This window comes from Rattus norvegicus, chromosome 17 (genome assembly GCF_021556685.1).
Source record: "Rattus norvegicus strain SHRSP/BbbUtx chromosome 17, alternate assembly SHRSP_T2T, whole genome shotgun sequence".
In the NCBI taxonomy this organism is placed as follows: Eukaryota; Metazoa; Chordata; class Mammalia; order Rodentia; family Muridae; genus Rattus; species Rattus norvegicus.
In genome coordinates, this window is record NC_141550.1 from 13,219,490 (window position 1) to 13,291,578 (window position 72,089).

Here is a 72,089-nt window from a genome sequence, read left to right on the forward strand (position 1 = left end):
CCTACAGAATTCCTCAGTGGGCCTGGAGTCACAAAGGGGGCACAGTGCTGAGCCCACCATACGCTGGCAGCCACTTTTGTCCGCCCCTGCCGTCTCAGGTGCAGGTGGGCACAAGCTCCATCGGCGTGGGAATGGCCCCCTTTCTCTTAGAAGCCCAACCTTGAAGCCATTTTGGAAAGATATCAAGGTTTCTGGTATCTGCCCGTTAGCCCCCAGCTGGTTGGTTTGAAAGCAGCTTTGAGGATCAAAGGTATTCCAGGAGGTTACAAGACTGGAAGATCAAGGAGATCCACCTGTTCATCAAAGGCGAGGGGGCTTTTCCTGGGAGGTTCAGGCCAGTGCGACGTTAACCACAGGGAGCTAGCTCTGCCTTAGGATGAACACTCCATGTGGCCAGGGAGCTAGAGAGACTGGAGGGCCTGCCTCCGACCCACGCACACTCATTGTGTGACTTCGAAGCAGCCAAGAAGAGCCCCAAGAGGAGGACCAGGGACTGAGGTTGTTCGATGTTACCACAACCTTGTGTGGCTGTAGAGAAATCAGAAGAAAGAAAAAAGACACCAAGGCAGAAGGGAAGGAAGGCAAGACAGAGGCAGAAGAAAGACAGCCACATTCTTAGAAACAGACAGCAGCGTTCTACGGGTAGCGTGTGTGCATAAGTTGTGCTGGGTCCTGTGGAGGGAAGGTTCACCCAGTTCTGAAAAACTGCTGACACCATGTCACCAAATAACCAACCACAACTCTTTGCACTGTGTGTGCATTTTTTTTTAATAGTGGTGGAGAGGGACAGGGGACATGAGTCTTCTTTCTGTGGAACACCGGACTTGTGAGAGCAAACTGTTTTCAAATACTGCCCACCTAGTTCCGTGCTACCCAGCCTTCCTTGGGGCCAGAATTCCCTCCTATGGACAGCTTTGGTACCTGGGTGTGTGGGAATTCGATCCATACAATCCCTTGCCTCTAGAATCGGGCCAGGAGCATTGATCTCATAGTGATCCAGACGTGTCTGAATCATGGCATCGTGGGTGTGGTTTGGCCCCACAGGTCTCCCACTCCTCCACTGCTATGCTTGGCTTTCAGAATCTCAAAGGGGCCTTCCTCCCTCCCCTCAGAAGCGCAGGCAGTAGATGCTTGCCAATCAGGAGCCTCGCCTCCCACCCTCTGGTGCAGTTTGCTAAATGCTGGGTCTCCACTCTCACCTTGTGCTCCGAAGAGGCTGCTGTAGCACCAGGCTTCAGAAATATCATCCCATCTGGTAATGGGAAAGAAAAAGCAATATGCCTCCCCTAGAGCCGTCCTCCATATACACCCTGGGTAGCAGCAGGATTGGCTGGGAAATGCCCGCTCTAAAGGAGACACAGCTGACACGTTTGAAATAAGCTCGCTCCCCTTCCCCCATGCCTCATATAAAGGATTGAGGGAATTTCCCAGTCGACTATGGAGTTGGTGAATTGGAGGCCCTCATTCTGTATGGTCACAGGCAGGGGAGATGGCGCAGTTAGTAATGTGCTTGCCCTGAAATCATAAAACCTGATCCTCACATTAAAAAACAAACAAACCTGTGGTGGTGTCTGCTTGCAACCCCAGCTCTGGAGAGGCAGAGACAGGCAGATCTCTGGGGCTTTCTAGCCAGCCAAGCTAGCCTACTTGGAGAGCTCCAGTCCTGCGAGAGATTTCATTAGAAAGAAAGAAAGAGAGAGAGAGAGAGAGAGAGAGAGAGAGAAAGAAAGAAAAGAGGGAGGGGGCGGGGGAGGAAAGGAATAAATCAAAATGTAGACTGGCAACATGACTCAGCACATAAAGGTGTTTGCTGCCAAGCCTGATGACCAGAGTTCAATCCCTGGGACTGACCCACATAATACAAGGTAAGAACTGTCCCCTGACATCCACATGCAATTCAGTCTATGGCCACACACACACACTCACGCACCCAATGCACACAAATGCACACGCACTCAAGCACATGTACGCATACACGTACACAAATAAATTAATACAGGGACACTCACACCAATAAATACTCGAAATTTGAACGCACACCATCCTGCAAGTGTGTGCACACACGAAGAAAAATCCAAACAAGCCACTAAGCCACTGACATGAAAGAAATACTTTATCTTTCCTAAAGCATGTCAGATCTGGCTCCAAGCTCCCACCGGCTTGCCAGGGGTTGGGGTGGGGGGAGCTGGCTTCAGTTGTGTCTTGTGGTTCCTTCTTAACCTCTTTGCAGTGTTTGATGCTCACACTGTCCAAGAAAATGAGGTACCAAGCCACAGTCGGTTTCCCATCAAAGCAGCACAGCCCCTCCCGGTCCCCACCAGGGAGCCTGCAATCAGAGTTGGCAGACCTCCCTGGAACTCCCAAAAGCTCCCAGGTTCTTTCCTGGATCCTGACGACATCTTCCTTGCATTGAACACAGCAGTGTACTGAGATGCTATTGGCTCACCGAGGACGGATGAGCCCAGGGTGTGTTTACAGACCCTTTCACCGTCCTTCCTTCTCATTCCAGTCTTCAAAGCGGCAGGCTTGTCATGGCCACGCCCTCCTCTGTCCTCAGCACTTCTAAATATACATGCTGGCAATCTACGACTCATTCCTTTTAGGCACAATAAAATTGCCCTTAGATTCCCCCCCCCCAAAAAAACCTCATGCTATGTAAGTGATCTCTTCAAATAACCAGTTGCTCCCTGACTCACTATGAGAACGTGTCAAACTAACCAAGCTTGTTCCTTGAATTTATGAGTCACAGATGTGGACCAGAGGGATCCTGGGGGATTGGAAGGGCCGGCTCCTAAGATTCTTTGATGGTTAGGGAAAGTGGCTTCCATAGATGGTAGTTCAAACATTTGGAGATAAAAAAGCGCACGTGGACCTGCTCCAAGCCAAATGCCTTGCTCAGTTTCTGTGATTCCTTATAGCCAACTTGTAACAGGATGCCTGGAATAGTCTGGAAGAGCTCTGCACAGAGTTAAAGGAAAATAATAGACTGTAAGTGTTTTCTAGCTATGAAAAAAAAATATTCAAGAAATTCAACAGAGTGGGGAACGTTTGTTTTGACATCTGGTTTCAGAGGCTTCAGTCCATAGGCAGCTGGCCCTGCTATGCCAGGATCTGTGGCAGAGTGACACACCATGCCCTGTAACTCACAAAAGCTGTTCACCTTGTAGCATCCAATAATCAAAGGGACGGTCAAGAAGACATCGGAGTCACAGCCCTGGTGACCTAATGTCCTTCTACCAGGCCCCGCCTCCTGAACCTCCAACCTTCCAAAGGTAACATCCGCAGAGGAACAAGCCCTCTGTGTTTGGTCCTCTGTGGGACACTCACGATGTAGTCATGACTGCGTTTGTGCTGTGTCTCAGGGGTAAGACTAGAAGCTGAGCCCTCCCTTCATTAGAGTTACATCTGAAACATTTGTGTACCGAGGCTTTCCCGTGCATAGCATCATCTTCCTGCTTGAGTGAGGTTCCCCATAGGATCTCACAGAAACCAGGGGAGCCTGCATCTAACGGTGTGGTTATACGGAGTGCTCCTGGCCATCAATCCATTCCAGATAACTGAGACTGAAAGGTGTTTCCAGGGTCTATAAAGCATTTGTCCTGCAAACACAAGGACCTAAGTTAAATGCCCAGAACCCACCGTAAGAAAACCCAAATGTGATACTGTCCACATGTAACCCCAGTGCTGCAGGGGTGGGGAGTGGAGCCTCCCCAGAGTTCATGGGGCCACCCAGCCTAGACCAATCAGCAAGTTCCTGGCCTCTGAGAAACCCTGTCTGGAAAACCGAGGTGGACAGTGTCCTGAGGAATTATGCCTGAGGCTGACCTCTGACCTACACACACACACACACACACACACACACACACACACACACACACACTCGAGCCCATGCACAGCCGTGCACATGCTCATCCACACTGAGACTACACCTCTATACTTCCAGACTAAAAGAGTCAGAGTGTTTGCGCAAAGGCAGAGCCCCTGACATGTCTGCCATGGTCATGTCCCTTGGATACGTGTTTGTGTTCCACATTTTGACATTTCACAAGTCCCAGGAAGCAGCCACACTGAGTCACACACACAGCTTAATAGAGTCCCCAGTAGACACGGTACTCTTTAATTAGTGCCTTGAGGACATCCACGGGTTTGTCATTGATATGACAGACCTTTCCCCAGGAGAACAGTCAGCATTGTTGCTGGCTGGTTTGTGTTCCGACCCACAACGTAGAAGTGAACCCGGGAGCTGGGTTGGCCCACATGACGCTTTAAAACTGACATTGTTCACTTTAAAACACTTGGAGGTTCAAATGCAATTGAGTCCCTCACACCGTGTTATGTGCTTTTTCAAGCAGATGACTGAAGTCCAATACACTGCTTTTCATCCAGTGTTTCCTCCTACCAAGCAAAAGCATGCCTCATTTATCCCTCCTAAGTAGAGAACAAATTATATAAGTCTTGACCCTTGGGGAAGTAGGAGGAAGCCCACCAGTCCATCAATGTATGGGCCCTTCCTTCAGGTGGGTCACGTGTCCCACTATGAGGCCCCTGGTTCCCTCCCACCTTCTCCAGAAGTCCTTCAGCCCATTCTTCATTGACAGCCATGTAGAGGGAAAACCCTAGAAGGTCAGAGTGACCTTTTCTGCTATTCTTTGGGGGTTGTGCTGTACTGCTTGGCTCCAAAGAAGGGAAGCAGAAAGCTGACAGCCAGGGAGGGACTGTTTGGAACCAGTCCTGAATGTCCCTATGAATTTGCAAGGACCTTACCTGAGGCAGCAGCGTGCCCCTGGTATGTTCACGGTGGTGGAAATACATTTCATGCTCATTCACCATTCGTCCCCAAGCGAACGTGCCTATTATCTTCCTGGGTTTCACACAGAGCAAGCTTGTTCTGGTCAGAATTTCTTTATGGGGGTATTTCTGGCTGTGACTGGGGCCCAAGGTGCCAGAGAATGAAGTGTGGGTGTGTGCCGTATTCATGCAGTTATCCTACACACAAACACACATACACACACACACTTACCCACACACTCAAACATGCCTATGTATGCATGAAAATTGAAGAATAAAATTAACCCGATTCCCCTCCCTAGGACACCCAGGAACCCTAGTAAGCCCCAGATTTCCTAAGTGACTCTCGATTGTAGACCACGCCAGTATTCTCTTAGAAGCTCTTGCTGTAAACTTGTAAACTCAGTGATCCTGAGGTACTTGGTCAGGAAGGTCTGTGGACAACTCATGCTTTCATTCCAGGGGCTTGACAGCAACCTGACCTCACTCAAAGGTCTGGCAAGTTGCTAGACACAGAATGGGCCACAGATACATTCCAATCGCAAAGCCGACCGGACTAGGAGCCACTGAATTTTTACTCAGATGCTAATTGCCAGAGGCAGGGCACACTCAGGCAGGTTGTCCGAGCTTCCCTCTTGGTGTTTGAGGAGATCTCTATTCCCTTGGTCTCCCCAAGGCCCCTGGATCCCCTTGGTTGGCATTCCCAGAAACTCCCCCAGGAAAGAGACCCTTTCCTGAGACCACTAGTAGGTAAAGTGCATTCTCCTTGTTCTTGGAGAAATAGGAGCAGCCCTGGATATTTGGCAGCCCAGAGTGCAGACCTAGCATGCCCACTCCACCTGGCTCGGAATCACGGGAGCAAGACCCCTAAGGCTGTGCATAAGAAGACCGGGTGCCAATGTTCCACTTAGGCTTCCAAGCCTTCCTGGGTCAAGATATCTTCCCAGTAGGGTCTGTGCTAAGGCCACTGGATCAGGAGACTCTGGGAAATGGGGGAGAAGCAGGGGGAAAGTGCCAGCATGGGTGCCAAGTGGAGCCAGAGTACAAAGCAGGCAGACATCGGAGCCAGGAGATTGAGTCACACCACCAGAGCCACCTCTGACAAAGACACAAACAAGGTGATGCTGGCTCTGAAGAACCTGGATTAGTAGGTAACGGTCCACAAATGAAAGGCCCGTGTGACATCATGGATGAAAATTGAGACAGAGCTTGGGTAAGGAGGCCCTGAGAACAAAGTGGCAGGCGGAGGAGGGTAAAGGCGGCATGACAGGTGTTCCCAGCAGCTAGAGCCAGGGTGAGTGGCAGCAGACCAGCAGAAATGACTGGATGCAAAGCCACCATTACCCGTCGCTTGGCTACTACTGTCTTGGTGGGATTTATTCACTGAAGAGAGATTCTACCAATCACTCACTGGCTGACTGTAGCACATGCGCAATAGCAGTCTAGCTCCTCCTGGAGTCATCCCATCACCCCGCCCCTCCGGGTTATCCCATTGCCCCGCCCCTCCGGGTTATCCTATCGCCCCACCCCTCCGGGTCATTCCACCGTCCCTCCCTCTGGCTTCTGTCCATTTTGACCTGCCAAGCACTCAGTCTTCCTTTATATTTGTCCAAGTCTCCCTTCTCTACCTTGTCGATCAGGAGACTGGGATTCCATGAGTGGAGACTCGGCCGAGGGTCCTTATTCTCCCATTTCTATGTTTTTGCCGTTTCGTTCTTTTTAAAAGATAGATGCTGTGTCTAAATTTCCCTCTAAGGTCTTTTCTCCCACCAACCCTTTGCCCCAAATTCCATGAATCAAAGATGCGACTCCCCTTGCTCCCTGCCCTGCATGACTCCCACTTCTGTTGCTGAAGTCAGTAACAGTTCCTTCCTCCAGCCCCGCCCCAGTCTTCACCCTCAGCTTGGTCTCAATGTGGAAATCTGAAAAACCATCTAAAGGGTTCTGCAGGGAAGAAAGATACCAACTCCTGAACCTTCTAATGGGAGAGGGCAACAGGTACACACCCCACTCACTAGAGAAACACAAGGGTTTGCTGAGCAGGGGAGAAGCTTGCCCATAGAGCCCCATGTGTAATACCTTCCTCCAAGTCATGAACTTGCTAGGGTCACACCCTACACTGGACCACTGTCTGTTCTCCTGCAGCATCCATGTGTCCCCCTACTCATCTATGTGCTGTGTGTGTGTGTGTGTGTGTGTGTGTGTGTGTGTGTGTGTGTGTGTGTGTGTGTGTGTAGAGCAGAGATCAAACTCCAGTCGTTCCTCAATCACGGTACATCTTATCTTTCAAGACAGGGTGTCTCCCTGAACCTGGCGATCACCAACTGGGCTCGTCTGGAGCCCTAAGATCCTTCTGTCTCAGCCTCCTCAGCATTGGGGTTACAAGCCTGCCAACATGCCCTGCTTTTTGTACAGGTTCTTAGGAGCAAACCTGGGCCCTTCTGCTCAGAAAGCAAGGACTTTACCTGCTAAGCTAGCACATGCCCTGTGGCGTTTGCTCTTGGGCAGTCCAGCAAGTACGCAGAGCTTGAACAGGACTCTAGGCTTCACTTTAGCTCACTAGCGCCCATGCAAGCCACTTGGAAGGGAGAGGCCGGTGCCAGCTCAGATCTGGAGTGTCCGTCCATCGTTCCCTTGCTATCTCCAGAGCTACCTGAGGTGCTCCCTGTCAATCAGGACTCAGTGAGTGAAAGCCCACGTCATGCAGTCATAACCAACCACCTTCATCCTTCCTAGCGCTTCAGGATTCTCAGCAGGCTCATGGAAGCCCCCTGGGCTTGGTGTCACTCAGCTGGACCTGCCTGCTTCTGCCTCTGTACTGCGGGCTTCAGAGAATAATTGTTCACAGTGATTTCTTCCTTCTGTGTCTCTTCTGCTCATACCACACCACGCACACCCTCAGTGCTACACAAACACACACACTGCACACACCATACCATACCACATCTAGTGCATGTAACAGACCACAGCACACCATAACACACACACCGCACAAACCACACTGCATGCAATACCACATATCACACACTGCATACAGACAAACACACAGGAACCACACCCACCACACCATATACAACATCCACCCCCCCAGATACACACCACAACACAGCATACCACACACATACTTCACACACCACACCACAGTACACACACCCAAAAAGAGAGATCACACTACATACATACATACACACAGAGAGAGATATGCTATATGAGTCTATATGTCTATATGAGCCATGCTAAAACAAAATGTGGGATGGAAGAGTCCATGTTAGAGAGAAGCAGTAGCTCAAGGGGTTCAGAGCTTGGGTCTTAGAAGATGAAATGGTTTTGTAGCCCCACAGCGAGGGCTAGAGAGTCACAGACACTGAGCATGTCTGTGAAAGATTATCAGGTTAATTGAGATTGGGAAGACCTGTCCACAATGGGTGGCACCATTCCCTAGGCTGGATAAAAATTAAGGGAAAGTAAGCTGAGCACTACTATGAATTCATCACATGTCAGATTCCTGACTGCAGATGCAATGTGATTGGTCCCTCGAGGTCCTGTCACTGGGACTCTCTCCCACCATCATGGCCTGGAACCTTGAACCAAAAGAAATCCTTTCTCCCTTAAGTTGCTTTTGTTGGGGTATTTATCACAGCAACAGGAAAGGATATAAGACTTGGGGCATAAATTGGTGCCAGGACCTATGAGTAGCAAGGTCCACACTTATTTTCCTCATATAAAAAACTCTAGGATCTACCTAAAGCCTACACACACACACACTCAAACTCACACTCACACACACATACATACACTCACACATTCACACACTCACATTCACACATGCATTCACATACACACAAATTCACACACACAACACAACACACACACTCACACATTCACACACTCACATTCACACATGCATTCACATACACACAAATTCACACACACAACACAACACACACACTCACACATTCACACACTCACATTCACACATGCATTCACACACACATTCACACACACACTCACACACACTCACACACACATTCACACACACACTCACACACACACACACACACACTCACACACACCCCATAGACATTAAACAACCACTGCATCACATTTAATACCCACAACAGTGTGGCTGCCGCAGAGACAGCTGTCAGCTCTGTTGTTTAGGGCACAGGGACAGAAGCAATGGTTTCCTGATAGTTTTGACCCATGGCCGGTTGGTTCCAGGGAGGCAGATTTGCAGGGACATGATGAAAAATTCATGGGTAGAGGCAGACTCGATGTCATGTTCTCTCCGGGTTAGAACACGGCAGCTTTGCACCGGTCCCCTGTCCCCTCTGCTCCTACCTGCTTTCTGAGCAGCCAGCACTTCAGGCTCTGTCCCAAGAAGACAGAGCCTCAAATGCTGTGAGCCATGCCAAGCCAAAGGCCACCAGGGATTCCTGCTCCCTGAGAGAGGCAGGCTGGCAGGTTAACAGTTCGACCAGATGCACTGAGAAGCAGTACCATCCTTAGGAGACAGGACTTAGAAGCAGTGGGCTCCTTAGGGACCACTTTTAGAGATGAGAGTATGGGATCTTCCTGGTTTTGCTTCCTGGCCAGGAAATGAGTCATTCTGCCCAACCCCACTCTTCCACCATAATGTCATGTCTTGGCATTGGCCCAAAGCAACCGTGCCAGTTAATCGCAGACTGACCTTGAAGCCATGAGCCAAAACCAACCTTTTTTCTTTATAAGGTTATCGTCTTGGGTATTTATCATAGTGAAGGAAAGCTGGCTGGCAGAGCTATGTTCTCTAAACGGTGTCTTGAAGTTGGGCTTGGTTTGCAGAAACCAATGGCTGGGCCTCAATTACTGATGGCTACAAACCACTGCCAGGCATCGGTGCTGTAAACAGCGTAATGGGGTGAGGGTGAGAGGGGCTGATAGGAGGTGCCTCCTGGGAACCATCTGCCTCCACACACACCTCACACACCCTAAAAGGAAAAGCTCTTCTGTATGACAGAACTCATGAAGGGAATGGAAGTCACTGTGCTGGAAGGATCTTTTTAGAAAGCACAAAGGAAGCCCAGCATGACTGTGCTCACCTATAATCCCAGCACACAGGAGGCAAAGGCAGGAGAATCATAGACTCGAAGCAAGCGGGTACTACATAGTGAGACCCTGTCTCAAATGGAAGGAAGAAAACTCTTACCTTTTAGCCTGTCCACTGAGGTGCTGACCATAGTTAGAAAGAGAGACAGAGACAGAGACAGAGAGACAGACTGTGCATGTGTGCATATGTATATGTCTGTGTGTGTGTATCTGTGTGTGTTTCTGTGTATGTGTCTATGTGTGTGTGTCTGTGTGTTGTGTGTCTGTGTGTGTGTATCTGTGTGTGTATCTGTGTGTGTGTCTGTGTGAGTGTGTGTGTCTGTGTCTGTGTGTGTGTATCTGTGTGTGTGTGTGTGTGTGTGTGTGTGTGTGTGTGTGTGTGTATGTGTCCCAGGCTGGCCTCATTTGCCACACAGCCTGGTATTCCTGTCTTTACCCACACCCCTCAGGTTTGCCCCCTTCCCTATGCCCCTCCCCCTCCCCCATGTTTCTCCATTCCCCCTCATCACCCTTCTCTTCCACCCTCCCTCTTCTCCCCCACCCCTCCTTTGCTCCCTTTCCCTCTCCTGCATCACATGCAGTCCGAGTAGTCTCCCAGATTCCCTCAGAGTCCCTCCGTGCTGGATTTTAAATCAAGCTCCCTGGACTTCACTCCTTCCCACTGGTCTCTCTGCTGCTCAGTCTTCTCTGGGACCCCTCAGTGCTACCCGGGGCAGACCCCAAAGGCCCAGCTTCTGCCTGGTTTCTCCTGTGCTCAGCCCCAACCTGCCTGTCAACCTACAAAGGAGACCCTCAAAGAAGCTATATTGTAAGTGTCACAGCTTCATCGTCCCTTCATCTGCTCCTGTCCTCTCCACCCTTCCCTCTCCCCAGCATTGCTCCACCAAACCACGGATCAGAGGAAGGATAAATAAATGTTCTGTGCATTTGCATGTGCACGAGTGTGTGTGTATGTGTGTATGTGTGTGTGTGCATGAGTATGTGTGTACATACACACAAGTGTGTGTGTATGAGTGCATTGTGCGTGTCCACATTTTCATGTGTGTGCATGTATATGTGTACTGGTACAAAAGCAGATGTGTGCAGATGCATGTGTAGCCAAAGGTCACATCAAATGCCTTCCTTTATGGCTCTCTTTGTTTGTTTGGAGACAAGATCTCTCATTGAACCCTGAACTCACCAATCCAACAAATCATGGAGATCTCTCAGGATCCTCCCCTGCACCCCAATGCTGGGGTTATGGGTATGTGCCACCAAGTCCAGTTTTTTATGGGAGCCAAGGCTCTGACTCAGGTCTGTGTACTTATACACCAAGCACTTTACACTGAGTGTCTTTCCAGTCCCAGCTTCTTTGTCTTTTTTTTTTCTTTTCTTTTTTTTTTTTTTTTTTTCCGGAGCTGGGGACCGAACCCAGGGCCTTGCGCTTCCTAGGCAAGCGCTCTACCACTGAGCTAAATCCCCAATCCCCCGACTTCTTTGTCTTAAACACAACCCATGCTTCTTGTCATGGCTTGTGAATACCCATGTGTTAGACCGCTTCTCACCCCCACTGACCATCCTGGCACCCCATTCCTTGGCCTTACTGTGTGACTTTCCCTGGGGATAGATAAATGTCAACTTGATGCAGATAGGACACCAACAACAGCCCAAAGAACCAATTCCACCAGAGTCTGAACTGATGATTCAATGAGTTTTTCAGTGTTGCTTATAGGGGGTTTGAGTGACACAGAAGCAGCTAGATCACTGAGCAATTCACCCAGGAAAGACATCCTGCACACTTGCAGGCAGCTTGTTTGACTGGAGAATCTCTTCCCCCAGAAGTTGTTACTGCTTATGTGATTATGGCAGGGGCTTTGTGAATCTTATAACTTTCAGGAACTTCCTGTGCCTTCTAAGTTTCTTTTAGTTCCTGATTCTTTAGGAGCCTCCCTCTTCCTCCCAGGACAGAAATGAGGTACATAACAAATCCTCACAGACACCGTCTTAGAACACTCTTTGTGCTTAGAGTTTGTTCCATGGTGTGCCATCTCAGCAGCCTCTTCTCAGACAGGCCCTGCAGATCCACCACCCTCAGTTCGGCTCCACCCTTTTTGTCCTTGTGATGATCTGACCCTTATACACTTTCCGCCTCAATTCTTAAGTTACACTTCTTCTCTGGCCTTATAATTACTACACACGTTCTATCTAGAAACTCTCAGGCCCACACCATGCCCGCCTGTTTATAAAGTAACTGCCGTACTCTCATTGTTTATGCCTGAGCATTAAGTAGCTACTCAGAATTCACTGGGTAAATGAGGCCTGAGATCTTATGGATGGATGTTGATGATAATTTACAAACAGAAAAATAGGCCCTCTGACTACAAATGGAGTTTTCATACATGGGAGTAATAACAGTCTGGCCCCTGACCCTCACTGCTGAGGAGATTTGTCTAAGACTAAGAAACAGAAGCTTGTAACATCAGCTCCTAGAAGCAAGCTGAGGAGGTGAATGGCCCTCTAAGGTAAGTTCTTTAACAGCCTCAGTTCCACAGAGTTGTGGAATGTTGTCCTCTGGGCACAGCATAGCGGTCACTATCAGAACAGCTCTTGGTACCCTCAGGAGACCCTCATGGGATCAGACCCATTGGTAGTCCCTAACATCAGGGGAATGGAGAAGGTGATTAGATTGAGAGCTGATATTCCAGCCACTCACCCCTGCAGCCTCCTTCCAGCTGTGTGTAATTCTGCCCCGGCTGCACATGGTTTGGGAAGGTTCGAGAGCTTGTAGAGGGTGAAGGCTTAACTGAAGGAAGGTTCTAGTTAAGTAGCTATGAGGAAGCCATCACCCATGCCAGGGTAGAACTTTTGGATGAAGAAATGTTCAGAGGTCTCCGTATTCCTGTAAATAACCCCTCACCCGAGCTCCTAGAAGTAACCTAAATAAGTCCAGCAGTTCAACAACCTGGGTGTGGATGTCGTTCTTCCCCCCACACCCCCATCTGGGTTGAATAAACATTTGTTCAAGTGTCTGTAGAAATAGTTACCACAGTACACGTCTAGAATGTCAAGGCAAGGGGCTGGTGCAGGAAGCACAACACCTGCTTCCTGCACTGTCAAAGTCCACAGATCTCACGGGTCTTAGATGATGTATCAAAAGGCTGACCCCAAACCCAAGCACACACCTTAGTGTGTAAATGGCGAGTGTCCGCACATCAAAGCCATGGTCCAAAAAGAGCTAAAACATGCCCTTTCTAAGAAGCTGTCTTCCCCACAAAACAAATGTTTTTTCTTACGTAAGACTTCCATTCAAAGAGTCACTTGAGGACGTTGGCCAGCTGTTTGCCAAGACCAAGCCGTGTGGTCTGAGGCTGGGGTTCCTCTGCACCTCCATATTCCTAGACATGGGGTTTGGGGTGCTTAGAACAAACACAAAAACTCGCTTGCACAGTTCTGTGGTGATGAAACCAGTCAGATGTGTAAGGCATGTTGCAGAAACACCCGGGCATGCATTCATGACAGCATCCCCAAGCTAGGAGTTCGGCTCAGTCAGCAGAGGACCCAGAGACAAATGCACATCGTGTTTGGTTTGTTGCCTGTTGGCAGAGAGCTGGGGAGGAAGAGCATCGGATGAGCGTGGTGACTCGCCAGCTCCATAGAGACAGGTTAGGTGAGGACTGCAACGGGACCAGCTGTCTCTAAACATTTCCGTGAGCCCTGGAGCCGGTGTCACCAAGGAGACACGTTTGATCTTAAAAAGACATAAGAGAGTCATCGAGGGTCTAGGGAAGTGAACCATCTGCTGGGCAAGTGTGAAGACCGGAACTGATGTCCCTAGAACCTTCACACAAGTAGATGCGGCAACACAGATGTCTGGGACTCCAGTGCTGGGGGAATGGAGCCGGCGACCTCTGAAGCTCGGTGGCCAGCTGGTATTGCAGAATCTGTGGGTGTCGGGTGCACTGACAGAACCTGTCTCAGAACACGTGTGTGTAGAGACAGCAAGGTGGCTGACTCAGTAGGTTAAAGTCTAATGACCTGAGTTCAGTCTCCAGAACCCACGTGGTAAGAGAAAACTGAAATCCCCTGCATGTCCTGGTACACACACACACACACACACACACACACACACACACACGCACACATATCTGTGGCCATCATACCTGCACCAGCCGAGGGGACCCCAGCACCTAAATACATGTTTGCTGCTTGAGGCACTGGGCAGAAGCAGGGCCCAGGACCTATGGGGAGCCTCAGACAGATATTGATATTGATGAATATAGATATAGGGCCTGTGGAAGAAAATCCAGTCACAAGCCTGAACACAGACACCAAAGCCACTAGCAAAGGGCACTTCAGAGATCTTAATTGGAGAACAAAGTGGAGCACGGTGTGGCCCTTACGGTTCCGGAACTGGTGGCATTGTGTACTCTCCCATACTTGCCCCTGCAGACAATTACTTTTGTTTTGGGAGCCTTAAGAAAACTGGGCTAGAAAGAAACCAAACACTCATTAATCTTGGTCTAGCATGATGCAAAAATCAATACATACCACAAGATTACCCAACTCTGGATCAGCCATCAGCCTCAGGGCCTGGTAGTTACTGTCTTTCTGATAGCTGTGAGAAAGTGGCTGTCAACAGCCTGTCCCTGGCACCCACTCCTTCACACAGCGCTCCAGTCACTCAGCCATGTCCTCTTGCTTTTGAACCCATGAGCAACCTCCAGATAGCTCCCCATACCTCAGACACAGTGGCCCAAAAAACCATCTTAAACCGTCAGCCCATTTCTCCAGAAACCTAGCTAGCTCTTTAGATTCATTGCATGCGCTGCCCAGTTCTTTTATCAACTTGAGATAGCTGGAGTCGCTTAGAAGAGGGTACCTCCATTGAGAATATGTTCCCACCAGATTGATCTATGGGCTAGCCTGTGGTACATTTTCTTATGATTGATAGGAAAGGGCCCAGCTCAGTGTAGGTGCGCAATCCTGGGCTAGAGGTGCTAGGTGCTGTAAGAAAGCAGGCAGAGAAAGTCAAGGGGAAAGAAACCAGTGTCACTCCTCCATGATCTCTGCCTCCAAGTTCCTGCCCTGACATCCCTTAAGGATGCCCTAGGAGTATAAGCTAAATAAACCCTTTCTTCCCCAAGTTGCTTTCGGTCGCAATGTTTTATCAGAGCAATAGAAACCCTGAAGACAGAAATCACTCCCAGAGAGTGTGTCAAGCCTGCCCGTGTCTATTCAGAAGGATTGAGGCCATATAATACCTCCCACTCTGAGGAACTGATATGATCTCTCTCACTAAGGAGAGAGAGAGAGAGAGAGAGAGAGAGAGAGAGAGAGAGAGAGAGAGAGAGTATTTTACGGTAATTGTCTGGTCAAGAGACCGGCTCCTGCAGAAGTGGGGAAAGGGCAGACAGCTCTGGGTCTCTCTTTGAGTATCATGATAACCTTCACTGCAGAAAGGGTAAACAGTAATTGAGTTGCTGCTGTGTAAACAGGGTGCTGTGATTTGTCTTATTTGGAGATGATTTCCTCTCGGTATCGAGCCGTCTTTGGCTACTCAAGTGAAGAAAGAGAAGCAGGAAAAGCGGTGACTGTTAGCACAAACAAGGGATGCTGCTTCTGTAGGGAACATGTCACTCAGAGAGGCTGCAAACGGCAGGTATAGGGAGCCAAGAATTTAGAGGGGTGTGTGTGTGTGTGTGTGTGTGTGTGTGTATGTGTATGTGTATGTGTATGTGTGTGTATGGTGTGTATGTGTGTGTATATGTGTGTGTATGTATGTGTCTATGTGTGTGTGTGTGTAGGTGTGTGTGTAGGTGTATGTGTATGTATATCTATGTATGTATATATGTATGTGTGTATGGTGCGTGTGTGTATGTGTATGTGCCTATGTGTATGTATGTATATCTATGTATCTGTATATGTGTGTGTATGGTATGTGTGTATGTGTGTGTATACATGTGTATATATGTTTGTGTGTGTCTATGTATATACGTGTATATATATGTGTGTCTATGTGTGTGTGTGTATGTGTGTGTATGTATATCTATGTATGAGTATATGTGTGTGTATGGTGTGTGTGTGTATGTGTGTATGTGTATATGTATGTGTGTGTATGTGGGGGGTGTGTATGTGTGTGTATGTGTGTGTATACCTGTGTATATATGTGTGTGTGTGTCTATGTGTATGTGTGAGAGAGAGAGAGAGAGAGAGAGAGAGAGAGAGAGAGAGAGAGAGAGATCTGAGGCATAATTCCTCAGGACACTGTCTTCCTTGGTTTTTGAGACAGGGTTTCTCACAGGCCTGTAGCCTGTGGTTGGCCTGTCTCTCTCCCCGGGCAGGGATTACAAGTACAGCATACCACCATACCGAGGTTTCTTGTTTTTACATGGATCCTCAGGATCCAAGAGAGGTCCTTGTGCTTGCAAGGCAAGTCCTTTCTCCATCATCCTTGGCCCAAGAACTTGGATTCTGAGAACAGACATTAGCCCCAGATGGAAATTGTCCAGAATCTATCTATCAGGAGTACACCTGAGCCCAGGACATGCTGCAAAGCAACTAAGTTCCAGAAAGGACCTCAAGGCCCAAAGCACCCTAATGGGCCTCTTGACTCTCCTGTAGCTGCCAGTGGTGTCATGCAAATGAAGAGTGAGCCTTCAGATCAGAGCTGGGGGACAGGGCTGTGTCTGGGATCCTCCTGTGAGTCTCTTCCCACTGACACTTGAAGCTTGGCTTACAATTGCCAGCATTTAACTCTGAAAACTGTTGCCTTTGCCCCTGTCTTAGCTAGGGTTTCTATTGCTGTGATAAAACACCACAGTCAAAAGCCACGCAGGAAGGAAAGAGTTGTTCACCTTACGGCTTAGCACTGAGAGAAGACGAGGTAGGAACCTGGAGGCAGGAGCCGAAGCAGAGGCCGTAGGAAAATGCTGCTTGCTCCTCATGCCTTGTTCAGCCTGCTTTCTTATACACCCAGGACTGCTTGCCCACAATGGGTGTTGGCCCAGCCACATTATCACTAATCAATAAATCACTAATCAAAGCAAGCTGGCGGGGCATTTTTTCAACTGATGTTCTCATTTCTAAAAAGACTCTAGCCTGTGTCAAACTGACATAAAATCTAACCAGCAGAGTCTTCTTTCTGCTTCTTTTTATTTTTTATTTTTCCCTTATTTACCTTTTTTTGGGTAAATTACCAGGTTTCCATGAGCAGCAACCAACCTCGGCGCTTCAATCGGGGTCAAGTTGGCAAGATGGTTCAGTTGGTAAAGCGCCTGCCTTGTGAACATGGGGGTCTGAGTTCCACCCCAGAACCTATTAAAAAAAAATAGAAAGAAGGCTTTAATATAGGGGACTTGGGGTCATTGCATGAAGAGCATCTGGTGAGCCTGGGTGGGAGAGACACTCCTTGGGTGGGTTGAGTACATTGTCCTCAACTAAACCAGGTGCATCCTACTACAAACCTACTTGAATAAAATGCCTCCTGTGTGTGCTCCACACAATGACATCTGTCCTTCAAACCCTTAACGTACCGCAGAAGAATACTTTCCAGTGTCCTTAACCGTCAGATGGGGCCATGTGAATATTCAGAGAAGTGGAGTGTAGGCGTTTCGTGACCCTGGAGAACACAGCAGCCCCACTCCAACACAGCCAGCCTTCTACAGAGCAGGCTGCAGGGTTCCAGGGGTGCTGCAGGGTTCCAGGGACTCTGATTTACACCTTTGATGCTCCCCCAAACTCTGAGTTGGTCAGTCAAGGCACCAGGGAAAGAGGGGGGAAAAATGAAGATTTCCTGAGGGGGAGGGGACTGGAAATGGAATCGTTCTATGCTGCAGGTGTGGGCCCACCAGACAAAGGACATCACTGAAGACCTTCAAATCCCATGGCCAATTCTTACAGCTTATCCAGCGACTAAAGAACGAGGTATAGTGCAGTAATACACCTCATTCTCCAGTGACCTCAGGGACAAGAGAAAGAACAGTCTTAGCGGTGCTCAGAAATTTGAAGAGAATGGTCCCGTTCTGCACTCACTTCACCCCGAGAGACAAGATGCAGACCACAGACAGGTCCCAGGATCGCCTGTCTCTCTGTCTGAGCCTGTCCTGAGGCTCTGTCCCCATGGAACCCAGCTCAGGGAAGGTGTGGAACTAAACCTGTTGTCATTGGCAAACTTCCACCAACCAGCCACACTCACTGTCCTCTCCTCACCCCAGCCCAGCCCTCCTGACTTTTATATTATAGATTGGTCTGAAGTCACACACGTGCATGAACACACACACACACACACACACACAACACACACACAACACACACACATATACACCACACACACTTACCACACGCATGCACGCACTTGTTGATCCAGTAGAACAGGAGGGAGGCACAGCTGCTGCTCTGGTTACTGAATCTCTCTGGATAAGGAAATGCCGGAGAGCCATAAAACCAACAGGAACTGTCTTTACAAATGTCTTGGACAACTGTGGATAAGCCATTATAATTTCCGGGGCTGCTTCCACCGATACCTTTCTCACTCACTCTCTGTGAAGGAAGTCACACACAGGGGTCGGGGTAGGGGGAAAGGGTATTTTTACTGAGATTTTAAAATAGAACAAAATAATCACAGCTTTACATTCTACATGCAACATGAATTTTTTTTAATTGTTAGTCACAATTCAACCTAGGCCATAGCTAAAAAGCTGCTTAATCATTCTCTTCTGACTCCACAAGTACAGAGTTTCCCAGGGCCTGACAGGATCCCCTTGAACACAGGTCTCAGTAGGGGTAGCCAAGTCTGCAGCTACAGGAATCAGTTGACACCTGTCGTAATGCTTCCTCTGATTGGGCTTCTTCTCCTTGCTCTGATCTCCTTCCGAGGATCTTCCCCTCACATTGGGGCCCACTTCTTTTCAAGCCGTGTGTCTACATGTATGAACCTCCTGTCCACACACGGCCTTACAGCATAACAGACATTTAACTAAGAGACCATCTGTCCCCCAGCCTCGAATCTAGACAATGTCTGCAAGGACAGTATGGCAAAAGGGGTGGCTATGGGGTTGCCATGATGTAGTTTCTTCCAGTTGTCTGAGGAACCCCAGGAAACCCAGCTGCCAAGTTGTGAGGAAACCCAAGTAGCAGGTGTGGGAAGGGAGTCAAATCCCAGTCACAGGCCACTAACCTGTCAGACTGACGAGTGACTGAGAACTCAGACGTCCCAGCCTAGGCCCCAGACACCAGAGACCGAAGGAGAGATGCTCTGCTGTGTGATATCCAAAGTTTCTGGTCCACAGGACCTGGTACTTATTTATGCCTCAAACTAGGTGTCCAGGAAGCTCACTGACCCCTTAAATTACCAGTAGTTCGCACCCACAGCAGGAACACAGTATCCTCAGGTTTAGCAAGAGGTTTTTGCAGTAGCAGTGGGCCTTGGGTATGGGTCCTGCCTGCTTTGGCCATGCAGCAACTTTGTGAATATGTGTGAGGAAATTCAGGCATGACCCAGCCATTAGCAATGCAAACCACTTGAGGTGGGTCCCAGGAGCCGTGCTAAGCCATGACTGGAATGTGTTGTATCCAAGGAGCGAAGTACTTGCCATGCAGGTGAACAGAAAATAGGAAACCATGGGGACAGCTGGTCAGAGTACTGTCCCCAGGTCCCTGGAACAGAAGTTGGATCCTGCCCGGCTTTCTAGCACAGAGAGTCCCTCCAGCTCAGAGCCTACCCAAGGTCTCTTAAAGACCTGCTGCTTCAAATACTTGCATATTTTCTGGAGGGTCTGGAGATTGGGTTTTAAATGAGTCAATTTATTAAATATGGGTGGATAGATGGATAGATAGATAGATAGATAGATAGATAGATAGATAGATAGATAGATAGATAGGCAGGCAGGCATATAGATGATACAGAATAAAGGTCATCAAATCACATGCTCAAAACATCCAGCAGGAATCAACTAGGGAAGCCCAATTGGGCAGTCGGCTGGAGTGCCAGCCAGAGTGGAGTGACCCCAAGATGAGTCTTCCAAATGACAAAACGAATGGCAACAAATAGAGATGACATCATGCAACCAGGTATCCGTAGCATTCAGCAGAAACTGCCTGGGGAAGTTGAGGCAGACAGCTAGTGTCCCTGGTTGAGCTTTCTCTCCGTGGCTGAGCTCCCCACAGCTAATCTTCCGTTTATTCCCAACTGAAGACACTTTCGTGTCACCCGGCTCGGAAATGGTTCACCATTTAAGTGAGTTTAAAGACTTACGATTCTACCCTTGGGTGGCTTTGCAGTTCTCTCTTCCGTACCACAGAGTTGGGGAGTGTATCTCACTCCCAGATAGGAGGTCTTGGAGGACACCCTGAGGCAAAAGTTGCTTGGATCTGAGATAGGGATGGAGAAGGGTGACCCTACTTTTCGAGCCAGCCTTTCAGTGAGTTCAAACAGGTCCAGACAATTTTTCAATAAAAAGTACATTACGCCAAGGGTCCTGCAGCCCCACCCCCCCTACCCACTTTGTGCCAGCATCCCAGCTGTGGGAGAAGCAGCTGCAATCAACCAAAGGAAATAATGGAGTTGCTGTGGAGGACCAATCTCTCTTGACTCCATAAGCCACATCTGGTGCCCACCCTGTTACAAGAGACCTCCCTTGACAGCAGCTGCTTGACAACTGGGCTTCAGCCACCTTCACCGCACAGATGGCCAAATGACAGGTGCCGTGCAGGCTCCTTCCTCAGACTGCCACAGTAGAGCTGGCATATGGCTCAGCATTCTACAGGCTCTGAAGCCACTCAGGTAGATGGCGCTGTTTTGTCCAGCCTGCCTGCCCAGCCCCAGCCTTTTCTTAAGCACGCAAGCCAATGGACACACACGCAGACACACATGCACGTACATGCACACGCCCACGCACTTTGGAGAAGGCTCCACCCACTCTTCAATGCTGTTTGTTTTGGCTGACGATTTCACTGTCTGTCTTTTACATTTCCACGGGAATACATGCAGCCTTGGGTCCCTAGCAAAGCTGATAATGTCTCCCCTGTCCTCCTCCCTTCTCCTACCACCCACCCTGCATTCACCTCCCAGACCCTTCCTGAAGGCTTTTTAACTTCTGTCCTAGATCAGCACAGACTCTGAATGCTTAGTTAGCCCCAAGAACAAGGTGACTGCGTCAGCTCCGAGAACGCACTGAGAGAGCAAAGAAGCCACCTTGGAAACAGTCCAGGAACACTCCGCCCTGCAGACTCCAGGACAGTTCAGCATACAGTGACAGGACCTTGATATCTTTTTACCACAGGGTGTTTTAAGGGGTGCTGCCCTGGCCTGGAGGACCCAGCACTCTGCAGGGTACAGCATAAGAGAAGAAGCAGAACAGAGGCCTGCAGCATGTACACAGGACACCAGAGGCACAGCGTGTCTCCCAGATGGACCCCTGCAGAGGCTCTGGAGCCATGGTAGGTAGGACACCAGTCCTCAAACACTCCATGATGAAGCAGGGGGTGTCTGTGGACCTTCTAAGGATCCCAAGACAGTCTAGGACTCCTGCGATGCAATTTGTGGGTGAACTTAAATGGTCACGAGCTTGACTCCTGCTATGAAATCTCTGCTTACTCCTGACTCCTTTGCTTCCCTTTCCATGGGCTGTTGTTTTAACTGTTTTCTCATTGCCGTGATTAAATGTCTGTAAAGGCCAACTTAGCAGGAAAAGGATACCGTTTGGCTCATGATTTAAAGGGATACAGTCCCTCAAGGTGGGGAAAGCTTGGTGACAGGCAGAGTCATGGTGCAAGGGGGTCACATACCAGATATCCTACGTATCAGATATTTATATTATGATTCATAACAGCAAAATTATAGTTCAAAGTAGCAATGAAAATAATTTTATGGCTGGGGGCCACCACAACATGAGGAACTGTATTAGAGGGTCACAGCATTAGGAAGGTTGAGAACCACTGATAAAGGAGAGACCAGACAGGAAGTAGGCGAGGCTATTATAGGCCTCAAGACCCACCCTTTGTATCCAGCTCCCTCCAGTAAGGCTCTGCTTCTGAAAGGTTCCCCAACCCCACCCAACAGCACCAGGATCTGAGGACCAATTGCTCAAACACATGAGCCTGTGGTTGGAAGTTTCACATTCAGATCTCTAGCCAAAACAGCATGCAGTCTGTGGGGGCCTCTTGTGAGCCTGTGTCTCAGACACTTACCTCAGAACACCCTGGGAAGTATCGAATCCATTTCAGAGACTGGTAAACCCCCGCTGCTTTAGATCACTGAGGGCTCAGAGGAATGAGTGAAGGGAAAGGTTGGTTACATCAGCTTGTCTGAGCTGAGAAAAGACATTGCTGGAGAGATGGGTGCTAGAATCAGTAGGCCAGGAAAGATCTGCCCTCAACACTGCAGCTGCTGACTACCCTGATGGAGGAGAAGGGGTGAGGGAGAGGTGCTGTGCTTGACCTGAGCCCCCACTTCTATCTTTAGACTTCAGTGTCCTGGTTCTCAGGCCTTCAGTAAGATATGGTACTCACCATCACTACCCCAGACATTGACTCTCCAAGTCTCTACTTCCCACAAGCCCCTGCCTCCCTCGTCTGATTATCTTTCTGCCTGTCCACACAGGCACACACACACACACACACACACACACACACACACACACACACACAAAACCAGATTGACAAGACCCAATGGTGCGTGGATATTGTGGATGAGGATCAGAGTCCCAAGGCACCCACTGTGAGGGTTCCACTGCACCTATCCATATATTAGGCTCCTGTGTATGTGACTGCAAGCAGTAAATTGGACCAAGGACACAGAAATGACTTGGACTAGGGATGGCTCATCAGTTAAGAGCACTTGTGGTCCTTACAGAGAGAGAACCAGAGTCTGATTTCCAGCACCCCCATCAGGTGGCTCACTACCCCATGCAACTCCAGCTTCAGGGAATCCGACGCCCTCTTCTGGCCTCCACGGTACCTACACTCACGCTCATAACCACAGACACACATCATTTTAAACGTAAAATACAATGAGAAGTAGAGAGATAGTTTGCTGAGAAAGGGAAAGCACCCCTGGGGACTGGGTTGAAGTGGGTCAGTGACCCAATGAGAAAGCATGGACCACAGGGCACCAAACCCTTTCTGGGCTATTACCCAGCACCTGCCTCTTGCCAATGCCTCGTTTGTGGGTGATGCTTGGGTAAGAAAGGACTTCCACTCCTTTTCAGCAAACTAGCCTGAGTGTGCTCCATTCGACGTAGGACTCCAGGAGCTTCCTTTGTATGCTAGTCTTGGTGCTGCTTCATCTTGCCACAAGGGTATGCAGGGCCAGTGCAGCCTTCCTCCTCATTCTGGGGCCAGCTGCAAGGAAGGCCATTGTGAAAGTGACCTAGAAAAGCCACTTGGACCTAGGTAGGAAAGCAGGAAGGAGAGAGAAGCTGCTGCAGGCTCTGAGCAAATTGTCAGTCAGCCCTCTGTCCCCTCCAGCAGCAGGAAGGTCCTGCTGTCACCTTCTGTGTGTCAGCTCTCTGCTAAGGCCTAAGGCAGCCCATGGCTTCAATATTTAACCCTGCCACCTGTAGCCACCACCACCCCCCATCCCCAGCCTTCCTTTACTCCTTTACTGGGAAGTTGACATCTCACTGTGGAAGGCCTGCTCGTTCTGACACAGAGACCAACCCTCCCCAGAGTCACTGTCTCCATACCCCCTTTCTCAAACAACCATCAGCAAAACAGTAAAATCCTTTTCTAGTGTTGGAGGTGAAGTCAGATTACATCTCAGCCTGCTTGTTTTAGTCTAAAGGACCCTAGGGAGGCTGGCAGCTGGCCAATGGAGTGACCATGGGGACAGAAAGTATTCCTCAGGGTACTTTAAGGTCTCACCTTGCACACCAGCCCCACAGCACTGAGTGCTTTTCAGCTGGTTCTGAGAGTTCTTCAAGGCAAGAGGCCTGCAGGGCAGGCATGAGGGTCTGTGCTCACCGGAGGGGCTGAGCTTCTGCACAGCTGGAGTGTACTGATAAAAGCCTTACTGAGGTAGGGCGGGTCCCCTGGGTGCATGCTCTTCCTCAGACTCCCGGCTTCTTCATACTTTGTCCCCTGCCGTCACCATGAAGTACAGTGTGACCTGTCACATTCCAGAGCTGTGGCCTGGAGCCACCCAGCCCATCGGTAGTTGGCAAAGGAAGGGCTGGGCCACACAGCTGCTAAAAATGGCTGCTTCAGTCTTCCTATCCTGAAGAGTACACAACTGACATTCCTGCTATAGTTGAGAAAGGTCCAGCCCTGCTCTACTTTGTGGCAGCTGCTCCCCTGGGCTCCCCTAGACTGCAGTAGCTCTGTCCAGGCCTCCGTGCATTCCACAAATGCCAGCCAGAAGCCTCTGTTTGCAGGAGCTGCAAGCCCACCAGGCAGAGGGCGCTCAGGGCTCCCTGGTCCCACAAGGGTCAGAGACAGGCATGTCATGGGCATGCCTCCTCCCGGAGAGAGATAGTTAGCCACCAAATGTCAGCCTCGCTGCTGAGGTGGGGAAACTGGATCTGAAAATGCTTGTACCAGTGCTACCCTTATCCAAAGCCCAGCAGGGTCTGACTCCAGGATTACCAGCTCCAGGCTTGTGAGTGAGTTCTCTTCTGACATCTCAAAGGATTGCTTCGGAAGGTGAAAATATAAAACGCACAGTTTTTCTTCCTGGGGTGAGCCCAAGAATTAGCATATGCCTCTCCAGACATACCCAGTGTGTGTCTCGCCTCCTCCAAGGTCCCTGGGGAGCAGGGAACTCAGCTGGGTCTCCAGCCCACGCCCTGGCCCAGCCTTGTGGTACAACTGGAGTCGGGCGCCGTTGAAGCAGAGTTGGCCGCCTTCCCGGGTTGGTAAGAGGGCTTCATTGGGTGAGTCCCACAGACCAGGGTGCCCCTGGGGCTTGTAGACCAGAGCAGAGTTAGGAGCCCCGCCAAACCTTCTCTCCAACGACACCAAAATTATCCTGTCGCTCCTAGCGCTGCTGTAAACATTACAAAACTCTTTGAAGTTCAAACTGTGCCTGCCCACAGAAGGGGTTCTGCAGCCAAACTGTCTTACAGGGCAATTAAGATGTTGTCTGCAGGTATCCGGCTGTCTGTGGAGTTTGCTGGGACTCAAGAAGGGTCTGCCACAAGGCCAGACACAGCCAGGCAGTGGCCACAGACCTAGTGTAGTGATAGTGGCCGCAGCTGAAGGAAATGGGCCCTGGAGGATCCCAGAGCCAGTTCTAGGACCCACGCAGTCTCCTTCCCACCTGCACCTTGGTCTCAGGCCACACACCTGAGCTCAAATGCTTTGATGGCCTGCCTGCCTTTGTGGGCAGTGCAAGCCTCAGCTCCAGGGGGGCGAAGCTGTGAGAGCTGATTCTGTTTGCTCTCTATCAGAGCTGAGAAAGGAGTTGAAAGCTAGGGCTCTGGTCTTTCAAATAAAACCTTCAAGACAGGAAGAAGACCACCACAGTCCCTGAAAGGGAGCCAACAGGTGTCTGCAGCCTCCCTTGGGCTCGGCTGGGCTGGACCGGCAGCTAGCTTCATTATGCACTGGGAACCCTGTTTGGGGATTGGGCTGTGGTTTCTTTGGGATCCAGTCAGGAGCCTAAGTAAAACCAAAGTAGAGTTTCTCCTGCTCTACATCAAAGCCCAGGCTGGTTGCATGGTACCTGATCCTTCTCCAACTGAGAGCCCTGTCTGCCTGGGAACTCACTTCATGAGGGGTGCCCCTGGGCTAGGCAGGTAAGGTAGCAATGCCACCAGAGGGTTGCAAACAGGGCCCCAGAAGAAACTCAAGCAACTGCAGCTGTAGACCAACACACAAACTGACTCACCTCCAAATGGGCACACACGTAGTTGCGGAAAGAATAGACTAACCCACCAATCCAAAGGAGGGGTGCCTGGGCTCCCTTCGCCTGAGACAGCTGGGGAACGTTCTCGAGACATCATGTACAAGGGGCCAGCATCTATTCAGGGCTGCTTGCCAAAGCTGCATTTGTGCGTTTCGTCAGGAAGAAGCCTTGCAGCAGCCACAGCACTGCTAGGCCAGGTTCCTGCAGCTCATGACTGACCACGAAGACCTGGGTGACGTGTGCCCACACCTGACCAAGAACACTGTGTCCTGATCAGGACAACTTAGCCCAGGCACCTGCTGGGCGTGGGCCATACCAGAGAGTACTGCACCCTGCCCTTAGCTTCTCCCACACACGGAGCCGACGGCCACCTTGGCCAGCAGCCTAGCTGATTCTTTATACTGAGGTAAAACATACATGATATATACTATTTTATGGCTTGTGTATATATGTATGTGTGTGTGTGTGTTCATGTGAGTGTGTACATATAGGCACATGTGGGTATCTATGCATGCAGAGACCATACTCCTCAATATGTCTGGAGACACTGTCTCCCACTGAACCAACAGGGATTTCACCAACTCAACAAAAGGAGCTGACCAGTAAACTCCAGGATTCCCCCTGCTCCTGTCTCCCCAGTGCCTTCTGTTAAATGTGTGTGCTAGGATCTGAACTCAGACTTTTACGCTTCTGAAGCAAGCACCTTACCAACCGAGCCATGTCTGCACCCCACCCCCACCTTCTAACCATTTCTAAATACACAGACCGATGGCTCTAAGCGTGGCCACTGCTGTCACCTATCTCTAGAATGCTGTTTCCCAAACCAAAGCCTAGTCCCTACTAAACACCGCCTCCCCTCCCCCACACGCCCTGCCAACCTCTCTCCTTTCTGTCTATGAATTTAGCTACTTGTAAAACTTCGTGGAATGGAGCCAGATGGAATTAGTTCCCTTCTGCTCTTTTCCTAGGAGATAAAGACAGTCCTGTCCAAACGGTAGTTATTGTACTTGATTTTCTTTAGTTTTCTCCATTAGCATGCAGTAGAGGCAGTAACTCCGGCTCTCTGAGTTGTAAAGTCCGTTGTAAAATAGAATAGAGTAGGTCCCACCACAGTTAGTTCGTAGAAAGGTTTCATGCCCCGCCCCCTCCCCCAATAACTCCCCAGAGCCACACCTACTCATGCACCGACTGCATCTACCTGTTCTGAGAATGTCTGCTGGTGACCTACCACGACTCAGGGCTAAGATCTCCCTGCTTTATGACAGCAACGAGATTCGGTGGAAACAGCACTTGGTATTTTGAATTTGGGTCTGTTCTCTCATTAGCCGCATGCAGTGCGACTTGGGGGTGATACGCAGGGCTGTGGTGTAGACCCTATCTTCCAAAGCTGTTCCACCACTGCCAGGGAACAGGTAAGGTACTCCCCATAAGCTCCCCCACATTCACCAAGTTATGCGAGATATCTGGCACTTCGTGGTACACAGGATTCATTTGCCGAGGCTTGGCTGGACATGGGGCTGACCGAAGCGTTCTGAGCATATGGAGGGGGTGAGGTAAAAACTACAGTTTCTGGCAAGTCACTAACTCTCCATGCATTCTCCATTCAGCGGTATGAGGACAGCTAGCTGCACTTTGAACCGCGTGGTCTTTGAGACTGGCCACTCCTTCCGGTCACTGGTATGTCCGTAGCTAGATCTTCATATCATTGGCCCGTGGCACCCCTTGTTCTTGCACGGTATCTGCCCTGCTCTCTCTGCCCTTCAGTGCCTCACCTGTTGGCTGTAAGCCAAAGCTCCCTTTCCTTTTGTGGATGGATACATTCTAGTGTGTGTCTCCAAAGTGTCCGGGATTCATTCACTCCCACTACAGTGAATACTGACAACGAGGACAGGATGCTTGTGAAGGGAAAAGTGACTCCTCACAGGTCCTCGGTGGCAGAAGGCCATGCCACGCAGAACCCCACAGGAGGCCCCAGGGAAAGGTCAGGAGGTAGGGGTGAGGCAAGCAGCAGTAAGATTCCTAATTGTGGCCTCCTTGGGAAGGAACCAGTCAGACAGGGTGAGCAGGCTCTTGGGCAGAGATGTCCCTGTTGTCTCCTACCTGGACCCACATGAGGAGAGTAGATCTACAGTGTCTCAGAGTGGGGAAGCCTGAGACAGGAGGTACTGGAGGAGAGGCGGGATTGGTTGATTAGCAAGAGACCCTTTCCTAGGAATTAGCTATGTGTCTTTGCACGGTCAGTGAGGCCTCATAGGGCAGTCTCAGAAGAGAGGAAACATGGTTGGCACACACACGTACAAGGCATTTTTTTTTAATCCATCCACAAAAGCACATCCATCCATTAATACGCGCTCAGTCTGAATCTGCTGCTGGGAGCACACAGGCAGGCATCAGCTCCAGTCCTGGGCAGCCTTCCTATTTCTCAATGTCCGTATTTGTGTGAGAGAGAGGGAGGGTGTGTGTTTGTGCAAGAGCACAAGCGTGTGGAGCCCTGAAGGGATCCTCTAATGTCGTCAGCGCCTTTTCTTCTGGATGGGGTATCTCACTGGCACAGAATTGACCAAATAGGCTAGCCTGGCTGACCCGAGAAATCCAGGGAGCCTCCCACCTGTCGCTGTCTCCCCAGGACCGGGATGACAGGTGAACACCAGCACACCTGGGATGACAGGTGGACACCAGCACACCTGGGATGACAGGTGGACACCAGCACACCTGGGATGACAGGTGGACACCAGCACACCTGGGATGACAGGTGGACACCAGCACACCTGGGATGACAGGTGGACACCAGCACACCTGGGATGACAGGTGGACACCAGTACACCTGGCTTTTTTATAAAAGGGGTTTGGGGGATTCCACACAGGTCCTCAGGCACTGAGCTGTCTCCACTGTCCCAGCCTTCGCTTTGTAAAGGTTTGGAGTTGTTCGTTTGTTTTAAGAATTTGGGGAAATAGTGGGGCAGTGGTGGTGCAGGCCTTTAATCCCAGCACTCAGTAGGCAGAGGTAGGTGGATCTCCATGTCCAAGGACAGCCTGGTCTACAGATCTCGTTCCATGACAGTCAGGACTCCAAAGAGAAACTGCCAAACAAACAAACAAACAGCAACAAAACAAACTAACTAACTAAGTAAATAAATGTTTAAAAAGGGAAAATCCCTCCACATCCACCCCAAAGGCTGAATCATGAAATGGGTCCACCCACATGACTGCTCCCCTCTCAGAACCTTTCCTCCAGCATCACTGACCAGAGCAATCACGAAGTCTGTTTCTAGAGCCATAGCAGCACCTGGTCATCTGCTCCCTACAGTGGCAAACAATCCCAATGTAGCTTCATGGGAAGAGACAGTGCCCTCACCCCACCCCTCCCCACCCTCCTCCCTCTCCCCTGTAAGCAGGGGCTCTCGGTGCCCTCTGCCAACACAGAAGATAATTCACAAGCCCCTCAGGTTCCCACCCCTCTCTCCACAACCTCCCAGCTTGCAGAACCCTTTGAGGATTGTGTCTGTGTCTCAGCTGACTTCCTAGACCCTTGAAGCCATCAGTCATCAGAGGCGGGGGTTGGGGGGAGCCATCAATCATCAGAGACGTGGGGACAGGGCAAGGACAGGAGCAATCCACAGTTCTTCCAAGAAAAGGATACCCTGTCTCTTAGAACCCGATATTTTAGACTGTTTTACAGTCTATCTCGGATTGTTGGAGGGAAAGAGGTGGCACACGTAATGACACAGGTGATAACCATCTTCAAGAGCTAGAGAGGGAAGCCGCAGGTGACTCATTGCTGGCCCACTGACATACAGCTGTGGCCCGCTTAGCAATGCTGGAAGGTGGAGGTCAGCAGGAAGCTCGCCCTCCTCCCTCTACACCTCAGTCAGCCCCAGTCATGACTCATGGGAACCTCCCACATGGCTCCGAGGAGAGGAAGGGATGTGAAGGCCACTTTGGAGATGGCGAAAACAGAAAGGGAAAAAAGTGAGCAAGCAGCCAGTGAGTGCCCTGCCAGGAAACCAAGCAAAGAGTCACACCCGTAGTGACATCAGGCCAGAAGCCCTTGGCTCTGCTGGGGACCCTAGCTACTCTCACCTTGCCCTGTTCTTCCATTATACCGATTTGCACTCTGTCATCTCTTTTCTAGCGCCTGCCACCCACAGCTACACACACACACACACACACACACACACACACACACACACCATGCATCCATGCACCTATGCAAGTTGGGGCAGCACCTACCAGAGGACAGCACCCACATGGACTGGCTTCTCATATAGCACCCACCCCGGAGGCCTCGGTGAGGAGCTCCTGGGTGGGTGCAGAGAGACTTAAATGTGGCAGACGCTAGAATACCGTCAGCTCGTCTTGAACAGGCTCCTAAACCAACAGACGAAGCAAGGGTGGGGATCCTGTAGAAATGAACAGCAGGTATGAGGAAGAAGGGATCGGAGGCAGGGAGGGGAAGCGGGGCATTTCGGGTGGCAAGGAGCATTGTGCCAGAGAATCCTAAATAGAGTAGAGAATGGGTGAGAACCAGAACCGGGAACGTAGGTCTGACTGTCCGTGCTTCGTTGTTTAGATTTCATACAGGTGGGTCTGCACTTGGCTTGCGCCAGGAGGAAGAACTGCATAAAGCGGTCCTCGAGGCGCCTGTGAGAACCCAGCTGCTGTAGGTCAACCAGGGATTGCTGCCAAATGCAGACAGGCTACAGAAAAGTCACAGAAGATGGGGAGACTGACCGCTCTCCACCTACTGCCTGGGCTTAAAACATGGAGGTCCACCTTACTTAGATCCTAATGAGAGGTCTGGAGAGGGTACCCAACAGCCAATAGAGGTATCGCAGCCTCTCATCAGACCAGACACCACGCTCCCTATGTCCTGTGTCTGACTGGTGTTCCCTAAGGATTGAACCCTCAGAAGTTAACAGAGGAGGGAAACAGGCTGAAAGGAAGCATACACAACCACCTCTGGGGCTCAGAGGAGAAGCAGACAGTGCGGTCTGGACAGACGACAACATCTCGGCACTTTACAAGGTTCCAACGTCCAGGGGAGAAGGACCTCTGACTCACGGAACCACCCCAGGAATAAGACCAAGGACTAAACCATTCTGAGGTGAGAAGAGGTGACCACGGGCCCGTCCTTCCTGTTCACAAACCTGTCATCACGGAACCACCCCAGGAATAAGACCAAGGACTAAACCATTCTGAGGTGAGAAGAGGTGACCACGGGCCCGTCCTTCCTGTTCACAAACCTGTCGTCACACTGCTGCATGCTGGACATGCCTTGAGGAATAGTCAGAGAGCACTGTGTGCTGAGCATGTCTGGAAGAGTCCTGACTGAAAAAGGTAGAACCTGCCCAGCAGCAAGTAAACGCAGAGCTGAGGAGATGGATGTTGTCAGTAAAATGGCCATTTGTAAGCCTAAGGACCAGAATTTGACAGGCAACCCGAGTAGAAAGGCTGCGTGTGGTGGCAGGCACTTGTAAATTCTGTTCTGGAGGGGACGGAGGCAGTCAAATCCCTGGTGCTGGCCTAATTGCTAAGTCTCAGGTCCCAGTGAGAAAGCTCATCATCTCAAAGCCCAGGATGGACAACGGCTCATAAAGAATGACATCCGGTTGGGGATTTAGCTCAGTGGTAGAGCGCTTGCCTAGCAACCGCAAGGTCCTGGGTTCGGTTCCCAGCTCCGAAAAAAAGAAAAAAAAAAAAAAAAAGAAAGAAAAAGGATGACATCCAACAGAGATCGTCCTCTGGCCTCCACATGCACTTGCAGACGTGCGTGCACACCCACGCATGCACACTCAAGCTTGTGCATCAACACACAGGTAGGGACATCGAAGGCAACATGAGCGGATTAATGTCTGAACAGGGCCAGGCCCTCCTGTCTCCCAAGCCATGTACTGAGCTTGGCTGTGGACCCAAGTGCTTAGAACTCACCTGCAGGTGTGCGTGTGCGTACATTACTGCCCTGGCCCTTTAAATCTGAAGCACTGTTGAGGAAAATTACATAGAGGAGTCTTGTTCTTTTTTTTTTTTTTCTTTCCTCCTGTAAAGTTCAAGTCGAGAGAGACCTTTTGGGATGGGACAGTTGCATAAGCGCAGGATTAGCTGTCCTTGGTTATAAATAAATGGATGACTGTGGATGAGGAAAACCTGGCCTATGTCAAGGATCCGCCCCACCCCCATCCTCAAGACTTAGCTGGAACTGGCTGTTTGGTTTACATTCAGGCTTCATGATTCTCTGTCACTTGCTCCACAAACTTGCATCTTCTTCCAACCGCCAAGTGCCTGTATCCAAAGGCTTAGTGTCGCCCTGTAGTCTCGGGTTCTCTTCAACTCTCTGGCTTCTCCAACCCCATGGAGCACTCTGGTCATTAACATCTGCCTCCAATGGCCTCTCCTGGGGCAAGCGGCCTGGGACAGTTGTGAGTGTGCGGACAGAGCCACTATGGGGCAGCCTTCGCAGCCTGCTTGAACTCCACGTTCATAAATAAGTAAACTGAGGGAGGCCAGGAGTGGAGTCCCACGGGTGGGGTGCTTTCCTACCATGCAAGATGCCAAGATCCAGCCCCAAGCACCACCTAACCTAGATGCAATGGTGAACGTGTGTCCCTGGCACTTAGGGCTACAGGCAGGAGGGCTGGGAATTCAAGGACACTCTGTCACATAGGTAGTCAGGGGCTAGCCTGAGCTACATAAAACCGGCTCAACAAACAAGGAAGAAGGTGACCCTGTGGCCAGAGATGCTGAGGCCACACATCGCCACGGTGACTATGTTGGAGAATGGTTTCGTTCACTGTGCACTTCAGATGCTGGTTACTGTGGCCCGAGATCTGGTTGCAGTATGGATGCCAACATGGTCATGATCATTGGAACATCTCCTGTCTCGGTGATGTGTAAAGACTGTTTCCCACCACCTCTGATTGGTTAATAAAGTGCTGATCAGCCAATAGCTGGGTAGGAGAAGAGAAGAGAGCACCAGAGAGTGAGGGGGTGGGAGGGGAGGAGATGGACCATGAGGATTTGCCGTGAGAAGTAGAGAAGGGAGTGGCCATGAGGACTCAGATGGCAGGTACAGAGCCACATGGCTGGGAAGTAGTACAGGCCAGCATAGTCAGGGCTAGCCATCAGTCTCTGTGCCCTTCATTTGGGAAGAAGGGGGAACAGAAAAGCCCCCAGACCCACATTTACAGGCCTAGAGTTGGACAAGCCCTGCTTTAGTTCCAACTGCCCCCCACCCCGTATCTGTGACTTCATTTTAGATCAAGGGGACCCAGAGCAGGTTGGAGGGATGGTGCATGGCATAGAAACATAAGGGCTTGAATGCCACTTCCCGTCCTCAGAGGCGCATGCCAATAATTCTAACACGGGGTAGGAGGAGGCATGTGGATCCTTGAGGCTCGCTGACCAAACCAACCAACTGAAGCAAGGAGCTTCAGGACCAGTGAGGCTCAAAAAAAAAAAAACAAAAAACAAACCAAAAAAAAAAAAAAAAAAAAAAAAAACCAAAAACAAAAACAAAAACAAACCAAAAAAAAAAACAAAAAAAGCAAAAACAAAAACAAAAGGACGAGAGAGAAAGCGGTTGAAGAAGACCACTTACGTTGACCTCTGGCCTTGGCATGCATGCGGCATGCATGCACACATGCATTTGAACCTCTACACATATGTATATGTACACATGAACATATAGCTCTCAGCACACAGAAAGAGAGACAGGATGTAGGCTCCGGTATCGCTCATCATTCAGCCGTTAGCAACGATAGCTGTAGCCCTAATAGCACCCCAGAAGACAGACAGGAGCCGACATCCAAATCTTGGTGCCTCCATCTTTGATGGCACCAGTGACCCAGGACAAGATCTGGGGTGTTTCACAATGGACGTTCAAAAGCCAGGGTCTCTGGCCTTGGGAAGTTGACAGACAGCTATAGAAGCTGGTAGTAAACTGCCTAGTGGTAGATGCCTGTCCCTCTGCCAGCCTCGAGGCCACCTCAACTTTGCATAAACTTCTTTTGAGAACAACTTAACCTGGTTCCTCTGCGGGATGGGTGGCAGGCAACACAGAGGATCTCGAACAAGCTTCTACTTTCTGGGATCCACAGCATGTCCCCTCTTTCCCTAAGGGCCACTGAGCCTGGGGCTTGCTTCCAGCAGACAAGAGATGGGACCACAGAAGACATTCGCAGTTGCTCTCTATTCAGTTTCACCGTTGGTGGGGGCAGGGGCTGGAACCGGAGCTTCACGCACACCAGCCAAGTGTTCTGCCCCAAGTCTATGTCTCCGGCTTAGTTGTTCCAAATCAGTTGAGAGGGTTTATCAAAAAAGAACATGAAGTAATTAGCAGCCTCAGGAGAGAAGATCCCGTCACACACTGCTTGCACAGAGAGCTGCCAGGAAAGCCATGGAGGGGCCTCGGACAAGGAGCAGAGAGAACCCACAGCTGGAGTCTAGAGCAGCCTCCCTGGAGCCTGACTGACTGGTTTTCCATCAGGCTGTCCTGGGTGTTGAACTTCAGCTTCTCTTGGTATCCAGAGCTCGCCACGCTGTGATTGAAAGGGGGAATTTTCCACAGGTGTCCCTATGCTCTACCGGCAAACCACAGGGCTCACTCGCTCGTGCCCGTTCATTATGGAATAATGAAGTGTTTTACTACCTTCAAAACCAGCGTGAAAGGACTGGGACTGTAGCTCCGTGCATAGAGTGACTTTGCCTAGTGACTGCAAAGTCCTGGGTTCAGTCCCCAGCACCACAGAAACTGGGCACAGTGCATACCTCCCAGCACCGTGGGAAGAAGTTCAAGGTCATCTTTGGTAATATACCAAAGATGCTAGCCTGGGCTACACAAGACCGTGTGTCAGGACAAACCAGCCAGAGACCTCCTAGTGCACTTTGAACAATGGCTTCTTGCTCCAGTCACTCTGTCCTTCCTCAGGGTGAGAATCTCATCTTAAGTGAAAGAGCGGGTGTTCTGGATGCTGTTTCATTTATGCTGACATTCAGTGCACAGTCAGCACTAGGCACAGCGAGCACGAAGAAAACCAACATAAAGGTGTGCTACCCCCTCGCACACACCCTGGTCTGGAAGGCCACAGAAGGATTTGCAGCCCAGGGTCCAGTGAGTCCAGTGAGCTTTCTCCTCACCCATGGCTCTTCTCTCTCAGAAGGTGGTCACTTCAGTGCCATGGATTCATGGAATGCAGTGGAAACGTCTAGGGATCTCCCCCTGGAGCAATGGTTTTTAAAAGTTTCTTTTGTTTTTTAGTTATGAATGCATGTGTGCACATGCACGTGTGTGTGTGTGTGTGTGTGTGTGTGTGTGTGTGTGTGTGTGTACACATAACTGAGGTATCCTCTGAGACCAGAAGAGGGTGTTGGACCCCCTAGAGCTGTAGTTACAGGCATTTGGAAGTCTGACAGGTACAGGGAACTGAATGGACCCCAGTTTTCTGCAAGAGCAACTAGCACTCCTAACCACTGAGCCATCTCTCCAGCCCTCAAGGGACAATATTTAAATGAATGAAATATCTACCATGACAAAGGAAACCAGTTGGAATGAATGACAGCTACACATTTCTTTAAAAAAAAAAAAAAGTTTGGACATCCTTCATAAAAGCACGGGGTAGCAATCAGTGTTTAGTCTTTTCACTGCTGGTCCCAAATGGTGCTGAAGAAAAGATACACCAAGGTGCTCTAACATCCTCCCTAAAAGAGCATTCCCTGTGGTGCTACCCGAGGTCAGGGGTCAGAGTTGTCATCAGTAGAGAATAAAAATGCCCAGCGGTATAGATCAGTGAGTAAAGTGTTTGCCTAGCATGCGGGAGGCCCCGGGTTCAATCCCCAGCACCTCATAAACCAGGCATGGTGGTATACTCCTTAACCCTAGCGCAAGGAAGTTGAAGGCTAGCCTCCGCTAGTGACTCTAGGGCCAGCAAGGGCAACCTAAGACCCTGACTCAGAAAACAAAACTATAAAAAAAATTAAGATGTTGAAATTGATAATTAATAACAACAAGTTGTCTTCCGTTCACAGATGTTTGTGAAGCCCCTGGTCATCTGTGTCACTGCCAAGACGGCACCCTAGATCCCGTGTTCCCACTATGTTCTCACTGAAAGTACTGAGCATGTCTCTTCATGTCATAAGCAGGGGGTGGGGCTTGGGCTCTCTGGTAGAGCGCTGGCTGAACATCTGCGCTGTCTGTTTTCACCCGAATGACAAACAAGTAAACAAGGCCCCAAGAGGAAACAGAAAGGGACATGACACTTGCCCATGACCTTCAAACACAGACAGATTCCAAGTTCACGGGTGTCAGCCTATGACGGCACAGACTACTGGGCTCTCACCAGGCCCTCAGAGGCATATTGACAAAGACCCCACCGTAACCTGCTATCCTTTCCCCAGTCTATCGCTACCCAGGGTCAGCTCAATGTCCCCACCCAAAGCCCCAGTGGAGGCCACCTCCCAGCATCCACACCCCTAGCTGGTGCCAAACTCAGCGAAGGCAGACAGAATGTGGCCCACGGCCAGGAGAGGAGAAACAGCCTTTGGAAACCACTAAATCATCCCCTTTGTTCTAAGTACCCCAAGACGGTAGAGTGATCTGGAAAACAAATTCCCATGAAGTGATTCATTGGAAGGAAGAATGTTCATGAGGCCGACTTCTACCTAAACCACCTGAGTAATCTACAGGGTGGGGCGAGTGGGGGGGGGAGATGTGGGGTATTCGCCCTTTCTCCACACGGAAGGGTTGTTTCCCGCCGAGAGGGTCATTCGGCCTGCTGGGGAGCACATCTGGTCGAGAGCAAGCCAAGCTGCTGATGAATGTGCACAGACAGAATAGCTAGTCCCGGAAAGCCAGGCACTGCTACCCTGTGTGGCCCTGGTGCCTGCAGAGAGGACGTTGGCTCCCTGTCTACACAGCAGGAACTGACACACGAGTGCTTCACACAGGCCGTTGCTGAGTTTTGCTCCACCCTCGAAGAAAACCCACCCTCTCCCCTCCGCCCCCAGACGAAGTCTCCTTTACAATGCTTCCAGGACCAGAGTGGGAATTGCACAGCTCTGATTGTTTGGGTGGGCTGGTCCCCGGGCCCTCTGAGTCACACCGGAAGAGGCATTCTCTGCAGGCCCTGCAGGCTTTGTCTGTACAACTTGTCTGTTTCCTGTGCCACCCCTAGTCCTTCCTCCACCTGCACACACTGGCACTGACTACAGAAAGAACCGTTGCTGTATGTGCTGGCCTTAAAAGGGAAGACAAAAAAAAAAAAAAATTAGTCCTTCCTCATCAGCTTTCTCTGAGCGGAGAGAAAGGGAAAAGGGAAAGCCTGGAAGACATCGCGGCTCAGGGACCTTTCCTCCTGCAGCTGAAATCCTATGAAATCCAACATGGCTTCCCGACCCCTCACGGAGAAGGGGAACCCTTCCGCAATACATCGTTAGAGAGAACGTTCTCATGCTCCACCATCTGTACCCTCAGAACCCTGGGAGTTCCTCGGAGCTGCTCAGAGTAGCTGTGGAGGAAGAGAAGGCCGGGGAGACTGGGGCAAGCTAAACACCAAATTCTAGTGAGAGTGCAGAGACCAGGTCATGCAATGCTCAGATCAGCACCTCCTGCTGACTGCCTAGGCCACAAACAGGCCAAGAAGAGAAAAGGGCTCTACTCTGGGGGGTTCTCTGGGGGTGTGTGGCATCCTCTCTGTGGCCCTATATGGCTACAATTAGTCACCAAGCTTGGGACGTTGCACTGAGTGGCTGCTCTGTGTGACTGGCCTGCTAGAGGAATAGTATGAGATCAGCAGCAGAAACTCTGACACGGAATTGTTCCTGTCTGAGGGAACTGCAGGGACAAAAATGGAGAAGAGCATGAGAGAAAGGAAGTCCAAATTTGGGATCCAGCTCAAGGGGAGGCCCCCGGGCCTGACACTATTACTGATGCTACGGTGTGCTTTCAGACAGGAGCCTAGCATGGCTGCCCTTCGAGAGGCACAACAAACAGCTGAAGGAATCAGATGCAGATACTTACACCCAACCAAAGGACAGAAGCCGGGGGACCCTGTGGTTGAATTGGAAAAAAGCTGGAGGAAGCTGAGGAGGAAGGCAGCCCCATGGGAAGACTAACCTGGACCCCTGAGGTCTCTCAGACACTGAGCCACCAACAGGGCAGCATACACCAGCTGATGTGAGCCCCCACCTCACCCCCACCCCCGGCACATATACGGCAGAGGACTGCCAGGTCTGGCCTCAGTGAGAGAAGGTGCACCTAACCCCAGAGAGACTTGAAGCCCCAGGGAGTGGGGAGGTCTGTGGGGTGGGGACATCCTCTTGGTGACAGAGGGGAAAGAGGAATGGGGAGTAGTTTGGGGACAGATCAGAGACCAGGAGGAGGATGAAGGCTGGACTGTAAAAGAAGATTAAAGAGTAATTTTTTTTTTTGGGTTCTTTTTTTCGGAGCTGGGGACCGAACCCAGGGCCTTGCGCTTCCTAGGTAAGCGCTCTACCACTGAGCTAATTTTTTTTTAGCCCCAAGAGTAATTTTTTTTTAAAGACGCTAAGAGGTCATTTCAGACAGGGATGGCCCAGAAGGGACTTGTGGGGAGACAAAGGAAGGTTCAGAGAGGTGGCTGTGGAAGACATACCACTTGGCCAAAAAAGAACAGCTTTCTTGGGGGGACTGCACATGTGTTGATCGGGCACCGGAAAGCCGGAAAGCCGGAGCGACGGTGTGAGGAGAGGGAGGCTCAAGAACCAATGAGAAAGCCAGCAGCGTTGCAGCAGCAGCAGCCGTGGGAGTTACTCATCCAGAGCAATGAGCAATGGAGAGCCTTGAGCCCCTGACATGGAGACATCTTCACGGGGTGGAGAGCAGAGAGAAGAGCTCGTTCAGTCCAGGTTGCTAACAGCGGATATGGCAACATGGATTGGCGTTCTTGAGCCGGAGGCACAGCACCCACTGAACCCCACAGAGGTGGGGGTGGAAGTGTGAGGGGAGAAAACTCTCAACATGGAGTTCCAAAGATTCAAACCTTCAGAGCCCCAAGCTGAAATCTTCTTATACTAAGACAGGTTGCAGCCATCAAACAGCTCAACCGCTCCAAGGAGCCTAAGGGGCTTGGATGGTTCTGTCCGTTACTAGGGAGAGTCGCTAAGTCACCGAGCAAAGTGACTGAGGCCACCAGACAGAAGCTCAGCCTTGAGCGGCTGCTGAGCCAAGGAGAGGCAGAGCCCACAGGCCCGCCCCGCTGCAAAACGCAAATGTTCCGTGTTGACCGAAAAGCTCACTGAAGGAAAACGCCTGCTGACGCCCACGAGGCCCCTGACCTAAAGGGGTGTCACCACCCTGCTGCGGGGCCAAACTGCAACTGCACACCCCGCTCACAGGGTAAACAGACTCCAGCTGCCAGGGCCACCCTGGACCCTCCCAGAATCACAGGAAACAGGCCGCTGAAGTTTCCTAAATCCAGCAGCCTACTCACCGTGGGACTGAGTTTCTAAAAACTCCGTAGTCTGCTTTGCCTCTCCCTGCCCTTTGACTCACACCCAGTAAATAAACTGTGGGCCTGCTGCCCTGACCCTGGCCGGAGGAGCCTGGGGAGCTCTGTCACAGTGACCACCAGGTCCTGCCTCCTCCGCCCACCCCATAGGCCACAACACAGGACAGCCACACAAAACACGCACTACATACTCACTACGCACGCTCTAGGCACACACACGACATAGACTCACATACCACACACACACAGCACCCATCCCACACTACCCAGACACACTGTATGCAGACACACACAACTCACACATACTACACACATGCATCACACGCCCCACCACGACAGAAAAACATACTTTACATACATACGCAGTATGCATTCACATCCTACATTACACACACACACACTATGCATACATGCTACACTGGCACACGCAACATAGACTGCCACACCACATTCCCCCCCACACCCTAATCTGGAGCTGTCGGGCAAAAGGATCCTGTGTCTCGGCCCTAGCCTCACAGCTTGAGAGACGGTTGTCTTTTAAAGCAGCCAGACCTCAGACCTTCATACCCCTTGATTTGGGTCAGGGACCTTTACACAGTGACAGCTGCTCATAGCTGTGTGCAGTGCCCCAGGTCAGACGGCCTCATGATACAATTTCCCACAGAGTCTGGAAACATTGGGATCCTCCTCCCGTTTGGACCACACCTGCAATTCCCAATGAGAGGAACAGGAGAAACAAAGAACTAATCTTGACCGTGCAAGGAGAAGGAAAAATTTCCCTCAGCCAAGGATGTCAGGCCTTGCTCCTGGGTGAGGTCCCTGTCCTGAGTTCAGAATGCTTTCCCAGTGTCATTGGAGCCCCAGAATTGCTCCAGCAGCCCCTTCTGGCTATGTGTGACCCCTGTCCCTTCAGACTGGAAAAGGAAACCCCAGGGTCTGAGCAAAACCTGATAATGTGGTAATGCCACCAAAAAAACGCTCCCAAGCAAGGTCCCTCCTCCGTGGACTGCTCAAAGGGGCTGCTTACCAAGCATCTCTCAGACAGAAGGGCATGGCGGTCCCATCTGACAGCCAGAAGCAGGAGAGGGAGCAGGGACAAGGGAGCTGCATGAGTCAGAAAGGTTTGGTAGCTTCTCTCCATCTCAGAAGAAGCTCTGCAGACTGTGCCCCAGGCTAACCTTGTCATCACTTTAGACAGTTTCTTTGTTTTTATTTATTTATTCTTCAGTGCTAGAGATGACGGGCAGGCCTTGTGCATGCCTGGCAAACATGGTACCCCTGGGCTAAGCTCCCAGAGGAGAGGGCATTGGCAGTGGCACCCAGAGATAGCCTTGAGCAGCCTCGAAGATGGAGACTTTTCTTAGACAGCGTCCCTTCTACTCACCCTGATTTTGGAGTTTTCAACCTACCCAGTAGCTACTTTCCCATCTTAATCAGCCTATGATGGTGTAATTCGCTGTCGATGACGTTATAGACAGTGTTGCTTTGTTTCAAATTAGTTTGTATGTCTGGAGGGGGGAGGTGCATGGGTAGCTGTACCCTTTGTGTACAAGTGTGAGACCAGAAGGGGATGTCATGTATCTTGTTCTACCCCACCAAACCTTCTTCCCTCCAGACTGTCTCTCGCTGAGCCTGGAATTCACCATTTTTTGGCTGGGCTGGGATCCTCCTGCCTCCACCCCCACCTCGACAGCACTAACATTGCAGGAATGCACAGACGTGCGTCCATGTGGGTGCTGGGGATCCGAACTTCAGTCTCTGAGCTCTTGCAGCAACCCTTGGAGCCTTACCTCCCACCTACCCTGACCCTGGCCTCCACACACTTTCTAAGAAGTTTACTAAGGAGTCTATGGATGAAATTCTGGGAAGGGGAGGAGGGTTGAGTCTGAAGAAATCCAAAAATTGCATTGTTTTTCCATGAACCTCTACGTAGAACTTTTAGCTTCACTATAAATGCAAATCACTTCATTGTAGTACCCGTGATTTACGGTTTGAATGGAAATTACACACACACACACACACACACATACACAGGCACACAGACAGAGGCAAACACAGGCACACACACACATACACACACACATAGGCACACACACATACACACACACACACACACACACACATACACACACACAGACACAGAGGCACATACACACACATATACACACACAGAGGCAAACACAAGCACACACACAGGCACACACACATACACACACACATACACACACACACACAGAGGCACACACACACACACAGAGGCACACACAGACACAGAGGTACACACACACACAGAGGCACACACACCCCTCATGTGTTTGAACATTTCATCACAGCAGACAGCACTGGGAGGTTTGAGAACATTTTGGACATAGGGCCTAGCTGATGGATACCCAGCTTATAGGAATGAAGGCTTGGCCTGCTCTGTTTCCAGCCCAAGATCTCTGCTTCCTGGTTGTCGTCTTCTGAGATGTGATAAGGCCATCTCAGACCACAGAGGACCAGGTACTTTACCATCAAGAATACTACCAGGTCTTCCCACCATAACACTGTGGGCTTCTTCCCCATGCTGGCTAGCCAGATGCCATTAAACATCAAATCCCCTATCGACCGTTTACAGCCTTCTGTATGCAGCTTTAAGAGGCAGGCGATGGAGGCAGAGAAGATGATGGTTCAACTTGTAAAGCATTTGCCTTGAGCACCAGGACCTGAGTTCTAATCCTCAGCGTCCACATATCAAAAGGTTAGCATGATTTATAACTCCAGCACTGGGAAGAGAGAAATAAGCAGGTAACTAGGTGCTAACTACACAACAGGCTACTACTTGGGGAGCTCCGGGCCAATGAGAAACTGTGTCATAAAAAACAAGGTGGACAGCATCTGAGGAATGACAGCCAAGTTTGTCCTCTGGCCTCCCCATTCAGGAGCATGTGCATGCACGCGCGTACACACACACACACACACACACACACACACACACACACATACACACACCCCTATACACATGGTGAACAAACATGTATGTACACATAGACATATAAAAAATAAGACAGAGACAGAATGTCTGGTCTCTCCCTTGAAAACATGAGTAGAAATACTGTCTGTGTACACAGCATAAGTGACACAAAGGCCAGGCTTTGTCTGACTCCATGGAGTACTTGCTGTGCTCCTGGCACCCGGTCTAGCGTGTTGAGCTTGATAGCTGTTGAGCAACACTGTTTATTGAACAAAAAACACTGGGGGGAACCAGTGCTTAGAAATCCGCAGACGCAAATGAGACTTTAAACCATGAAAGTAGTGCTCCTTTGTAGAAAAAAAATGAAATCAAACTGAGGTTCAAAGAAAAAAGGGAACTCTTGTGGGCTGGGCGTGTAGCTCAGTAGTAGAACATGTGCTTTGCATGTGCAAAGCGCTGGGTCAATCCCAGCGCACGCACGCCCACACACATACACACACCAAAAAGAAACCCCTTCCAACCCCAGCTTCCCTCCTTCCTGATCGAGTCTCCTCCCTGCGGTGTGAAACCTTTCAAATCTGTTTCTCCTTCAAACCTACAAATTACCAAAAATAGGATTTGTTTGTTTGTTGGTTGGTTGGTTTTGGATATTGGTGGGCTTCATTGTCATTTCTTCCTAGTTTGAGTTTTGGAATTCTGCGCTTTTGAAACAGAATCTAGTTATGTAGCCCAGACTGGCCTGGAACTCACCATCCTCCTGCCTCAGCCTCGGTAGTGCTGGGATGACAAGCAAGCACCACCATTCCTGGTTTGAGATGCGCACCAAAGTGACCGAGTGGTTGACTCATGCTTCAGTCAGAGAACCGGCAGGACAAAAGTGACTCATGGCAGAGACTGAAGCATAAAACTTGTGACAAGAGGAAGGTCCCGCATTCTGTGCTTACAGTCCTCCAAGGGGAAGAAGCAAACGATTGAAAACAATGTATCGGTGAGCCCTGGTGCTCTGAAAGATTGGGTCAGGGACGTGAAGTCAAACTCATGCGATAGTCAAGGGGGGGAAACGAAAGCTGACTCTGAGAGAGCGAGCCCCAGGCTGTGTGCCTGGCTTCAGGTTGACCCTGGGAGGATACCAGAAACCATGCTGAGAGTCAGCAGCAAAGGCTGTGCTGGCCCTGGATGGATGATGAGATTTTAAGGAGGATAAAGGGTTTCTGCAGACGCCATATGGAAATGTCAGAGCAAGAGACCAGGCAAGCGGACTACAGAAATGGTTAGTGGGTAAAGCGATAGGCAAGCAAGCATGAGGACCTGAATTTAGGCCCCCAGAACCTATGTAAAACCAGACACGGCAGTACACATCTGTAATGTGAGGGATAAAGTGGAGGGGATCAAGGTAACCCAGAATCCCACAGGCCAGCTGGCTTGGCATACACAAGGACAAATAGGTGGCTGCCTCAAACAAGCTAGAGAGCAAAGACCAATGCCTACAGGGTGTCTTCTGACACACACACACACACACACACACACACACACATACAAGCATGCACACACACGCACACGCACAAACACACCAGGGTCGCATGCACTCACCGGTGCTTACATGAGGGAACACATAAATACATCACGCATGCATCCAACACACATGCAGCTTTTAAATTTAAAAAAAAAATAAGCCAGTCAGGGGAATATCACCCAGCATCACCCCTTCACCCCCCGTCTCCACACCAAAGCCTGAACAGGACAGATGCAAACAGCCAGAAGCCAGATCCCATCCCCAAAAGGCAATGCCCTTGGCAGAGCTCCTGTTAGAATTTCCTGATCGATGAGGGGGAGTTTAGGTGTGGAGTGGGCAGCTCCCTGTCTTAAGAGGGACACAGGCCCACCCGGCCACCTGATGGATCAGGACTATCTATATGCTGGGCAAGCCTCTTTACAGTACTGAAACTCTTAGGCTGTGTCAGATTCCCAAGCTGTGACACACAAACACGGGACTTGTGACTTTAAGCAAGGACTTAGATTATTCTGGGCTGTGCATAAATCCCCACTTATTTTCCCGTCTTCACAGACACTCGCATAGATCTATTTTTCCCTCAGCTCTTTTCCCAGCACAGAGCACGTTTCTGGAAAATCTCTTGACTGACAGACGTTTTCCCAACGCCAGCATCCTGACTGAAACTGCTAGTCAGCACTAGCAGACTTTCATTTGAGTGGGAGCTCTCTGCAGAGATATATGGCGAAGGTGACCACTTGCCTGCTTCGGTGACTTTATATACTGAATTAGGGACAGTGCTCTCTTGACAGTTTTGACCTCTCTACCCCAGATGACAGCACACAAACACACACACACACACACACACACACACACACACACACACATTTCAATTCTGTTTTGTTTTTTAACCTTTATCTGTGCACTGGGGGAGGGTCACATGTGTTTGTAAGTGTGGACACACATGTAGACATCAGAGGGCATCTCAACAATCATTCCTTGCCTCCCTCCTTATTTGAGATAAGCTCTCCTGTTTGCTGCTGTCTGCCTACACCAGGCCATGTGGCCTGCAAACTTCTGAAGATTCTCCAGCTCCCATCTTTCTGTAAAAGCACTGGTTTAGAGCTGAAGATGTGGCTTACTGGTTAAGAGCCCTGCAGGCTCTTCTCGAGGAGCAGGATTCAGTTCCTAGCACCCACACAACAGCTCATAACCATCCAGAACTCCAGTTCCGGGGGATCTGTCTGACGCCCTCTGGCCTCCAAGAGCAGCAGGCACACATGTGGTGTACAGACATACACATAGGCAAAACACACGTAAAAAATAACACATATTTTTAATTTTGGGTTCACTGAAGCAGGCTTCCGGCATCTGGATTTAGGTGTGTTTGGGGATTTGAACTCAGGCATGCCTTATTGCAAGACAAGCCCATTACCTAGTTAGAGCCATTAATCTAGTCTTTCAGTAAACATGTTTAGCGTCCTAAATGTAGGTGCAGTTGTTTACAAGAGCACTTTGGGAAAGAAAAGCAAATGGCTTACGTCACAGAGATCCATCCTGAAGACCAGATTCCAGGGTCAAGGTGTGGGCAAAGTGGATTCCTTTTGAGGCTGGAAGGAAGAGTCTACAAGCCTATGACAGTCTCTTGGGGTTTGCCCTATCTTTATTGTCTTTAGCTTGGAGACACCTTGTCCAATCCCTGCCTCTGTCTTCAGGAGGCATTCTCCCCGCCTGATGACTGTCGCCAAATTCCTCCTTTTTATGAGGTTAGCAGCCATGCTGCCTTAGGGCCCCACCCATTCCAATGGGGCCTCATCCTAACTACTCTTCTGAAGGTACTGGCAGGCACGTCTTACTGGGAGCACAAGTGCCACAGCGTCCTTTAACATTACCTTAAGACAGTACAAGTTTTCAATGATGCAGTGACTAGCACAGTTCTAACCTGCAGTTAGTTCCTCTCTGCCAGCAGTTAGCTTTGGTCTTGTTCCCCGTTCTGTTTTTAAAGAGAGTCTCCTGTAACCCAGGCTGGCCCCGAGTTCACTACCTAGTCGAGGATGACCTTGAATGTCTGGTCCTCCTGGCCCTTTCCTCCAGTGACAACTCTCCTTCCTGCCCTCTATCCAACCTGTGCCTGCCTTCGTAGAATTATGGGCAAAGCCTTTTTCTTTCTGTCTTCTGAAAAAACAACCCAAGAACGCAGAGCTCAGCTCCCGCTCTGAGGCTGTGTTCTCTGTGGGCTATGAATCTACCTCGCTTCATTCCTTAAGTCTGGTTTTTGCTTTTGTTTTTCTCTGGGGGGCGGGGAGGATCGATTCTGTCTGTGTTTCCGAATGTATAGGTAAGAAACTGATGGTTCTTCTCACTGCCCTCTCTAACCCTTGGTCTCTCCTCCCTCCCTCCTTCTGCCAAGCTCAAAGTAGATGTGAAGGCGCCTTATGTGCACCCAGGGAAGGGAAGTCTTGGGTCTAGATTTCATAGTCCCCACTGGTGGGTTCATGCTCTGTTTTTCCTCCCTCTTTCTCCTTGCCTTTGTTGCTTTTACCTTCTCCCTGGGCTCAGGGGTGAAGCACTTGGCTTATATCTTTTCAGTCCTCTGTGTTTAATAACAATTTTTAAATTATCCCTTCCTCTGCCATACACAGACAAAAGTCTCCCGAGAGTCACTCCGGGCTCCGTGCTTGCCGTGAAAATGCAGCTCTGCCCTTCAGCATGCCTCCAAACACATCAAATTTGACTCCTATTCCCTGTGTTGTCAAAAAGTCAGTTTGGATCCCGTGTATGTCAGTCCTTTGCAGAGGTTACTGTAAGCCAGGTCTGTAGCTCCTCTGGGCTTCCAGCTTCTATGCAATCAGTCTAAATGGAAACCAGTTCTTAAAGAAGCAGTATTAGGGACCCAAAAGAAAGGGCTTTCACTATCCACCAGGGTGGTGTGGTCTGATGGCGCTTTGAACGCCCAACTCAAAGGCCTAGCCAGAGCCAATTTGGAGCCAAAACCTGGACAGCAGCCTGTAGCCACTTGGGTAAAAAAGCCACTAGGTTGGCACAGAGCAGACCAAGAGCAGAAAGAAGGTCACTGGAGTTGCAGAGAATGGGTAGCCAAGGGAGTAGCCCACATACATGAACTTCATCTCATCCAGATGGCTGAGGACAGCCATCAGTGGCCTCCGCCGCTCCTGCCTTCCTCTCTGACCCAGACAGCATGAACTCTGTCTCCAGGTGGTTTAGAGCTAGTTGGAGCCAGCGCCCATTCCCAGGCCACTGTCAAAACTCTGCTATTCAAAGTGTGCTACAAACACACAATTCAAGGATTCTTAAGAGCTAAAAAGGATACTTTGTATCACCGGTGGTGCAATCAACCCCTGTCGCTCCCTACCAGCCTTGGCATCCTCCAAGCTCCTAAAACACAGCCTTTATGGCTCCCTCCCTACCATCTCACTGTTATCGTGGTGGCCACCGCAGTCAGCTTGTCTCTGAGTCTCCTCTGGAAAGGGTTCCTGGGTGGATATTGTGTGTCTAATTCTCAGATCGGAGGACAAGTCTGAGAGCCACTCAGGTCATGACCTCCGGGGCCCATTCCCTCACCTTCACCAACCCATCCCGCCCAGCCCATATGTCTTACAAGCCCCATCAGCCCATCAAATTTTATGACCTCTTCTTCCCTCCCCAGGCTAGGCCGTCAGCCAGACCAGGAGTCTAAGGAGCTGCCTATCTGTCTGCAGTAAAGATGGCTCCATTAAGTTGTTCTTTTAGATTCCCGCTGTAGAATTTCCTCCACCAGCTGGGTCTATGGCTGCAGATAATCTGAAAAAGGCCTAGGGCACTGGGCTCCACATCCCCCTAAGACAAGAGCTGACCAAGGAAACTCAAGACTCCGTGATGGGCATCATCAGGTTGTTCTGCCACCACGGCTGTCAGGAAGTAAGTTGGGCGTAATTCATGAACCATATCTGGTGGTACCTGGGCCCCTTTCATGTGGGGAAAACCTGACATCTGCCCAAGCCAGTTTCTACCCAGGCTACTTTGCACATCTCTCAAGAGAGGCTAGAAGCCTCAGGCCTACCTATCCTGTCAGGCTGCCAATAGCATGCTAACCTTAGTAATTAGGTGCTGACAGTGTACAATTCAGCAACCCCAAAACCCTCCCCTTCTATTTTAGAGTATCTGTCCCATGCTTTTCGGATGACTGCTCTGAGAGACTTGGCCAGAGATGAACTAGGCTCTGTCCTATCACGAGCTATAAGCACATCAGCCAGGGCTATTAGTTGGGAAGGAAGGGGCTGCTGTCAGGAGTCCTAGAGGTTCATTCCACTCCCCCCAAAAGACTTAGAAGATATTGGACAGAGCTAATGAGTGGAACCAAGCACCCATTTTAACAGCCTGTGGCATGCTGAAGTACCTAAAAGTTACCCCGAACAGCATGGGCTGTAGTCTCTGTCATCTAGGCACTGCGGGAGATCAGAGCCGCAGGAGTAACAGAGAGAATGAGTGGGTGTGATCAGACATTTGCTTTTGCTTTTTTATTTTTTGATGGGCAGCCCTGGAAAAGGAACCAGTACAAAGTTCTCCGGCACCCATGTCTTGCAGCCTAACCTATTGGGTTGGTCATTTGCTCACCAGCCAAAGACCCAGTGGCCAGAGAATGCTGGGATGACTAAGCAGTAGGACACAGTCTTCAACCCAAAGGTAGGACCAAGTCACCACAGTAATAGCCTGTGTCACACTTCAGTCAGGCTCAGCCATGCACATCTGCCCCCATTCTGGTCTCATAAGCCACCTGTCCCACCACTGACAATGGGAGAGATTTTCTCTAGGTCGGCTCAGCATAGATCCACCCCCTTCAGGCTCTGTGCACCCCCTTCCAGATCTGAGGCCTGAATGGGTTGCTCAGTTACAAGACCATTGACAAAACTTGGCACAAAGCCCCATACAAGATCTGGGGTCACAGGGCTTCAGGAATGATCTCAAGGCTCCTCCTTTTAATACCCCCTCCCCAAAGACAGTTGTCTAATGGCACTGTACTGAAGTCAACTGGGAGGGTAGCAGGTCTCTGAGGTGGGGCAAACAGAACAGGTTGCCTCTGTCCCAGACTAGCTTCAGATAAATATGTATGAGTATGCGTGTGTGTATGTGTGTGTGTGCATGCGTGTGTGTGTGTGTTTGTGTATGTGTATGTGTGTGCATGCATGTGTGTGCATGCATGTGTGTGTGCGCATGTGTGTGTATGCGTGTGTGTGCATGTGTGTGTTTGTGTATGTGTATGTGTGTGCATGCATGTGTGTGTGCGCATGTGTGTGTATGCGTGTGTGTGCATGTGTGTGTTTGTGTATGTGTATGTGTGTGCATGCATGTGTGTGCATGCATGTGTGTATGTATGTGTGTGTGTGTGTGTGTGTGTGTGTGTGTGTGTGTGTAAATGACTATACAATCTGTAAAGACCCTGGGATGACCAAAGCATCTAATTCACTCTGTCGAGCGCAGACATCCTTGAGAGATTCAGCTTGTGCCTGCCTCCCAGTTCATCAAAGCTCAGCTGTCACCGATGAGCCTTTAGGAAGCTCGTGGGTACCAACTGTCACAGCGAACACCCATGGTAGAGGAAAACGTCTATCAAAGAGATCTGTGGTTACTGCATTTTTCTAATGGAGTAGGCCTCGCTGAGCTTCACAGAAAACCCGCAAAGTGTTTAAGGAAATTATATCAGCAAAAATCCCTCCAACTTAACCTCAAACCCACAGAGTCAGGGTCCTCTGAGCACCCCAACTCCCCACTTAGGCCATGCCTGTTTCTCTGCTGGGTCTGGAGCAAGCCAAAGAAAGGGAATTCGCTCTCTCACAGTTTCTGCGTCTGTCTTCCTCTCATTCTCCCTCTCTTCCTCCATTCCTTTCTCTCTCCTTCCCTCCTTCCTTCCCTCTGTCTCCTCCCCTCCCCAGGGCCAAGTCTAATGAATGCTGGGCCTCCAATTTACTATGTAGCTGAGGGTGGCCTTGAATTTCTGATCCTCCCACCTCCACCTCTGAGGGCTGGGATTATAGGACCCATCAGACCAGCTTTGCACTGTGCCGGGTATAGAACCCAGGGCTTCCTACATGCTAGGCAAGCATTCTACTACCTAGGCTCACTCCCGTCTGGGAGCTTGTCTCTCCATGACCAGGTCTTCGTGCTGAGAGCAGCTCTATGTTAGCATTTCTCATTGATCCAAGAAGATAGTGGGTGAGATAACCTAGCAGGCATAGGTACTTGTGCCGTACTAAGGCCTGAGTTCAACCTCCGGATCCCACAGGGTAACAGGAGATAAATGACTCCTCAGAACTATCCTCAGACCTCCACACTTTCACAATTGCATACTGGTACATACATATACATACATACATACACACACACACACACACACACACACACACACACACACACTTGCACGCACGCTCGAGGTTTTAAAAGAAGACCAAGACCCCAGCAGCCTGCGAGGAACTATATCTGCCATGAGGGGTCAGAGTTCAACAGACTGAATACTCACACCCCTAAATTTCATATTGACCCCCTAGCCTCTGTGTGAGGCTTCCAAGAGATGGAGTCTTGGAGACCACTCAAGTCCTGAGGAGACAATGTTTTCACAGAGGAGGTCTCAGGGGGCCTCTCACCCTTGCTGCCCCATGAGGATAACAAACCAAGAAGTGGATCCTCCGCAGACACCAAAATCGGCCAACAACTCGCTCTTGGATGTTGAGTCTTCAAGACTGTTAGGACTTCATGCCTGTTGCTTGAGCAGCCTGCATAGAGACTTGAAACCTGCAGGGCTCACTTTGCTTCTCTGTCCGATTGGATCAAGGAATGTCTGAGACATCAGGGCCAGGATGATTAGGCCAGGAGGGCTCTGGCCCCATGAATGGCGTAATTCCTTCATGGAGTCATTATATTCTGGCATTAGTGGGAGACTGAAAGGCAGGATGTGGGGCCTGGTTGGAGGAAGTGTGTTGGTAGGGTATGTCCCTGGGAGCTGTATCCTATGTGGGCTTCTTTCTGTAGGCCCCTTGTCTCTACTTCTTATCTGAGGAGAGGTGAAGAATGGTTTTCTGTACGCTTCTGCTCTCATGATGTCCCATCTCATGGGCCAAGCAACTGTGGGCAGAATCCTCTAAAACTGTGAGCTTACTGTCTTTCCTCCCTTATATTGTATTTTCATCCCAGCACTGCTAAGGGTAAATCCTACCAAGCCTTAAAAGGACTATGACTCCACCCAGCACCTCCAAGGACCCTAGGCAGAGGCTTACTGAACCATACACATGCGTGTGCCCAGATTCCTGACCACAGAGACTTAGTGGTACTAAGTGTTTCTATTTTTAGGCCCCTAGGATTAGGGTGATTAAGCAGCCATGGGAGATGAAAATAATTCCCTCCCCAAAGGAACCGTTTTTTCTGAGAGTCAGGAATGCTCCGGGTCTAGGGCCACCTGTGGCCCTCAGGAGCCAACATCACTAAGTATTCGTGCTTAAAATGAGGCTTTAAAAACAAGCATGTTGGGGCAGGCCTGGCTTCCCGGCACTTGGGAGGTAGATGCAGAAGGATCAGAAGTTCAGAGTCATTCTCAACTACATAATAAGTTTAGCGCCAGTCTGGGAAAGATGAAAGCCTGCCTCAAATGACAGCATGATGAAGTAAAATAAAACAGCTCAGGGGCTGAGTCAGCACTCCCCAGTCAGAACTTACAGGCTAGGGTCAAAAGGCGATGAGTAGTGACCTCTGACTCCTTATGGGGACTCCATGATACGTGACACCTTGGATCCACATACACCTTTAATCCAATGGTCTCTAGACTGATGGCACTGCCTGTCTGGTCTCTCAAAGCCCCATACATGTGTCCGCTGGCAAAGAGAGCCACCCTTCCTGTACTCACCCCTCGGCTTGTCTGACCCTCGAGGGCTGAGACTCCCAAAGCAGGAGTGTACAAGTGTTTACGCAGGGTTCTTGACTGACGAAGCCTATACTCAACTGCCCGACACCAACAGACCATGCCTCCAACCCACTTGGAATGCCTGGGGCGGGACAAGCAAGCATGCTGTGGAAAATACGAGTATGGGTCTCTTAGAACCTATGGTGACAGGGCAGTGGCAGCCTCAGGCAGAGCTTCTGCTCCACCTGACAGAGCTGATGCATCTGACCCTGCATCTCAGCTGCAGAGGTGCAAAGACACCTCCAGAGGGGACTGTCTCTTACAGGACCACAGAGCTCTCTATTCATGCTTGAAGAGTCAACCAAAGAGCAGGTAGCTGCGGGCGAAGGATGCAGATGGAGAAGCCCCCAAATAGGGCCACCAGGGATTCCTGGCCCTGTGCCCAGGGCTGGGCCATACGCTTTCTGTGAGTCCTGGATACCAGAGCTAAGCTTAGTGGCTTCTGCTATACACGCGTTCCTACTGTGCTGACAGGAGAGGGAGCAGGGCCCCAGGGGCTTGTGACACTCTGTGTAAGGCTATGACCTTTCTTTAAAAGTCAGCACTCTCTCTAGCCAGAGTAGCTTAGGCCTATGTGAGTGTGAGTATGAATGTGTATGTGTGTGTGTGTGTGTGTGTGTGTGTGTGTGTGTGTGTGTGTGTACGTGCATGCTTAAGTATGCATGTATTTGTATGCAGGTACATAAGGGTTGAATGTGAACGTATGCAAATTCATGTGTATATGGATGTGGTTTGCATATGCATTCACATGTGGGGGTATGTGTATAACATGTACGTGTAGTTTGGGTGTATTGCGTACATGCATGTATCAGTCCATGAGCCTGTTCAAACTACAGTAGGGCCATTTGAGTGTCTATTCTTGTGTGTATACAAGGTTGCATGTGTTTGGGCTGTGTGTGCCTGTGTGTTACATGGATGTTCACAATATGTGTATGGTATTAGGGTGCAGGTTGGTTTCAGTGTGCATGTGGATGTGGTTTGGGTGTACACATATGTATAAGAGCATGTACACACATGAATTTCTTTTAATGTGTCCCTCAGGCACTGGTGATCATTCGATGCCAGAAGCCACTGGCTGTGGATGTGCTCGACGTGAACTCTCCACAAACAGGGCCTTCTATTCACAGAAGAGCAGCACCCCCATCCCCTCCCCAGGCCATGGGGACCACTGTGCAAGCTTTGGAGTGATATGGCTCCAGGAAGAGGGAATTGCAAGCTTGGGGTGATGATGAGCCTGCATGGCATCTGACAGAGGCCAAAGAGGCCCCCAAAAGGTGACTCTCCCTCCTCCTGTCCACTCAGGGGTGTCCTCAGAACCTGCTCTATGCCTACCTTGTGCTAGTGCAGGGTCCCAGAGGTGGAACGGAAGTGGATTTTGGCTACTCCTAGAGGGCAGCCTCCTGCTCCAAGGCAGCAAGCACTTTGGGGGAAGGGAGGAGGAGCTGTCTGGATGCAAGTCCAGCAAAGGCAGTGGCTTCAGCCAGTCCACTGCGTTTGTGGTGCCCTGAAGAAGGCACAGCCCTCAGAGTGTACACCCCTCCCGATCAGCTTATTCACCTGTCCTGCTCTAGGGACAGTCACAACGGCAGAAAACAAGCGCCTATGAAGATGCCCTTCCCTCATGGTGTTTTACCTAAACCTACTAAGAGCGTCCACTCTTCCACTGCCCACAAAGGCTTACGCAGATGAAAGCTCCAAGTGGCCTTCTAAAGGGACCCAGCCTGTTGTGTCCTAGGCATCCTATCGGGGCACATGAATGCAGCCTCCAGCTCAGGAGGACTTGTTTACAGGTGACAGGAGAAGGCCCAGCACATTGAGTTCCAGGGTGTGTCAGTGGGACAAAGAGAGCAGCTGATCTTTCCCTGCTGCAAGGGTGGGAATGTGTTATGTGCTGTGGTTATGGGCACCTCTGTTACTTCACCCACACGCTGCCTCCTCTGTGCAGGGAGTTAATTAGGCGGGCACGGGAGGTTTGTGAGGAAACAGACTAGAAAGAAGACGTTCAAACTCTCCTCTGTTTAAGACTAAATTGCTTCCCTCCCAAAGAGTGCTGAAATCAGAACCTGTGCTTAGGACCTTCTTTAGAAGCAGGGCAGGGGTTGGGGATTTAGCTCAGTGGTAGAGCACTTGCCTAGCAAGCGCAAGGCCCTGGGTTCGGTCCCCAGCTCCGAAAAAAAAAGAAAAGGAAAAAAAAAAAAAAAAAAAAAAGCAGGGCACACGGTCAGCTTAGAACAAGGACTTCAGAGAGACTGGTAAACAGATATGACAATTGTCCTTATTAAAAACAACCCACTCTGGGCTGGAGAGATGGCTCGGTCAGTAAGGTACTTGTCATGCAAGCCTGAGGACCTGAGTTCAAGGCCCCAAACCCACCAAAAAAAAAAAAAAATGCCATGTGTAGCAGCAATCACTAATAAACCCACTGCTGGGGAGGTAGAACCCCTGGGCCTTGATGGTCAGCCACTGCCTAACTGGTAAGTCTGAGCCCAGAGAGAGAGAGACCCTGTCTCCCAAACAACCACACCCGAGCTTCTTTGAACTCTAAATGCACCTGCACTTTCACATGCACACAATGCACACAATACCTGAACACGCACCTGACCTGTGCCAACACCCGAGTACAGAGGGAAAGGACCACCACCCACCTTCCTCCCCCACCCCAAGCCACCCCTGCTCTGACAAGCCCGTCTCCCCTGAAAGGAGCGTACAGAGACAGCTCAGCCACTCTCACATCCAGACAGCCCACCGCCCAAGCCTTTCTAATTATCACTTTCAGTCTCCACTGCTCAGCCCGGAGCATGCTGTAGGAAGTACAGGCCACGTGCCATGCTGCTGAGTGGCTGGCCTGAGATCAGCAAGAAGCTATTTTGTAAGAAATGCTTTATGTCCACCAGGGAGGGGCCTCTTTTCTTAGAAACAGGAAGTGATTGGTAGCCAAGAACAAACAAACTTGGCTCTGTCCACATTGGCTTTTCACACAAATCTCCCATTAGCCTTTGCTGGCTTCCCCAGTCATAGGCCAGAGTTTATTTTCACACTTTCTATTGACTGACTGACTGACTGACTGACTGACTGACTGACTGACTGACTGTTCGTGGTAGACCCGCCTGCCCAACCAGGACAGTGAGAAACTCCATCTCAAAAAGATCAGGAAACAAATGATCTCCTGAATGACGAAATGAATGGAGTCTGAAAAACAGCAGCCAAGATTGTCCTCCGGGATCCTTTTTTTTTTTTTTCCCGGGAGCTGGGGACTGAACCCGGGGCCTTGAAGCTTGCTAGGCAAGCGCTCTACCACTGAGCTAAATCCCCAACCCCCGTCCTCCGGGATCCTGATCATAAGCACACACACATACATACACGCATCATACACACACATTACATATACACGTCCACTACACACACAGATACACACACACACACACACTCAACACACACATCCACTACACATATCCACTACATACACACAAATATACACACACACACAGACGTACACACACAATCTACCACACATATCCACTACACACATACACACATGCACACACACACATCTACCACACACATGCACTACTTACACACACATTCACTACACACACATACAATACATACATACATGCATACATACATCTACCACACACATCCACTATTCACACACAAACACACACACACATCCACTACACACACACATCCACTACACATACACACATATGCGTGTGCACGCACACATGCACGCACACACGCACTAGAAGGATTTGCTGAGCCAAAGTCCATACACAGCTATATAACATGACATTGAGAGTATGTCCAATCGGGGATAAATATCATCACTTCAAAGGCCACATGGAAATTCCCCAACAAAGGGCAGTGAGGGTAATACAGGCTTTTGTGAAACCTTTGATTCTAGTGCTGTCCCCAGCGTGATCCAGGCATGTGATTTAATACTCATTAGGTGGAGAAAGTGGATGAGGAGGAGGGGCAGCCTAGTAACTTTGGTACTTGTTCTTTTCTCTCTGCTAAAATGTTACTGCTGGGCCTAGAGAGGTAGGCAGGTGGTTAAGAGCACTGGCCGCTCTGCTCTTCCGGAGGACCTGGCTTCTATTCCCAGCACCCACATGGTGACCAACAACCTTGGGACCAACTCCAGTTCCAGAGAGTCCAATACCCTCTTGTGACCTCCGAAGGCACTAGGCACACACATGGTATACATGCAGGCAAATGGCTCACATAAATCGATGAGTTTCGTTGCCCTGCTGTCAGTCTAATAGAACTTTTTCTTGTGTCCAATGCATCGGAGAAGACTCACTTGCCTTTCCACCTTAGTGGGGGGCAACAGGGAGGGGGTTCCAGGTACAGGGCTGTGAATACCTGTGTCTATGTTGGATGAGGCCTTTATTGGCTTGGCCTTGCTGCTACAGTCAGGTGGGTGAGAAGGTACAGAGATGGAAACAGTGTTACAGGGAAGCTTAAGTGGTTGGACACAGCCATGCATCCTGCACCTCCTGAAACTGGGTTGGCCTAAGTGGTTTGCCCTAGAGATGGAAGTTCGGGCTCTACCATGGCCGGGTTTATAAGAGACTTCTCAACTCCCTGGGAGATCTGGGCACTGGGGCGTCACAGAACTAGCTGCAGTGCTATGACATGTGGAAGCAGTAGGCAAAAGGCATGGGACGACCCTGTACCCTCGACCTGCAGGCTCCTGGAACCCGGAAGCCAGCAGCCATGACTGGATACATGCCTGATGTGCACTTCCAGTGCAAGCCTTCATTCAGATGATTCCAGCTAAAGGAGCATCATCGAGGAACCCCATGTGTGAACCACCAGACAGACGGCCCAGGGGAGAGAATTAAGGATTTGTGAAGTTTTTAAGTTCTGCTTGTCTTGTTTTATGCAGAATGCCTGCATGCGTGGGTGCACTCGTGTGTGTATGTGCGCCCATGTACATACATGTGGAAGCCAGAGCAGTCTACCTCTATGACTCTCTACAGTAGTTTACCTTGAGACCCACTTCCCCACAGAACTGGAAGCTTGCTGATTGGCAAGGCTGGTTAGCCAGCAAATTCTCAGGATCAGCCTGTCTCCACCTCTTGATGCTAGGACTGCAGGCTTACATACCCTTGCCTGTTTTTTTACTGAGGTGTTGGGGGTCTTGAACTCGGGTCTTCATGCTTGTAGAAAAAGCACCTGCTGAGACATCACAGCCCAGTGCTTTGTTGCTTTGGAACGCTAAGCTTTAGGGTCTGCACGCCACAACGGCCAACCAGATCCGTTTAAAAGGGCATCCGTTGCCCCAACATATAAAAAAGACACGTGCTCCACTATGTTCATCGCAGCCTTATTTATAATAGCCAGAAGCTAGAAAGAACCCAGATGCCCTTCAACAGAGGAATGGATACAGAAAATGTGGTACATCTACACAATGGAATATTACTCAGCTATCAAAAACAACGGCTTTATGAAATTCGTAGGCAAATGGTTGGAACTGGAAAATATCATCCTGAGTGAGCTAACCCAATCACAGAAAGACATACATGGTATGCACTCACTGATAAGTGGCTATTAGCCCAAATGCTTGAATTACCCTAGATGCCTAGAACAAATGAAACTCAAGATGGATGATCAAAATGTGAATGCTTCACTCCTTCTCTAAAAGGGGAACAAGAATACCCTTGGCAGGGAAGAGAGAGGCAAAGATTAAAACAGAGACTGAAGGAACTCCCATTCAGAGCCTGCCCCACATGTGGCCCATACATACACAGCCACCCAATTAGACAAGATGGATGAAGCAAAGAAGTGCAGACCGACAGGAGCCGGATGTAGATCGCTCCTGAGAGACACAGCCAGAATACAGCAAATACAGAGGCGAATGCCAGCAGCAAACCACTGAACTGAGAATAGGACCCCCGTTGAAGGAATCAGAGAAAGAACTGGAAGAGCTTGAAGGGGCTCGAGACCCCATATGTACAACAATGCCAAGCAACCAGAGCTTCCAGGGACTAAGCCACTACCTAAAGACTATATATGGACTGACCCTGAACTCTGACCTCATAGGTAGCAATGAATATCCTAGTAAGAGCACCAGTGGAAGGGGAAGCCCTGGGTCCTGCTAAGACTGAACCCCCAGTGAACTAGACTGTTGGGGGGAGGGGGGCAACGGGGGGAGGGTTGGGAGGGGAACACCCATCAGGAAGGGGAGGGGAGAGGGGGATGTTTGCCCGGAAACCAAAGAATTATTATTAAGTATTAAATAAACAAAAAAAATTAAAAAAAAATAAAATAAATAAAAGGGCATCCGTGGGTGTGGCGGGAGAAGAGACCCTGTCTCTAACTGGGCAAGTAGATCAAGAGGCAAGAGCTGAGAAGCCACACACCCAGGGTCTGGGACAGAATACTGTAGCAAGGAGTTTGTAGGGCATGCCCTGGGCATGAGGTCCAGACAGGGAGGCTGGGTGAGGGGGAATCTGAGAGGACAAAAGAGAAGGGTCACACAGCGCTGACCGCACAAACAGGGCAGGCATTCTAAGCACAATGATGAGTCTGCCAAAAGTTGCAAACAGAAATGTCATGGCCTGACATCTTGCCCTCTCTGTGGCCTTTTAAAGGGGCCCTGTCCTGAGGACCAGGTAGGGGTGGAGTAGGGAGTTCCACACAGGGGCAGAGGGGTAGTGGAGCTTTAAGGTCCTTCTTCTCCTCAGTCACAATATTCCCTGGGCCCTGTGGCAGGCAGTTCCCTGGGAGGAGAAACAGAAATGGTTTCCCACCAGAGTCACAAGGATTCAAATCAAAGCACTCACTGGGGACACTCTGTCAAGAAGAGGTACAGATTGGGTGGTAATGCTGTTCTCCCTACAGGCGACCGCTAAGCCGATGCTGACTCCTTCTTCCCAGTTCCTTGAGGAGGTGGCTTATATCTTTCTTCTCAGAGTGTGTCTCCTTAAAGGAAGTGCCTGGAAGGACTCCCCACTCCTCTCCGACCTCAGGAAGAAGTAGAGCTTTCATGAACACCCAAGCAGGTCGTGCTACCAGGACTCAGCGGTTGCACAATGTGAAACTTACAACAGGCAGGACATGCCTTTTCCCTGATCCATTCCTCCTGCAGTAAACACAGGACACAACACACAGAAGCCCAAACCAGACTAACCAGAGGTTTAAAGGCCTGTTGTGGACATGGAGACGAGAGATTCCAAACTCCAGGGGAGACAACACTTCAGGCCTGGCTGGTCTCAGCCTGGCAATTGCAAGACAGGGTGTTGACCTGCTAACACAGCTAGGGGAACAAGAATATACTCTCCCTTCCACACTGGAGAGAGTTAAGGAGATGGAGATGTCTGTCCTGAAGTCCAGTAACTAACTAGTGTGGTCCAACCCAAAGAAGGGAATTAAAGCAAAGACTGAGACCAACTTCGCCTCTCGAGCTTGCCCCATTTAGGGCCTGAGCTACCTCATCCCAAAACTAGTCACAGCCTTCCCAACACTGTTCATGTTTGTTTGTGTGTGTGGTGTGGTGTGTCTGTGTGTAGTGTATGTACTTGTGAGTAGAGGTTTGTACAAATGAGCATTGGGTGCTTGGGCATGTGCGTGCATACATGTTTGTGCATGTGCATGCATACATGCATGCATGCACATAGAGGCCAGAGGTTGGTATCAGGTGTTTATCATCAATCATTCTCCACTTATATTTTATCTCGTTTTTCAACTGTTATTGCATACATGCAATGCGTGTATGTGTGTAGAGGTCAGAGGACAACCTTTAAGGAGTTGGTTTCCTCTTTGTACCTTTTAATGGGTTTCAGGGATGGGACTCAGATCCTCAAGTTTGCTCAGCAGGTACTTTACCCACCCAGCCACCTCTCCAGCCCCTCAGTCTGTGCTTTTGAGACAATATCTCTCACTCAACCTGAAGGTCATTGATTTATCTATGGCTGGCCGGCCAGTGAGCTACGGGAATGTGCTGTCTCCATCCCATGGTGTTATGTCAGTGACGAAGTTGTAGACACACTTCACCGTGCTAGGTTTGTATATAGATTTTGGGGATGTCAACTCAGGTCCTTGTGCCTGTGTGGCAGGCTCTGAGCCATCTCCCCAGGCTCCCACCACTGCCCTTCTTGATTCAACTGCCCCCTAACAGGAACATTGACAGGTGAAAATCAGCATTTCACCCAACACCACACAGATGCAAATTATGGGATGCAGAAGATACCTTCCCAATGTGGAGACTCTGGCCAAATGTGTTCACACTACTGACTGTACCAAAGTTAACGAGAGGGCTTTTCCAGAGACCTGTCTGCTTCGGAGAGCGGACAGCTGTGTGTCAGCTGAATGCTATCCAGACGCTCTTCTGCAGGACTCAATGCAGTGGCTCTCCAGAGTGTGTTAAATATTAATTAAGGCAATGCGAGAGCCTGCAACCAAACCATATTCAAGAGTGAAAGAAATCCCTTTAACTAATCTCTCTCTCTCTCTCTCTCTCTCTCTCTCTCTCTCTCTCTCTCTCTCTCTCTCTCTCCTTTAACACCTGACCTTTGGGGAACTGGGGAAAGAGCTGGCCACACATTCACAAGGACTTGAATTAGTCTCTAGCACCCATGTAAAAGGTTGGGTATGGCAGAACATGTTATAAATCCTGGTGTTGGAGGGGGAATATGGAGACGGGTGGTGCCGTGGCTATTCCTTGTTGTCAACTTGACTATATCTGGGAATGAACTACAATCCAGAATTGGAAGGCTCACCTGTGATCACAAGTTTCTGACCTGAATGTTAGCATGGAGATCTTGAGACAAGGAGGTCTCTGAGTTCAAGGTCAGCCTGAGACAAAACAAGTCCCAGATCCAGGCATGGTGGTACACACCTTTAATCTGGGCCACACCTTCTACTGGAGACATGCATGAGGACATCGGAAGAAGGAAGATTGTCTCTTCTCCGCCGGCTTGCACTTACTTGCCAGCACATCTGTTGGAACCTACTTCTCCAGAAGACCAGCTGAAATGAGTAGCCTCGTGGGACTGAGCAACTACTTGGCTCTTGGACTTCGCATCCACAGCTGCCCATTGGTGGGTCAGTTGGACTACAGACTACAAGTCATCACAATAAATTCCTTCAGTACAGAGAGACATTCCATAAGTTCTGGGATGCTGGAGAGCCCTGACTAATACAGATGGATTCCCAGGCTCACAGTCTAGACAGTGGAAGCACATAGGTGAATTCCAGGTCCCAGTGAGACTCTGTCTCATCACAAAATAAAATAGAGTGCTCCCAAGGAGCAACAGCTGTGCCCTCTTCATGTACACACACACACACACACACACACACACACACACACACACACACACACAGAAAAAAGTAAACCAACTTAGTTTTATTATTATTAATAATATAATGTTTTCTTGGCTCGCTAAAGGGCATAGCTTTACATCTCAGTAACGTTTTGGTAGAATATAAAGAAATGGACCACAGAATCAAGACACTCACAATGATGGACTATCCAGGGAGATAGGGACACCGAGGGACATAGTGGGAGTGTGAGGGGGGACAGAGAAGGAAGGAAAGTGGGAGACAAGGGAGGGAGGGAGGGAGGGAGGGTGGGAGGGTGGGAGGGAGAGAAGGAGCTGGTCATAGATACTGAGCTCCAACTAGGTTCTTCTACCACAGAGGAGCCAATTAGAGAATGGTAAAAGCCTGGTGTGGTGGTGCACACCTGCAGTCCCAGAACTGAGGAGGAAGAGACAGGAAGATCAAGGGTTCAAGGCCAGTCTCAACTATTTAGGGGACCTAAGAGCAGGTTGAACAATGAGAGACCCTGTTTCAAATCAAAGAACTGAGGGTCGGGTCCTCCACCTCCCTGGAGCAGGAGCAGTGTGAGCAAATGGTAGGTGAAGCAGGTGGAGAGCCAAGGAGAGAGGAGGGAGGATTAGGGATATGGGTTCATGTAGCGTCCTTGAGGGGGCTCTCTGGATCACTGTGGTATTGCCCTCTTGCAACACACCTTCTCGGAGAAGAACAGAAGCTCATGCAAACCATCAAGTGACCACATTGCCACGAGCCTGTGGAAAGAGGGACCAGACTGTCCCTGTCCATAATGATATTGCCACACTTTACCAGCACTGGCTCTAGAAGCTGGAACTTGTACTCCGAGTTCTCATGTTCGCCTTGGGTCCAAATGTTCTCCTGGATACTCTGTGTATTCAGGGAGATGTGTGCCTGGGAGCATGTCAACATCTGCACCAGCCTCATCTGCACAGTGGCTGCCTTGCTGCCCCTTAACCTTCCTAGTCTGAAAGCAGGGCTCTGGAAGTCTAGCCGGGTCTGTCAAATCATTATGGACAAACTTATCCTGCTTGAGGCCTTGGCAACCAGGAAGGCTAAGAAGAGAGCTAAGGGTGGCCACTGCAAGCACAGAAGCAAAGCCTTCGTGGACTGAGGGTCCGTATCGCTCCAAAATTCATAGAGAGAAATCGTCACCACCACCACCACTACCCTCCCCCCACCCAAGAGAATGGAGAGAGAAGGTGAGGCTTTTGAGGGATAACTAGGTCTTGAGGGTGGAGCTTTGAGGGTGGGGTAAGCGCTCTTATAGCCCCACCCCCACCCCGGCAGGTTTGCTTTCTGCTAGGCAAGGCCTCGAGGAGATAACAGCTGTCCACAGCCTGCATGAGACAGTTCACCAGAACTCATAGCTCCTTGACCTCAGGCTCTCGGACTTCAGAACCAGAAGACAATCATGGAATTGCTTATCAGCCCCTAGGCTTTGCTCTACCAGCCTGAAGGGACAGGGATGACCCTGAGGTCCAGTACCGAGATGGCAGTCCCCAGAGAAAAAGTCAAAGGGGACAACAGGGTTCAAGAAGGTGAGAGTTATGGAGATGAGCACGGGTTACTGAGGACACAGCAGCTTAAAGACACAGAACTATCAAAAGCACATGAGGGCATATGGACTATGGCGGAGTTTTTCCTGTTGCCATGGAGACCGCCTGCTCCCCCACGGGCCACAAACATCCAATTGAGTTGTTCTTCAGAGAGCCAACTCGTTACAGAAAGCACCAAGGACGGGTAGCTAGCCGCCTAGCAGTAGACACTGATGTCTCCAACGCTGCGCTTTGTGCGTGACAGACCTCATCTCGCCCAGGTCTCTCTGTAGTTATAGAGATGAGATTGGGTAGAAAATGCCAAGGTGCCCTTCTCAGACCTTAGAATGCTTAATGCTTTGGCTCAGGGAAATCAAACTCAAGGACTCTTGCAAGCCTGGTAGGCACCCTGCCAGTGAGCTATATCTCTAGACCAGTGCCCCATTTTAAACTCCCTTGTGGTTTAATCTTTTAGGACATTTGTTAAACTGGTTTCTGTGCATCGAGGGACCTGTGCAGTAAATCCATGAGCTAGGACTCCAGCCCTTGTGGCCTCCTGGGGGCTAGAGGACACGGGTTCTTTTCTGAGTAGTTCCTAGTATCCTGGGACATTTTTATCTTTTCCTGCCGCTAGGTAATGGAAAAGCTCATTGTGTTCTGGGAAAAAAAAGTCCCTCTGTCAGAGTCTCATCTTGCAAATGCCTCCTGCTCTAAGGCTGCCACTGGATACTCCTGGTACTATCAGAGCCACTGGAGTGCCTTTCTCAGCAGAGACCTCCTCACTAACCTTTCCCCTGTACACTTCTTTTACATCCTGGTCAGGGCAGACCTGTTCTCTCTCACGTTTTATTAGTTCTGTCTTTTGAAGTTAAAGCCACTATTCTTTGGTACTGCACTCTGAATTTAAAGGAAGGTGGGCATAAAAATACATTATTTCCCCCATGGATATCTAATTAAATAACACCACGTATTAGAGAAAGTAACATCTCTCTGTTGTACAGCAGTGTGTGTGTGTGTGTGTGTGTGTGTGTGTGTGTGTGTGTGTGTGTGTGTGTGTTTTGACAGGTAGATGTGCTTCAGGTATGTTTGTTCATACATAAGTTGGTGAGCGTCTTAGTTAGGGTTTTACTACTGTAAACAGACACCATGACCAATGCAAATCTTATAAAACGCAACATTTATTTGGGGGTGGCTTACAGGTTCAGAGGTTCAGTCCATTACCATCAAGGTGGGAACATGGCAGTGTCCAGGCAGACATGGTGCAGGAGGAGCTGGGAGTTCTATATCTTCATCTGAAGGCTGCTAGTGGAAGACTGACGTCCAGGCAGCTAGGGTGAGGGTCTTAAGCCCACGCCCACAGTGACATATCTACTCCATACCATCTAATCATGCCATTCCCTGGGCTGAGCATCTACAGACCATCACAGTGAGCTTGCTTGTGTGTGCGCATGGGGAGGTCAGAGGTCAGTGTTTGTGGGTCTTTTGCTGTCACTCCCCACACTGTTTCTGAGACATAATCTCAAATTTGTCACTGAAGCTGGAGCTTTGATTTCTGGTATGATAGAGTACCCTGGGTCTGCCAGTCTTTGCCCCAGACACCAGGCCAGGGTACAGACACACACCTGCTCCTTTTTTTTTTTTTTCAGTCACATGTCTGTGTGTTTGTGTCTGGGGGGCGGCCTAGGTGCACGTGAGTGCAGGTGCTTGTAGAGGCCAAAGGCGTCTTCAGATGCCCTGGAGATGGAGTCGCAGGCAGTGATTAGCCACCTGACCCCTGCTAGGAATGAAACTTGGATCATCTGTAAGAGCGGTGAGCTTTCGTGAGCACTGCAGCATCCCTCCAGGCCCACACCTGGCTTTCCTGTTGGTGAGAGAGAACTGAACTCAGGCTCTAATGCTTGCCCAGGAAACACTTTAGCAACTGAGTCATCCTATATCCCCAGATAGAGCCTTATAACCAATGCCATGGCTTAGGTGAGGCATCAATGCCTCTGAAACACTTCTAAGCAAAGTTACGGGTGACAGAACTTCCTGGCAGGAATCACACCTGAGCCTAAAAGCCCCTTCTGCACAAAGACGACCTCATTACTGAGAGATTTCTCCACCAAGAATTATCACCATCCTCTCTGAGGTATTCACCAAAGGGTGGTTGGAACTGCCCAAGTTAACACTGGGGGGGGGGGTGGCTTAAATCTCACTTCCTCTCCCACTAGGTACCACAGGCAGTCATGACTGTAACTTTGTGAGGCCCCCAGTAGCAGGTCCAAGAAACCTGGGCACACCCACTTGGTCTTCTAGGAAGTACCACACAGCACCGGGTACCTATGACACAGCCTCACAGGCCACACACATGACACTGTTTCCCAGACATCCCCTGGGTCAAGTCACCCTGCAGCAAGCAGCAGAATCAAGCCAGGGGAGTCAGCCAGAAAGGAGAGCAATTCAAGCTCACACTGAAGTATTCAGTCTGGCTGTCCTCTGAGTCTTCCCTGATGGGGGACCAGATGGACCTCCGAGAGGGCTATTCCAGATGGGTGGCCTCTACCACAGGGCATGGCTAGATCCACATCAGACACCTGGGCAGCTGCCATCCAGCGAGGACCCATAGGGCCCAAGTTTCCTCCAGCCTGCCAGCTCCACACAGCCCCTCCCCTGGATTCTCCCCGGGCTCAGGCAAACTGAATTTTTCTAAGAAAGGCTCAGCCAACCTTGACTGGGGAAATTACAGCACTGTCCCCAGGACACCACCTTTAAATGGCTTTGCGTTCCCACCACGCCCCCATGATGCTCTGCAGGATGTTCCCCACTTCCTGTCTTCCTAGCACAGCACACTCTCCCACCCCCATGTCAGCTTCAGCTCCACCAGCCTCGGACAGAAAGACAGACGGCAACAAAGGGCTGCTCAGTTGCTCCAAGTGGGTCTTCCCAGTGGTGGAGCTTCTCAGCATAAGACAGTGGTGGAGAGTCTGGAGCACCCTGGAAACCCAGCTGAAGGGCATTGAAGGGCCACTCCTTATCCAGGACCCCAGGCCAACAGGCTGTGGGGCACTCAGCTCTAATACTTTTAGTGTCATAAGGAGCCCTCCAGATTCCACGTGGTCTGTTTGGGAAGCCTGCTTCCCACAGGGCAGTTGTGTTAGGAAGTAGGGAACCTTTAAGCAGCAGGGCCGGGCTAGAGAGACGGCTCAGAGGTTAAGAGCACTGACTGCTCTTCCAGAGGTCCTGAGTTCAAATCCCAGCAACCACATGGTGGCTCACAACCATCTGTAATGAGATCTGATGCCCTCTTCTGGTGTGTCTGAAGACAGCTACAGGGTACTTATATATAATAAATAAATATTTAAAAAAATAATAATTTAAAAAAAAAGCAGCAGGGCCCTGGTAAGTTACTCTAAGACCGTGGTAGTGTATACTGGAAAGGAACACTGGTCTCCTAGAGTATGCGGGGGTGGGGGGTGGGGGTGGGGTAAGCTTCCTGTCGTAAGATGTGGTCTCTGGCCCGGCATGGTGGCGCACCCTTTTAGTCCCAGCACTCGAGAGGCAGAGACAGGTGGATCTCTGAGTTCAAGACCTGTCCTGTCTACAGAGTGAGTTCCAGGACATCAGAACTACACGGAGAAACCCCATGCCCCACCCCCAGCCCCAAAACAATGTGATCTCTCCCATAAAATATGCTCTCCTGTTGCAATGCCCTACCAGAGACCCAACCAATGGGACCACCCCATTTTAGACTTTGAACTTTCAAAACTGTGATTTAAATAAACCTTTCATTACCAAGGGCCTATCTCAAGCATTTCAGCATAGTAATGGAGCTAAGATAGGTACTGTAATGAGGAAACGGCCCTACCTCTCAGCGACTGTTTCAAATGTTGCGTTTTTAGTTTGTTTTGTTGTTGTTTATTATCACACACATTCATTTTGTGTGTGCACACAAACACATGCAGGGGTACATGTGGCGAATACGTTTATAATTCAGAGGAGAACTCGCAGAAATAGCTCATCTCCTTCCACTGTATGCTCTCGGGAATCAAATCCAGGGCCTTTACCAGAGGAACCAGCTTGTTGGTCTTCATTTGTTGAGTGTTTGCTTGTTTCGGTTTTGTTTTGCTTTGTTTTACGACAGGGCCTCAAGTAGCCCAGGCTGGCCTTGTAGCTGAGGATGACCTTGACCTCCCAACCCTCCCGCCTCCGCCTCCACAGTGGTGGGATGACAGACAGATGGGCAGTACCACACCACCTTTTTATTAAGTTCATGTTTCTGATCAAAGAGGTGGATCCTGGGACATAGTGAACAAACGTTTCAGATCTGAAAGAAGACGGGCAGAGTGACACACAGCTTTAGCCCCAGCACTCAGGAGGGACAGGCAGGGAGGTCTCAGAGTTCAAAACCAGCCAGGGATACACAGTGAGACCCTCTTTCTAAAAGAAAGGGGGAAAGGAGGATTCTCTTCTATATCTTATCCAAGTGTACCACATTGTGGTGGTGCGTGGGGACTAGGTGGAAATCTTATTTTTTTATATACACCAACAATAAGGGACCAATACTGAATGCTCTCAATTTAATTTCTCTAAGGGAGAGGAGAAAGCACACAAGGCAGAAACTCTCCCTGCAGGGCAATACCTTCAGGCACCACGCACCACGTACCTAAGTCACCAGATACAGCTGGTGGGAGTGGGATGAGGGTACAAGGGGCCCTCCGCTGATAAAGAAAGCAGAGATCAGGGTGTGTGTGCAACTATGCAGGCAGCAAAGAAAGAAAGAGCCCTGTGCAGGGCTGGGCTGAAGTAGGCAGAGGTGGGCACAAAAGGAGCAAGAGCAGGGAGAGCCGCCAGGCACCAGCACCTGCAGCAGGGAGGTGGAGAAGAGGAAGCCCATCCAGATGAAAATGGAGGAAGGGAAGTTCCCATTTGGGATCAGGACAGTGTTGAGGTCATGAGAGGACAGGGTATAAGCACGTAGGAACGTGCGTATGTAATATGTAAGTCAGAAATGGAGAAAAATTAACATAACAGAATATGAGAATAGTTGTTAATCTCAGAATTAATTTCTGCGAGTCGCAGCCTTCCAAACCAGAAACTACAATGACAATTCCTTTCTCCTTGTCTATGTCTCCCGAGTTTTCTTACCAATGTTTCCTTTATTTCTTATTTCTCTTACCCGATAGCCAATAAAACAAAGGCGGTGTGGATGAGAAGGGAGGCATCTCCCACCCATCATCTCCCATGGCTTCCTACAAGTGTGATTCGCACATCTCAGCTCGCAAAACCTGAGGGTTGTGACACCCACGGCTTCCACATCGAAAAGCGAAGGTTTCCCTGACTTAACACTTTCCTCCTCCCCAGAGGTGAGCGTTGGGCTCTGGGTTCAGGGAGAGGTCCTCTCTCAAAAATAAATAAAAAATAAAATAAAATACATAAATATATGTATATATGTGGAGATATAGATAAATATACATATATACATATATGCATATATATATATATATATCGCAAATAGCTACACAGAACAACAGAGGAAGATACAGACAGTAACCCCTGGTTTTCCACGTACTCTCACACATGCATGAATGTGCTCGTGTGCACATATCATACGTGATTTCTGTTTCTTTTCTCGTCGACTTCTAAAGCAGTTCTTGATGCAAGCAGTGGTTGGCTCTCAATCTTCCTAACGCCGTGCAACCCTTTAACAACAGTTCCTCACGTTGTGGCGACACCCGCCCGTAGAATCATTTTGTCGCCACTTCATAACGGTAGCTTTGCTACCGTTGTGAATCTTAATGCAAATATCTTTGGAGACAGAGGGTGGTCCAAAGGGTCCGTGACCCACAGGTTGAGAGCCACTGCTTTACAGGATCAGACGCTTTCCCATGAGGCCACTTTCCCATTCCATGCACCACACCTGTGTCACTTGCCATTTGCTGAGTTAGTGATGAATCATCCCGGTTTCTCCCCAAGATTTCAAGGGACTTGTGTGCCACTGTGAGCTGTTCAGAGGGGCTTCCTCTGTACATACGAGTTCCACAGGCTGCAGGACCAGAAGTGACCTTGTGAGGGTCGGGTCAAACCATTCTCCCATTGTCAGTCCGGGGTGCCTCAGCTCACTTCCGTTCATCCTTCTGCCTGGATCTGACTGGTTTGCCCCATTTCAAGATTACCTTCTCCCCACTACGCTCATGACTGTGCCTTGACTCTGGCCTCAACATCTCCCCAGACTCAAGTCACAGTCCGTCTTCCCGTGGGTTCCTTCTTAGCCCTCTTTCCCGTCATCCGGCATCCGTTAGAGCACACGCAATCAATGTTCTGGTTACCTTCCTCTTTTCTGGCACAAAATATTTGACCAAACAACTTAAGACCTGAAAGGTTGATAACTCATTCATAATCAGGGGGAACAGTTTATCCTGGCAGGAGGAAGAGCGGTTGTGGGTCACTTAATGATGAGGACATACTCTGCAGATATGTCCCTGGTACACATGACAGCGTGCGTGACCCTGAAGATGACCATACTACAATGGTTTGTATGTATTTAAAAAAAAATCACAAAGGTACATAAAAATGCCCAGGCTATCAAAGTTTCCATGACAGTCTCACAAAGCCCCCATCTATAGATGACCTGTCCTTGAGCAGAACGACATTGGGCACCCCGTGACTGTACCATATTGGTAGCCTTGACTGAACCCCCAGAAGCACTGGTCTTTGAGTCAGCCATGATATCCACCATCTTCTCCAGTGAGTCCCTCCAACGTGCCAACGACTGATGTCCTGGGACATTATGAGAATGCAGTTCCCACAGCCTTCTTGGGCTTGCCATAATGAAACTCAGACAGACTCTTAGGGAAAACGAGCTCTAACTCACAAGGCTAGATGAAGGCTAGATGGTGGGCACAGGATTGCAGGACCACCATGGGCAACAGAATGCAGTTTCTACACTATCTGGGTTAGCCTCCCATGAGGTTCTAAGGCTGGAAGGTCCTGTAGACTTTCCCCTGTAAGAAAAAAACCCTATGCCCCTGGCTACACCAGTACCAGGTGTACATGCCATTAGCTCCAGAATTTTGGTCCTAGAAGGGAACGACAGATACTCACATACCGAGCATCCCCTGTAGCTGGCTTGTGGCCCCTTCTTAAAAGGGGGCTCGAGGACCTAACCCAACGTGACGTTTAGGAAGCGCACATGTCACCTTCTTAGGTGCAGTAGCCGCCATTGACCAGATGCCTCGTTCTGGGCACCCGACACCCAAATAATTTACCAAGGACACTTGCACCCATCCATAATAAAAATTACCCAGGAGAAAGGCATTTTCCGTCCATTTCCATGAGTGGAGGAGAAATTGCAGGAGAAGGGGATACGGTATCGCTGGTGGAAGAGCTTGGGAGGGGTCCTAAGCATGTAATCTACCAATTCTAACATGCCCCTGGAATGTCACCGGGCCATGCTCTGTTTGTCGTCACTGACTATGGCACCAACCATGAAATGTGGATGCTGGGAGGTGACCACCACCGGGTGCTTCAGGTAGGGACGCTGAGCCAGCCCTGGGTGGAGCTGGTCAGAGATGGACATGGGAGAAAATACCAGGTCACAGTGGGAAGGAGAAAAAGCACTCTTTGTGGCTACTGTGCATCTTGGAGAACGTAAACTACAAGTCTTGTTTCCGTGTAGATCAAGAGCTGGCTCAATGTACCGCACGGTGCCTTCTCGCTGCCTGGAGTCCGTTCCTTCCACTTCCTGGACTTGATACAAGGCTGATCTGTGGGATAACCCCGGAGGAGGCAGGGATAAGTGACCCTGTGCATACCTTGCAGACATGGGGACTCAGAGGAAAGTCCCATGTCCCCCCACGCAGTATCTCCTTCATCTCTGGGCAAGCACGGGCTGAAGCACGGGGGGGGGGGGGGGGGAATGGCGGATGGTTTACAACTTCAGAACAAAACCTCCCACCAATGGAAAGGTCCTGCCCTGGGAAGTCAGGTCAGAGAACGAGGCTTCGGGTCCATGGAAGAAGAAGAGTGCAGACGTACACCATGGTGACTGTATTCATGATGTTTAAGGAAAAAGAAAAAGAAAAAAAGCTTTGGCCCCATGACCAACAAGAACGAGTAGCCAGTACTCAGAAAGCAGAGCCAGACTCCCAGCCACCCCTTACACTGAGAGCTCCTCCCCCACCCCTCCCCAGCCCTCAGCTGTAGATTCACACAGCCACCCACTGAGCTCAGATCAGCTCTGGGAGACGTCTATTTGGTACCAGCCAACTCTTCCAGCCCCGCAGCCCTGAGGGAGAAGCAGGTGCTGACTGCCCTGCCTAATCTAAAGTTCAGTTGGAGCGTACAGAACAGAATGTTAGCATTTTGCCTATGTGGAGGCCCTGGGGCACGTGGAAATGGCCTTCATCCACAAGCACAGAAAATCTGCCCCTGGCGCTCTCGGAACACCACCCTGTTCCTGCCAAAAAAGCATTACCAGGGCTGCTGAGGTCCACAGGAGACAGACTGCCCAGGCAGATTCTGTCTCCCAGCTTTCTTGGGCTAGCTCTGTCCAGCCGCCAAGAGATACACTGTGCCCAGAGGAGAACTAAACATGTTGACCAAAGTTCCCACTATGCAACGGCACTGGAAATTGTCAAGTTGGAAATAAAATAAAAAAACACATAGCTTTTCTTTTCAAAAGCAAACTACTAGAAATACTGAAGGCTGTGTTTTTTTTCCAACCCCGTGGGCAACAGGCTCTCAGGCACTTCACCTCCCCCACCAACAATGCTGGAAAATCAGCCACTTGCCTCTCCTGAAGACTGGCACTGCTTTCTTTTACAAATTAAGAGTCGATGCTCTTCTCAGAGGCAGCGCTGCTCCCCTTCAGCTTCCTGGTGTGCACTGCTGTTTTTCCCTGCAGTTACCTACTGGTCTGCTCATGTGCCCCAGCTTCATTTTAAGTTCTTGTGAGAGTGTGCCAAGGCACCTGCAAGCCTTTTGAAAAAAAGGGAGGAAGTGTTAAAAATTAAAATTATAATAAAAAGGAAAAAAAGGCAAGGAGACTCGGGTAAATAAGCAGACACTGAGCTGTTTGCATCTGGCAATCTGAAGAGGCCAATCTGGGAGCTAAAACTGTCTGCACAAGGACCAACAAACAGGCCAACTGTGTCCATACAGGGCCAGACGGAGCCAGACAGAGAAGCACGAAGCTTCTCCGAGGAGGAAGAATGATAGCTGAGAGTATCAGGTGGGCCAAATACTAGTCACAGCGGAATGAGTCACCCCTAAACCTACCCGTTTTCAAACGACCGTGAAGAGTGATCGTTTTGTCGTAACTATTTTCGGGGAGCCTCATCTGGATAGCTGTAGTCTGGGGCTCTGTGCATTGTGACCAATAGCAGCTGGAGCTGTGGGGAACTAGAAAGGTGTCACCTCACGCAGCCTCTGTCCCAGCATGCTGCTCTTCCCCCCCCCCCCCCCCGCACTGGTTAGCTTCCGCTTCTCACAATATGGCAGCCACTGGCCAGAGGACACATTGTGTGTTAGTTTGGAAGCCCAGCAAAACACCTGCCAGTTGCCAATGAACATCCTGCAAGAGGCAGGAGCCTTCACTTCTGTGAGATTCCATGTACTGAAAATGGCCCGGAGTTCTAGGGGAAGCTATAGCCTTCCCAACTCAGAGGGAGGGGTGCCAGAGATCATGGAAGGAGGGTGCTTTAAAAC

The 72,089-nt window shown here is 49.9% G+C and overlaps 2 long non-coding RNA genes across 20 annotated transcripts; one reads left to right on the top strand and one right to left on the bottom strand.

Annotated features, from left to right (window-relative positions):
• Positions 1–2,094: 2,094 nt before the first annotated feature.
• LOC120097809 (uncharacterized) lies at positions 2,095–25,962 on the bottom strand. Of its 18 annotated transcripts, none has more exons than XR_015641097.1 (7): positions 25,679–25,962; positions 23,716–24,835; positions 22,998–23,240; positions 18,192–18,393; positions 17,033–17,169; positions 14,016–14,144; positions 11,554–13,462 (listed from the first exon to the last, which is right to left on the bottom strand). It is a non-coding gene; the product is annotated as an uncharacterized LOC120097809 (long non-coding RNA). The 18 variants fall into 18 exon arrangements; XR_015641102.1 differs by having other exon boundaries at positions 14,016–14,342; XR_015641100.1 differs by having other exon boundaries at positions 23,716–24,753; positions 25,679–25,957.
• Positions 25,856–31,839, top strand: LOC148000007 (uncharacterized). 2 transcript variants are annotated; one of them, XR_015641112.1, is made up of 4 exons: positions 25,856–26,102; positions 27,304–27,373; positions 28,323–28,504; positions 30,267–31,839. It is a non-coding gene; the product is annotated as an uncharacterized LOC148000007 (long non-coding RNA). The 2 variants fall into 2 exon arrangements; XR_015641111.1 differs by lacking the exon at positions 25,856–26,102 and adding an exon at positions 26,860–27,108.
• The last annotated feature ends 40,250 nt before the right edge of the window (positions 31,840–72,089 follow it).